This window comes from Chelonia mydas, chromosome 8, assembly GCF_015237465.2.
Source record: "Chelonia mydas isolate rCheMyd1 chromosome 8, rCheMyd1.pri.v2, whole genome shotgun sequence".
Lineage (NCBI taxonomy): Eukaryota > Metazoa > Chordata > Testudines > Cheloniidae > Chelonia > Chelonia mydas.
This window is the reverse complement of record NC_057854.1, coordinates 102,531,697-102,588,744: the sequence shown is the minus strand read 5'-3', so window position 1 is coordinate 102,588,744 and position 57,048 is coordinate 102,531,697. Positions and strand designations below refer to the sequence as shown.

General features: G+C 52.1%; 1 protein-coding gene across 1 annotated transcript; it reads left to right on the top strand.

The window, feature by feature from the left end:
* The first annotated feature begins 15,308 nt into the window (after nt 1-15,308).
* Nucleotides 15,309-48,229, top strand: LOC114019925 (mucin-2). The gene is made up of 5 exons (XM_037907223.2): nt 15,309-15,528; nt 37,029-37,460; nt 39,075-39,404; nt 39,635-39,801; nt 45,653-48,229. Exons 1-5 carry the CDS (start codon nt 15,450-15,452, stop codon nt 45,695-45,697), a joined length of 1,053 nt encoding a protein of 350 aa, XP_037763151.1. The 5' UTR covers nt 15,309-15,449; the 3' UTR covers nt 45,698-48,229.
* Nucleotides 48,230-57,048: the final 8,819 nt, after the last annotated feature.

Sequence of the window (57,048 nt, the reverse complement as noted above, 5' to 3'; positions counted from 1 at the left end):
GACACCTAGTGCTCAAACAAATGAACATATGGGTGACAGAAATTACATAGAAAATCAGAAGGGAAAGATGTATTAGGTCACATATCAGCCATCCTCTGAGGGGAATGTAATGATTTCAGCATTTTGGGAGTAGTCAGACACATGAAGCAAGGGAAGAAATTTTGCCTGATAGCAAATACCAACCTGGAAGTGGACATTTTGTGCACAGAGGGAAACATGCACAGAGTAATACAGAGTCTGTACTAGCTTTCACTGTAAAAATCTGTTCAGGTTGTGGGGACATGATGCTGTGAAGAGTAGCTCTCCCCCAGTCTTGCCTCCATTGCCTTCACTGGACTTATACCAGGGACAAATTTGGCCCTCTGTACCTCAGTTTCCCAATCTGTTAAATGGGAATTATGACATCTATCAACCTCACAATGGGTTGTAAGTTTTAATTAATTAATGTCCATAAAGTGATTTGACATTCTCAAATGGAAAGGCAAAATATTATAAACATACACACTCATCTAAACCAAAGGAAAAGCTGACTGCAAAAACCTCTTCACTGCTTAATTCTTTTTTGAATGACTTCTGCAGGGCTAGTCTCTCAATAAATGTCACTTCATTACAGTTTAATGGAGACCTACCTGTCCTGGGTTTCAGTTAATTGTTTTTGATGCATAAACAACATAAAATTTCAGCCTGAACAGTTCAAGTTTGGCAAAGTTACAAGCAACTTAAAAAAGCATCTCAGAACAGGAAGTGTCAGGCAACCTTAATTTGTTAGTCTCTAAGGAGCCACAAGGACTCCTCGTTGTTTAGGCAACCATAACTATCGCAATGCTACCAATTCTGTCTACAATACATGATATTTTCTCTGTGTATTTGTTAGTACAGTCTACTCTTTCTAATTTAGTCTAAAAATAGTTTGATTCACATTCATAATGGAACCATCAGTAGCAACTCCATTGTTCAAGTTGCTTTGAGATTTACACTTAAAGCATTATTAAAGTCTGTTTTACACTTTACTAACTAAATTTAGTCTCCAAATTTTGCACAACAACTTTTCAATTGACTTTTCTATGTAAATTTAATGGAAAAATCTTTACTAACTTTTGCAGAGGAGACATTTTTAAAGAACTCTCTTTTTTTGAAATTTTATCTTATATTTCCTCATTTTTCTTTTGAATTCCTCTAGCTAAAAAAAACCAAAACAGTCACCACAAACTCAAAACTTCACACATTCCCCACATACCCCAATGTCTATTCTGCTAACATCTCAGCCATAGAGCACTATCCAATTTCTACAATTAAACATAGAGAATTATTAAGTTCTTCATCAGAACCTAATTCAGCTGTCCCAATAAAGCAGACAGAACTACTCAGATCTGTCAGCTATTTCTGTTTTCTGATGCTCTAGGTCTAGGAGATAGATGCCTCTGTAGCAAAATTGCAAGCGTTTGCCCTCTTGGCAGCATGAGCTCAAGAATGGCCCCTTTCACTCAAACGAAATTCCCTTAAGTTACATTTTGGGGCTTTAAATTCAAATGCAGTTTATTTGAACAGTTCATTCAACATTTAAAAGAATATGAACACCAAACTCTTAAACATCTCAGTGTTTTCATGTCCATGCAGCAAATCATGAATATTCAGCGTGGTGGGAATCCTCTAGAATCAAGTGTTCATTGCTGCTTCATTCTCAGTGAAACTAACTGCGACAATTTTTTTTTTAAATCTAGCTATTCCCCAGAACTCTCTTATACCAGTTGGTATTTTAAAGCTGTTATTAATTTGCTCCAAGGTGACACCTTGTGGTAGCCATTCCAGCTATTTGGGATATCATGCCTATTATACTGAAGCAAAAACATTCTCTTTCGCCCACTCTGTCCTTCCAAAAATGTCACCCAGTTGCTGCATTTCAACATGATTTCAATGTGTGTCTCTAATATACCTACAGATGTCTTTGTTGGCAACTTTAATGTGCTGGAACTTATATGAACTGGGGGTGTGGAGTAACATTACTACCCTATCTATGCCAGTGTAATCTAGTCATCACAAGCCTCATTTGCTCTGTGGAAACACTGTTCATCTATCTCAGGGGTGGCCAACCTGAGCCTGAGAAGGAGCCAGAATTTACCAATGCACATTGCCAAAGAGCCCCAGTAATATGTCAGCAGCCCCCCATCAGCTGTTTCCTGCCCCCCACCCCGCTCCCAGCAGTCAGGGGAGGGGACGGGAAGGGGTGCAGTGGGGGCAGGGCCTGTGGCAGAGCCAGGGGTGGAGCAGTGAGCACCCCCGGCACATTGGAAAGTTGGCACCTGGAGCTCCAGCCCCGGAGTCGGTGCCTGTACAAGGAGCTGCATGTTAACGTCTGAAGAGCCGCATGTGGCTCCAGGGCACAGGTTGGCCACCCCTGCTCTATCTAACTATTTTCAATGTGCCCATCACATGTGACATTATGCTCATCATTACATGAGGAAATGATCCACATTTGTGAGAGGACTTAAAAAGGGGATATTACAGAGCCCCAAGACTGCTGACACATAAAGGAAACTCTTCTTTACCTCAAGTGCTAGAGGCCTGGAGCAGAAGAGTGTGGGTTTAGCTGATGACCACATGTGTACATAAATCAACAGCGACAGCCTTGTCTGAAACCAAAGTTACATGCTGACTATTTGCAGCTCCCCTGGTGAACAGGTCTGAGCGACACTTTTAAAACTCTGGCACTAAAGCCTGCAGAAGGTGAATGGCTTATAGAGCTTTCCATTGTTTCCTGGAAGGAGGAAAACTAAGGTTGGATGGAAAGAGATCAAAGAGAAAGGTCTGCAGAGATCACAGTGCTGCTTTACTTGTAATGATCTTTTGTTTGCATTCAGGAAGAGCAGGCAAGAGTTACACATCCTGAACACACCACTACAGGAAGCTCTGTTCACTATGGGTGCTCCCCCTTCTCCCCCGCCTGCCGCCCTTGTGCCGATTGTCCTACTTAAAGATCAAATACTCCAGAACACAGTTCTGTGGTTTGTGGTTTAGGTCTTTCTTCTTTCAGTCTGACTGCCTTCCCCAGAGAGATCCCTGTATCTGTCTGAGTGTCACAGCCTTGCAAAGAGCAGGCAACGGTTAACGCACCCAGTGGCTCTAAAAACAGACATAAAAAGAACTCTGGTAATAGGAGACAGGAGAGGAACTCCCTGCCTCAGAGCATCTGAAATGCACCTGGGAGAGGGGGATGAAAGAAGGACGTTTCTTCATTACAAAATAATCAAATCTCTGACTACCCATAAATTCCAGATGGCTGTTAACATGAATGCATAAGCGGGGGGTATACTAAGCCGGAGTAGGGAAATGTTATTACTGCTGTCTAAGTGAGACCATTCCTGGAATATTGTGTTCAGTTCTGGTGTCCACAATTCGTAAAGAATGTTGACAAATTGGGAAAGGTTCCAAAAAGAGCAACAAGAATGATTTGAGGTCTGGGAACTGTGCTTTCATTCGTGAGAAATGAAAGAAGCTTAGCAAAGTGAAGATTAAGAGCTGACTTGATCCCAGTACCTAAATGAGAAGAAAATTTCTGATAGTAAAGGGCACTTTTCATCTAGCAGACAAAGGCAGAACAAGCTCCAATGGCCAGAAGCTGAAGCCAGACAAATTAAAGCAAGAGATAAGGTGCACATTTTTAACAGTGAGGGAGTTAACCTTTGGAATAACTTACCTAGGGATGTGGTGATGGATTTCCCATCAGCTGAAATCTTTGCATGGAAATTGGATGTCTTTCTAAAAAGATCAGCACTAGCTCAACCAGAAGTGATGGGCATGATACGGGACCCACTGGGTTAGGATCTCTTGTAGTGGTCCCTTCTAGGCCTTGAAAATCTCTTAATAGAAGGAGATCACTTCTTGTAATCATAACAGCTACACTCTGTGTATCGTGGAGTGATACCACAACATCCTAATCACTGTAGATGTGATCACAAACCCACTTGCGTTAAATGATGCTGCCATGCCTAGCCCAGCAAAGCTCTTAAGATGTACTTGAAGTTAAACAGCTGCATAAGTGCCTTGCTGGACGGGGGCCAGAGCACTCAGCACATTGTAGGATCACGTCTATAATAAACTCACTAATTATTATTATTATATTTGATTTGTTTTATCGTAATGCCCAGGAGCCACGGCTTTCCACTCCTGTCTTCTTGCACAAACAGCTCTGACACCTCTGGTTTGTAACCACTGCTGGGTACTTTATTTGTGTTTTACCAACCACTCCCCTCTCACAGTCCCGTGACGCAATTCTATTTACAGAGTCATACAAGCATCCTTACTTTTTGCCTGAGCTCTCGCTTTAGCCCACCCCTGCTAGCCTCTCTCTCCTGCATGGCCTTCCTGTGCTCCTTTTCTACTCTTCAGTTAATGGGCTAATTCTTTCCTTAGCTCTCCCCGGGTCAGGCTGACCTAGTAATTAACCACCCTTCAATCAGGAGCTCTCGGAGAAACTAATTGGATTTACAGTGTCCAGTGTGCTTCAGCTGTTGGTTCTCAGTACTCTGTCACACAGCCTGTCATGCACCAGGACCCCAGTGTGCTAGGTGCTGTACAAATACAGAACACAAAGACAGTCTTTGCCCCAAAGAGCTGGTAATATAAGTATAAGACGAGACAATGGATGGATACAGACAGACCGACAGGGGAGTAACAAGGAAAAAATAAGTGTCTGTCAGAATTACTCTGTACTGGATAGACCTACTCAGCTTGTATCATAGATCCTATACTACTAACAGGTAATGCACTTTTCCTTTAGCTCAAATGGTAGGGGGCCTACGCTGTTGTACCAGGAAACTCTGAGTTCTATTCCTGCTGTTGCCACAAAATCACCAATGACCACAGTAGTAACTAGTCATCAGTAGCCATGGAGTTGTTAAAATAATGATTATTTTGCATTCATATAACACCTTTTATATAAATATCTGGAATGTATTCCAAAGGTAGGTATGTATTCCCATTTGTCTGGTAGGGAAACTGAGGCACAAAGCGAGGCCATGACTTGCTATCACACAGCCGAGGGGTGGCAGAGCTGGAAATAGAATCCAGGAGTGTTGACTCCCAGCCCCTGCTCTGGACACGAGACCACCTCACCTCCCTTTGATCTCGAGCCTTACTTCAAAAACAGTGTCTCTGTAGCTACCTATAAGATGGAATAGTGGCAGCTGAACCTAAAAGGTTGGAGGTTCTGTTTGGGTAGGTTCAGGTGCTTTGCCAGCCTCTCAGGTTTGCAAAGCCAGACCAGGATTCTCCCAAGGACACAGGATTTCCATGGTGGTTCCTGGTTCCAGCTGGGCTGGAAGTACCATGAGAACAAACCTGAGTCCAGGCATTTTGGACCTTCCACTTCCCTGCAGATAGAGAAATCCCACGGTCCCTGCCCTGGTACCAGAAACTGGGGAGATGCACAAAAATGACAATGAATGATGTGAAAAGTTAAGAGAACGTGTTCAGATCCTGAAAAAGGGGAACGTTTGTACTGAAGGCCGGGGTGAGGGTGTCATATTTAATTTGAATTGGTTGCTTGAATGCTTCTCATTCAGATTAAATTCTGCCATCACTCCTCAAAAATGAGGTGTCTGTTTATGTCTGACATAACTGCACCACTAACTAGGGCTTATCTACATAGGAAAGTTTTACCAGTTTAACTGGTACAATTATACCAGTATAGTTATACCAACATAACTCCCTGTGTAGACATTTTTAGTCCAGTTTAAGAGAGTTCTATTTTTTCAGTTTAGCTTGAGCCAAAGCAACCTAAACGACACCAAAAAAAGCACTTGTAAATGGGAAGAAGAATGTCTGCATGGAGACTTACATTTTAAATTCACACCCTACCTTATCCTGGGATAACCTCCCCAGATAGACAAGCTAGGAATGAAAACTCATAGAGTTACCTGTGGAATTTGTTCCTGGACTTCTCCACAGAAGGGGATAATATGGCACTCAGATGTCTCAAAAATTCTCCGCAGGTAAACAGGCCCAATTCAATGGAAAAATGTTAAACAGACATTGTAAAGTAATTTAGAACCAACATATATTGCTCTTTGTTATTTCTATTTGGGTAGGCCCTAAGGATCCCAAACAGGGACCAGAATCATTGTACTAAGCAACTTAAAAATGTAATATTTATAAATTCTAATAAGACCAGACACATTTTAATGAAAATTGTTTCTTCCCCCGCAGTGGAAACATATTTTTGGGGAGAAAGAGGTTTTTAAATATCCCCATAGGATGTTTGCAACCAGCACACCACAGCACTGTATTAGTGAGTGTGCATCACAAAATGAAACTGACTAAAAACAGACTAATCTGGTTTCCATATGACCAAGCTGAGGGAAGTGTAAATAGCAAACAAAAGGTGAAAATCACCTCGTTCCTGTGCAGAGACCTGTAGTGGGACATAAGAGGTGCAGAGGCATCATGGCCTTCAGTGATGAAAATCAACATTTTAACATGATTTTATTATGGGATAATCTTCTGTGTAAGAAACACTGTTAAGGAATATTTTGTTTTTAAATGTAATGGGTCAGATTCCACTCTTATTTACACCAATGTAAATCTGGAATAATTAAATTGAAGCCAATAGATTTACACCCGGACAACTGTGAAGAATTTGGTCCATGTGGTGTGTTGATTGTTTTGTTTTGTTCGTTTGTTTTGACATTGTCCTTTTACTGTCTGCTGTCCTTGCTGAATATCAAATAGGACAGCATGGGGAATTAAGCCTCCAGGGTTTCAGCAACAGATCAAACTCTCAGGATTTGAAAAGCCTTCTTGATGAGTTCCTCTGGAAGATATTTTTATGTATTCCACATCCCTTGATGTGATTCCAGGTAAGCTTTTCAGATGAGATGAGATTTATTTGCAGACAAAGAAGAATTCCCACTCTGCTTTCAAGTGGTAGACCTCAGAGCTGATGTAACACTTGGTCCTCCTTACCCTGCCTAGTTATCTTGATGTTTGCATGTTTCTAGTCACATGAACAATTCTGAGTTTGTTTGGCAGTTTGAGTTCTTTCCTCTGTGGGCCTTCTATAGACTTGGATTTACAGCTCTGATGATAGAAGGTGTAAGCTACCATTTGTTAATTAACATGTTTGAAAAGTCCAGTGTGGGGAAGGCAGCATAGCACATGCTAAGGGTGTATCTACACTTAAAACCAGTGCAGCTGCTCTGCTGTAACCCTTCAGTGAATGCTACCTATGCTGATGGGAGGAGTTCTCCCGTTGGCATAGGTAATCCACCTCCCCAAGAGGTGGTAGCTAGGTTGATGGGAGAATTCTCCTGTCAACATAACGCTGTCGACACCAGGGGCTAGGTCATTTTATTGCCTCACTCAGGGGTGTGGATTTTTCACACCCCTGAGCCATGTATTTATACCAGCCTAATTTCCTAGTGTAGACCACTGCCCCCTCTAAGCTGTGCGCGTGTGCGCCTGCACACAGATCCTAAACCCGGCGCACACGGCAAAACACCGCGTGCACAAAAATTTGCACAGAAGCACAACAATTTGCACAGAATTTTTTTTGCGCACACGGCCTGTCAAAAATTAGAGGGAACATTGGTATAGACCAGGCCTAAAGTAGACTTTAACTCAACTGGTTTAGCACATGTTAAAGGCAATGCACCTTGTCTACACTAGACTTTTCACACATATTACTAGTTAGAACATCTTCTAACAACGCTCCTTTTCCCCTAGTCTAGACAAAGCCTAAGACCTGGTCTACATTAGAATTTACATCAGCATAGCTACTTCTGTCAGGGATGTGAAAAACCCACACGCCTGAGGAACGTAGTTATACCAACCTAACCCTGGTGTAGACAGCAACAGGTCAATGGAAGAATTCATCCGTCAACCTCACTACCGCCTCCTGGGGAGGTGGATTACCCACGCTGACGGGAGAACCCCTCCTGTCAACGCAGGCCGTGTCTACACTCAAGGGCTACAGCAACGCAGCTGTGCCACTGTAGCATTTTTAGTGTGGACAAGCCCTAAGCATATGTCTACACAGCAAAAAAAACCCCACCTTTCATTAGCGAGTCTCAGAGCCCAGGTCAGCTGACTTGGGCTGGAGCTGGCATCTGGGCTCTGAAACCCGGTGAGGGGGAGAGGCTCAGAGCCCAGACTCCAGCCCAGGCCCAGACATCTACACCGGTATTTTTAGCCCCGCAAGCCGAGTCAGTTGACCCAGGCTCTGAGATTTGCTGCTGCAGGCCTTTTTTTTTTTTTCCTATTTGCAGACCTGCCCTGGGTAGCTAGAGGTTTGCGGCAGTGTGAGGAAAGCCTGGATTAGAAACAAGCAAAGAACTAACTGGGCAGATAGATATTAATGGCTAGAAGAACAGGAGTACTTGTGGCACCTTAGAGTAACAAATATTAGTAAATTGGTTAGTCTCTAAGGTGCCACAAGTATTCCTTTTCTTTTTGCGGATACAGACTAACACGGCTGCTACTCTGAAACCTGTCATTAATGGCTAGGCAAGTGGTGTGTTGCGAGCACGGCTTTTTGCTCATTGTTTCCTGGTGTTCCCCCTGGGTGTTTTGTCAGACCCATCTGGTGTCTCTTGTCTTATACTTGTAAGGTCTTTGAGGCAAGGACCATCTGTCTGTGCAGTGCCTAGCACAAGGTGGTTCTGGTCTATGGGTGGGGGTCCTAGGAGTTGCCACAATACAAATAATACATTAAAATGCAATAACATCAGCTGGGTTGAGACAATGTATTTTTGATAGGGGTTAGGATCACTGTATTTCTCCCCCACCCCATTTTATGGGACATGTTCAGGTTAGAAGTCTGAAATGTTGTTACCAATAACACCCAAGATGATCTCGACTGAAGGAGTTTGAAAAAGCAGACATCATTTTGCACCACTTGTGCGGTTTATGGTCTGCGCTTTGCTCAGCTTGGGGCAGTGAAACGTCACAGCAGGGGAGCGATATCCGTGAGCCAGCTTTGGTGCAACTTCATGGTGTACGAGAGGGCACAAAAACCTCACCCTCTATTTTGAGCTCCTGTTCAGGGGCTAGCCAGAGTCCCAGAGACTCATGTGTTTGCTAACGCTTCCACTGTAAGCAGTGAGGGAAGGATGGTGGCAGGGGGGCATGGCCCCAACCCTCTCCATTAGCCTGCAGAAGAGGCCAGGCACAAGAGGAGGAGCATTCTTCACCCTTCCCAAGGTGGACCTGCACGTTCCAAGAGGAATTCTCGCTGACTCAAAGCCCCCGAGGCTAGCGGCAGAATCTTTCTCCCATGCAGGGGTCAAACTGGAGGGAAAACGGCAGCGGAAACAGACTTCTCCAAGCTCCACCCATGCTCTGCCATATGAGTCGCCATAGGTTGTGCGGATGTTCCAAGGATGGTCACGCAGCTTCTTGAGCTCCACTGGGCTCCCCGAGCCTGGGAGGCCTGAATGTGCCCATGGATTCGGCAGAGCTCCTTGGGCTTGGCAGCGTTTCGATTGGAGGAAAGACAGTAAGTGCTGGTATCTCCCCAGCGCCACGTGGCACCACGCTGAGAGGGGAGTCGTAGTGCATGGTGCGGTCTGGGCGCCTGCTCCTCCTTTCGCACACGAGGAATGAAATCGTTAACAGTGTTGACATTTAAACTCTCCCCAGGGATTAGCTGAATTAACACTTCTCTGAGACAAAGGGGGCAGCTCCCACCTCTCGGAGTTAGGGTTGCAGGCCCACCTTGATTATCATACACATTGTAATTAGATAAGCTATTACCAACAGGAGAGTGGGTTTGTGGGGAGTTGGGGGAGGGGTGGGGAGAAAACCTGGATTTGTGCTGGAAATGGCCCACCTTGATTATCATACACATTGTAAGAAGAGTGATCACTTTAGATAAGCTATTACCAGCAGGAGAGTGGGGTGGGGGGAGAGAAAACCTTTTGTAGTGATAAACACCCATTTTTTCATGGTTTGTGTGTATAAAAATATCTTCTGTATTTTCCACAGTATGCATCCGATGAAGTGAGCTGTAGCTCACGAAAGCTTACGCTCAAATAAATTGGTTAGTCTCTAAGGTGCCACAAGTACTCCTTTTCTTTTTGCGAATACAGACTAACATGGCTGTTACTCTGAAAGGCTGTCTGTAGACTCATGTCTGCTTTCCTTGCACTCTGTTCGCATTCGGTACATTTTCTTTGCAGCTAGGGACTTTTTTTTTCCAGTTGAAAGCTGAGGTTCTTTAGAACAAGAGAGCAGTTTGCAAGAGGGGCTGGTAGGCCGCATTGCCACAAATTGCTCGAATCCAAACCCTGACCCGATGTTAGTTGCCTCAAACACGTTCAGTTGTTGTTTGTCTCTAGGGTCTGCTGCTATTGGATTCCTCCATAGCTCTGTGCAGTTGAGGAGGAAAAGCACCACACAGCGGTTCCTCAACTGAACTCCCTTGCTCTTCCTCCCAAAGGGTTGGAGGAAAAGGATACCCTGTCCTGTGGCTGAGCTCCCAGACCTCCTGTTGCCCCAGCCTGCCAGCTGCTTAGCCCAGGTCCAATCCCCTGAGTCATCAGAGCCACCATGCTTGTTATAGCCCTCCAAGTATTACTCTGGAGCTATTCTGTCTGATCTCTTTTATTTAACTGCTTTTATCCATTCTTCCTTTCCCCCTAGGTTACGCAGCCATGAAGAGTCCTTGTGGGGACAAAGATGCATGAAGAGAGATAGACAGAGGCCTTGTAGCCAGGCTCACTGCTTGTGTCACAGTTATCAAAAATAGATTAATGGCATCTCTCTCCACGTCAGAGGCAATGACAGAGGAGATGTAATAGTCTGGGAAAATGCAGAGGAAATGCTCCCTTTTGCTCTTCTGTTAGTGACCTGGGAGCATCTTCCCTTCTCTGACAAATTCCTCTCCCTGGGTTGTGATTTGCCATTTATCAAAACTTGCTTGTCTTATGCACTGACCCTGCAAAAAATAATCACCTGGGCTATCTTTTCTGCTTTTGTTATTCTGCTACCAGCAATGTTCCCTTTGCTAACAGAATCCCCCATCTGCGGAGGGTTTATAACTCAGCCATAAACAGTCCCACTTTTGAGTAGCACCCCAGGTTGAAAGCACCTCCAGAAGGGATATGTAGTGCACACAGTTTGGGTGCCACGTCGTTATGTCTGTCTGATCAAAGATGAATCCTGATTGCCACCAACCATTCTGCGATCAGAATGGAGCTAGTAATTTTACTGAGGGCACATGAGGCAGAATAGAATCCCACTCATTCATCTATATAGCTATAGGGCACAGTGAGATTAAGTGACTTGCCCAAGGTCATGCAGCAGGTCAGCGGCGGAGCCAGGAATAGAATCTAGATCTTCTAAATCCCAGTCTAGTGCTTGGAACTGCTGCTCCTTGCCAATGCACCAAATGCTCTCTCTCCCCACTCCTTCCATGCAGCCTCCTATCCTGATCTTGTCCCTGACAATATCTCCATGTCTGATGTCTGAACAGCTGTCCTGTGTGTTGTGGTGCAACCAATCTGTGGCCACTGAGGACTTCACAGTTGTCATTAAGTTGCATTCAGTGACCGCTTGGAATTTCACGACAGCAGTGAGAATAACACTCAGTGTCTTCAGCTCTGCTTGTGATGAAGGAAAATATCTTATAACTGTTAACTGTAGGGGGCCTGTGACACACAGCTGAGCCATTCCAATAGCGGCCAGTGTCACATCACTGTATTTATGTGTCTCTCATAGTTACACCCTGGTAAGGTTGTCTCTCTCCTGCTCTTTCTAATTCCCTTGTTGCATGACTTTGGCAGGAGTCAATGCATTGATCATTGCGTGTGTAACTTTATTTTAGAAGCTCCTTCGGAGACCACACAATATTTTTTGCTCTGTATACATTGTCATTCTACCTGCCTCAAGCTGTGAACTCCAAGTCTTCTGCTAAATGGAAGGACAGACTAGATTCACTGTAGCTGCCACGTTCCTTTGTATCTTCCGCTGATTACTGTGCTGTTTTGTAACATCTAATGATAATATTATTGAATCACAATAACTACCTCTGCACCAGTAATAGAATGAAAAATAGCTTTCTAGTGTTTCTCCAGTGATGGAAGAGCAGTAAGTGTCATCACAAAGGTGGTGTTACTTCGGAACAGTAGCTTCCTTTGTACTTTCTGTATTCTACATACTGAGAGTGCTCAATTATGTGTATTAATAATAATTAATAATGAGCAGAACTGGTAAACTCTAGCAGTGACCTGTAGCGGGTCTCCTTTGCACATGTTTTTCAGGATATTTTTTACCTGCCTCTAGGGCACGACAGCAGCATGAGGCTCTCCATAATCTCTGTGCTCTTGAAAATATCTTGTACCAAGTGTCACTGTTTAATTAAAGCAAATAGACTAGTAACCTGGACAACCGAAGGCCTCTCTATCCATACGACAGCTGTGACATATATAGTTTCAGTGTCTCCAGAGAGACCACCTTCTTGAGAAGTGAGGAGTCAGGAGCTTGCAAGACCTTGGCACGTATTTGAACCGGGTATTAGAGACAGAAGAGCCAATGGGTTATATACAGTCATCCTTGGCAGTGACTTCCTAGGAAAAATCTGCCCTTGAATCCATCTTAAATCTATCTACCTAGATGTCCTTATGTTGCACACCATGACCACTCAGAATACTGGGGTGGAAAAAATTCAGATGCTGTCATTCCAAAAGTACAAACTAGCTGCCGGCAGTAGAGGGTCTGCGTACAACACAAAGTTGAGCAATTCTCATTACAGCCAGTAGAGGGCAGCGGTGCACATACATGGTGTAACAGGGCAGTTTCCTGCGATATCTGTGGGAGATCTTACCCTATGAAGGTTACGTATCATTGTGAGTCAGGGATTGTACGTGATTGTGTGTGGGAGGGGAACCAGGGCTTCTCCAGGGACTAAGAAAGTTGGGAGGTGATTAGGCAAATTCACTCAAGCGGTAACGCCTCCAGCGAAGTCCCAGCACCTGGAACGACTTGCCTAGACTGGCTCACACTGGATTCTCCAGAGACCAACAGACAAAGAAATGAGCATTGGACAAATAGCCTGAGTTTAAACTGCATGGGGGCCTGCTTTCTGATCCAGCCAATGGAAAGGACCTTTTGTCCAAGTTGTCCCCCAATTCTTCCTGGAAAGGTCTTTGGCCTACAGAGGCCCCCTAAGACCAATGGGTGACCTCTGGTAAGCTTTTAGCATGCTTGTAGGAACTTGTATTGTTTTTTTAAATATGTTTTCTGTCTAACGCTTTTACCTCAGGAATAACTTGTGCTTTGTTAGAAAGGGCTGTGTGGTAACTTATAACAGCTGGCAACTCTGCTGTTCACAAGGTTGCAAAGAGAAAGCAAAGTGCAGACACTGGCCTGTTTAGGCAGTCTGGCTTGCCGGGAAATCCCAGTGTAGGCAGGGAACCGTTCAGCCTGGAAAACCCCTGGTCAGGAGGGAGAGAGATGTGGGTCTCTACAGTGATGGGAGTGGATGGGTCATTACACAAAGTAAAAACTATTTCCCCATGCTATTTCCCCCCCTACTATTACTCACACCTTCTTGTCAACTGTTTGAAATGGGCCATCCTGATTATCACTACAAAAGGTTTTTTTCTCCTGCTGATAATAGCCCACCTTAATTAATTGGTCTCATTACAGTTGGTATGGCAACACCCATTGTTTCATGTTCTCTGTGTATATATATCTTCCCACTGTATTTTCCACTGCATGCATCCAATGAAGTGGGTTTTAGCCCACGAAAGCTTATGCCCAAATAAATTTGTTAAGTCTCTAAGGTGCCACACGTACTCCTCATTCTTTTTGGAAAAGATGTTCACTTATTTTGATGCCTCGGTGGGAATTTGGATCCCCACTTGCAGATGCTGAGCACTTGTGAAAATCCTGGCTGCAGACAACTAGGGCGTGGGAGAGATCTGTTCCCAAAGGATCTCTCCTATAGGATGGGAGATGGGGTGAAAAACCCTACCACAACCACCTTCTAAATCCTGGCCCCAGGGCAGCTAAATGTGTCCGTTGACCTGGGGAATAATCTGGGAATAAAGAGGGCTAGGGGCATACATTACCTGGAACCCTGTCAGCCGATGAAGATCTCTCTGAAGACGTTGAGCATTCTGTCAAAATATTGTGCAACAAGTACCCTTGTTCCTCTACCCCAAGAAAGGAAGGGGGCCGTCAATGGGCGAAACATCCGCACGTAATAAGGCTCCTATCTCACCCCTTCACTAAGTGTCCACCCCCCCCGCCCCCGACCTTAGCCAACCCTTGTATAATATAGTCAGGGCCACGGGGTAACACCTAGGGCTTTCCCCGGCCTCGGCAATTAAGGCAGCTCCGGTCAATGGCAAAGAGCCCGGCCTGCCTGGGGTTAGAAAAGGTGATTGGTGGAACAGGAGGACATAAGGGGTGGTTGTGGGGTGAGGAGGGCAGATCAGGGGGGTGCCCTCTGGGGAGCTGGGGGGAGGAAGATCAGTGCAGGGAAGGCCCCAGCAGAGGAGGGAGAGGGAGCCGGAGGGGGGGGGCAGCAGTGCAGTTCAAAGAGAGAAGCACCTGGGGGTGAGGGGCAGGTTCGAGAGAGGAGTCCAGGACCAGTGTAAACCTGGGGTGAGGGGACAGGGGGCGGCCCGCGGAGCGGGGAGCACGGGGGGGTGGGACAGGAGGCTCGGCTAGGAGGGCGGGGAACACGGGGGGGGCGAGGGGGCGGCCCAGGGGGAGGATGGGGGCGGGGTGCACGGGGGAGGGACAGGGGGCGCGGCCCGGGGGGCGGGGAGCACGGGGGGGACAGGGGGCGGACCGGGGGGAGGATGGGGGAGGGGAGCACGGGGGGGGGACACGTGGGGGGACAGGGGGCGGCCCGAGGGGCGGGGAGCACGGGGTGGGGGGGGCAGGGGGCGCGGCAGGGGGGGCGGGGAGCACGGGGGGAGGACGGGGGCGGGGGGCAGGGGGCGCGGCCCGGGGGGCGGGGAGCACGGGGGGGGACACGTGGGGGGACAGGGGGGCGGCCCGGGGGGCGGGGAGCAGGAGGTGGGGGACAGGGGGCGCGGCCCGGGGGGCGGGGAGCACGGGGGGGACACGTGGGGGGCGAGGGGGGCGGCCCGGTGGGCGGGGAGCACGGGGGGGCGAGGGGGGCGGCCCGGGGGGCGGGGAGCAGGAGGTGGGGGGCAGGGGGCGCGGCCCGGGGGGGGAGCACGTGGGGGGACAGGGGGGCGGCCCGGGGGGCGGGGAGCACGGGGTGGGGGGGCAGGGGGCGCGGCCCGGGGGTGGGGGGGCAGAGGGCGCGGCCCGGGGGCGGGGAGCGGGGGGGCGGACACGCCCCGCCTGTTGGGGAACGAACCACGTGGCAGCCGCCGCCTGCCCCTGACTCAGCGCCGGGCCCCGAGACGCGACGGCTCCGCGCCCCCGCCCGGGTCCCTGTCGCCCCCGCGCCGCCCGCCGCCCCCCAGCCCGGCATGGAGGGGCCCGGCCGCGCCCTGCTCCGCCTCGCCGCCGCCTGCTGCCTCCTCGCCGGGCTGCTGCTGCCGCTGCCAGGTACCGCCGCCGCCGGACCCCCAGCCGGCCCCCTCCGCCCGGCTCCCCCCATCGCCCGAGCCCGGGGGGGGGCACCCAGCCGGCCCCCCTCCGCCCGGCTCCCCCCATCGCCCGTGCCCGGCGGGAGCCCCCCCCCCCTCCGCCCGGCTCCCCCCATCGCCCGAGCCCGGGGGGGGCACCCAGCCGGCCCCCCCTCCGCCCGGCTCCCCCCATCGCCCGTGCGGGCACCCAGCCGGCCCCCCCTCCGCCCGGCTCCCCCCATCGCCCGTGCGGGCACCCAGCCGGCCCCCCCTCCGCCCGGCTCCCCCCATCGCCCGTGCGGGCACCCAGCCGGCCCCCCCTCCGCCCGGCACCCCCCCACGCCCGTGCCCGGGGGGGGCACCCAGCCGGCCCCCCCCCCGCCCGGCTCCCCCCATCGCCCGTGCCCGGGGGGGGCACCCAGCCGGCCCCCCCTCCGCCCGGCTCCCCCCATCGCCCGTGCCCGGGGGGGGCACCCAGCCGGCCCCCCCTCCGCCCGGCTCCCCCCATCGCCCGTGCCCGGGGGGGGCACCCAGCTGGCCCCCCCTCCGCCCGGCTCCCCCCATCGCCCGTGCGGGCACCCAGCTGGCCCCCCTCCGGCCGGCTCCCCCCATCGCCCGAGCCCCGGGGGGGGGCACCCAGCCGGCCCCCCTCCGCCCGGCTCCCCCCATCGCCGGTGCGCGGGGGGGAGACACCCAGCCGGCTCCCCCCATCGCCCGTGCAGGCACCCAGCCGGCCCCCTCTCCACCCGGCTCCCCCCATCGCCCGAGGGGGGGCATCCAGCCGGCCCCCTCTCCGCCCGGCTCCCCCCCATCGCCTGTGCCCAGTGGGGGCCCCCCTCCCTCTGCCCAGCTCCCTCCCCATCCACCGTGCCCGGGGGGGGGGCATCCAGCCGGCCCCCACCCTCCGCCTGGCTCCCCCCATCGCCTGTGCCCAGGGTGGGGCACCCAGCCGGCCCCCCCTCCGCCCGGCTCCCCCCATCGCCCATGCCCGGGGTGGGGCACCCAGCCGGCTCCCCCACTCCACCCGGCTCTCCATCCATCACCCATGCCCCGGGGGGAGACACCCAGCCGGCCCCCCCACTCTGTTCAGCTCCCCTTCATTGCCCGTGCCGGGGGTGGGGCACCCAGCCAGCCCCCCCACTCCGCTCGGCTCCCCTCCATCGCCCATGCCCGGGGGGGGCACCCAGCCGGCCCCCCCACTCCACCCGGCTCCCCTCCATCGCCCGTGCCCGGAGGGGGGGCACCCAGCTGGCCCCCCCCACTCCGCCCGGCTTTCCCCCTTCGCCCATGCCCGGGGGGGCACCCAGCCAGCCGGTTCCCCCCCTCTCCGCCTGCGGGGGGGGCACCCAGCCGGCTCCCTCCCACTCCTTGGCTGGCCGGCCAGGCTCCCCCAACTCTGGCTGGAGGGGCACCCTCTCTTCCTCCCCCGCCCATGGCAGTAACCCCCGCCCATGGCAGTAACATGGGCTCCAGGGGGCTTGCCGGGGTGTGGGTCTGGGGCCGGTGCCCTCACCACCCCTGTGGGTCGGAGCCCTAGCCACTGCCTCAGCTCCGGGCACTGCAGCCTGCCACCTTCTGCACAGCTGGGTGGGTGGCTGGCACCCGAGGTCTGCACCGGGCTGGGCTTCCCCTCCAGCGCTGCGTGCACGGGGTGCCAGAGCCGAGTGCCTGGCGCTGGTTCTCCCAACACCTGGGTCCAATCCCATCCCGCAACGCAGGCGTGTACGCGGGTCACCTGGCGAACGCCGCCAGGATAAGCTCCCTTGGCCAGTGCTGTTCCCCCCAAGCTCCCGCTGGGAGGTTGGCCCAGTCAGTACCTGCTGTTAATGTCTCTCCACCTCTTAGGTGGCCTTGCCATCCTTTGAGTAGATAGGTGGGATTCATGTACATGAATGGTTTTCAAACTTTTTGGGCTGTGTACACCTTTCCAAATAATGCAGTCTACCACATACCCACATCGGAGATAGTGTATTGTTGTGACCCTGTGATTAGATTGCAAAGTCTTACTAAATGCAATGCGTTGTCCGCCATTACAGGATTTTGCTTGTGTACTCTCCAAGAGCTTCTGTACTGCTAGGGATACGCGTACCCCAGTTTGAAAACTACTGATATAGATCCTTCTGGGGCCGAGTCTATAGATTTTGCCGCTTCTGCTTTCTGCCCCAGGGTGCTCACCCCTGCCTCTTGCAACTCTTTTGGACTTCTTACAACATACATCAGTGAGTGCCGAACAAGACACTGCTGTTCATGGGGCTGATCAATGCCTGCCGCTTGTTTCCTTGTGCACCCCTGTTTGCTTATTCTTAAACTGTGCGTTCCTTGGGGCAGTGGCTTTTTGCTCTGTGTTTGTACAGCGCCTGGCCCAGTGGTGTCCTGGTCCATGGATCAGGCTTTTAAACGCTACTGTCAAATACATTGTTTAAAGGGGGATCAACAAAGCTAAGAAAACCTTTATTTGATGCTGAATGCCTCCTAAAACACAGCATGTGTGTCCCTTCAGTGCATTGGAAGGGGGGTTGCTCTTGCAGTTAGAGTACAAGGCTGGGGTTGCGGGGTTAGGAGACATGAGTTCTCTGTAGGTCCAGCCGGACCGATCTGTGGGGGTGGGAAGCAGTAACTTTACAGGGCTGAGTCATTCACCTTCACCAAGTCTGTGGATTGAAGGTTCTATAGAAGGGCCAAACAATTAGCAGTAATTGAAGTACCTGCCTCTGCTTGCTGCGATGCCAGCGTGGACCCTTCAGGAGATCCCATACCCACCATTTACCAGCACAGAGTTGGGGTGAAGTAAACCCAACACTTTGGAAAAGCGACCAGCGTTCTTCGCTCAGAGTTGTGTGTAGCTCTTACGCCTAGGGGATAAAAAACAGGAATGCTAATTTTAAAAAAGTGCTCGATGTATATGCGTATTAGAGAGCATTCTTTCATCCTTGCAGTTTTTACCAGGTACTCCCAAAACTCATGGTGAATGAATAATCACTGTTAAAAGTTGTATGTTACGGAATAAGTTGACCCCATATCAGTGAGACTTCTTAAGTGTTAGGTGAAGGTTTCCATATTCCAGAAGGGAGAATAATTTTTTAAAGCACTATTTCAGTGGTGGGATTTGTCCTTGTCCGTTGGATCTAAGCATTTAGAGAACTTTCGTTGCCACAGCATCAGAGCCCTGCCTGTGCGTGTGTTAGCAATCAGCAGAGCACACGCTAGGGGCTCACACTGTCAGGGAAGCTAATGATTGGGGGAAGGGCTTGGTCTCTGTGGGCCTTCTGAAAGAAGATGTGGCAGAGATGGAGAAGCATGAGGGCCTGATCCTCAGCGCAGTGAAGTCAGGGGAAAGTCTTCCCTTGACTTCAGTGGGCTTTGGAGCTGGTCCTAAGCAATGAATGTGCTGAAGTGACAGGTGGCGTGTTTAGCACATAACGCTAAAGGAGGGCATGGATGGGTTGACATATCACTGGAGCGTTCACCCCACCCCCATAGCTGGGCATGGCATAGCAGAGTCTCCCCCATCTAGTGCTCCCCATTGACACCTGCTATGGCCCTGTAGCGTTCTCATGCCAGCCATCCAGCCAGGTCAGATTTTGACCTCTCTCTTCTGGGCCAATAACCTAGACTCAACCATAACTCTTCACCCTGAGCAGGGCTCACTCCTTGGCAGACTCTCTAGGGCTCTAGTCTGCAGGGTTGGTCTCCTGGCGCGGTGCTGAGCAACACCTCCCAGGGCTTTCTCCCTGAAGCCCAGCTCCTAATTCAACAGTGCTTCTCCCCCATCAGGGTGTTTCTGTACCATCTTTCCCTGTGGTCAGCAGGGGAACCCAGCCTCTTCCTCTCCCCTGAGTTCCAGTCCAAGCAGGGACCCTGCAGTGAACAGCTGAGGTCTGCTCCTGCTGCCTCCCTTGACTTCTTCCTCCTGCGGCCTTCCCCACGGCCCCTTCCTGGGCTTCTGTACATCTGCTTCCCTCGAGGCCCTTCCTTCAATCTCCAGCCACTAGAGAAAGACTATAGGATCCTTTCCCCTCTGGGCTTCTTCCCTTTATGCTCATCACCCACCTTCTCCTGCAGCTGGGCCTCATCTTCAGGTGGGCCTGCCCAGCCCACCCTCCAGGTGTAACCTGGTGCCTTCATTAAGCTCTCTAGCTCCAGTTTAACACTTTTAATGCCAGTGTGGGGTAGATACCCAATCACATGAGGCTTCTTTCCTCCCTAGCCCCTTGGTAACCTGTTTCAAGGTATAAGTGGGTGATCAGCTGGAGATCAGAAAAATCTCCACTTCTGGGCTACAGCCAGGTACAGTATGTGGCATTCTTCATTCTTTTGATTATTTGCTTTCGGCCACTGTTGGAGCCTCGGTTAGTTTGCCTCAGTGTCTGTTTGAATGTGGCAGGTTCTATGTTCCTGGATCCTTAACCAGAATCTGAGATGCAAATCTCTTGAACTTTGGGGAAGTTCTGGTTAGGTTCCAAACTTCTTTGCAGTTTGGGCCATCTTTACGTCACGGGGCCGAGCCCCGACTGGTGCCAAGGGCCCTCACCCCCCAGAACTCTCGGATGCTCCGTTTGTCAGAGGAGGAGCTTGTCTCACTGGATCTGCTGCCAGAAGGGATGTCACACCTTTCTCCTACCTCACACTGGACTGAGTGAAAAGCTGTTTGTTACTTACCCCTGCCCCAAATGTGACTTGTGCATCCCGTGCCCCTGCCAAACTGTGCTTGTGCGCGGTGGCTGATGAGAGGTCGCTCAGAATTGAGGCTCCTGGGGAGGAGAAATCTACTGAGGAGGACACTGGGTTGTGCCTTGCGTGATGTGGAAGCAGTTGTCGGGGGGAGAAAAACTTCCCCCCATTTACTTTTCACTTCCGGTAGAATTGCAGGGCTATCAGAAACTTGCATGTAGAAACTGCCCTGTTCAGCTGAGCCTTCTTTACCCTAGATCTGTGTAATTCTTCTTGTTGGTCCTCACTGCAGTGCCCCCAGACACACCTGGGTGGGCGCAGAGATGGGAGGACGTAGTAACATGGGTTTGGCTTTGCAGTGGGAATATTCACTCCTGGCCTAAACTAACTTGAGTGCTTGGACCAGGCAGCTGATTCAAGTGGATTAATTGTGCAGTGCAGACATAGCCTGATTGTGTAACTTAGTTGACTTAACACACGATCCATGTTAACACCTGCCTCTTAACCATGCAGCTATGGCATGATCGTAGCACAACGCTCAGGCTGCATCCTGGTCCTAACAGCCCTGCTGCCTTACGAATTCGGCCTTCTAACAGTGCCTGGGTAGTGAGGTGAGAGTGTCCTAGCTCTGTGTGCAGGGGGACAACCTGAAAAGAATCCACTGTGGGAGGCACCCGCAGGCCTCTACCCTTGGCCCTAGCAGTTGAGGCAGTAAAGGAGAACTGCCTGTGTTTTCCCAGAATGCACCAGCACAATTACAGTGTGGTGGGTGTATGGCCAATGCCCAGTTGCACTGGGAAAAAGTCCTGTGTGCATGCATTGACCCGTATCGGCTGTAACCACATCAGAGTAGTGTGTCTGGGGGAGGGGTATGGTAAGCTACCAAGCTCCTCTCACAATCCTAGGAATTGTCATATGGGTTTGGGACGGTGGCCATCTAGACCAGTATCTTGTCTGACAGTTGCCAGTTCCAGTTGCTTCAAAGGACCTGCAACACATCCTGAGGTGGACAGTTAATGGAATAACCTGTCTGTATGGGAGGCTTTTTTCCTACTAGCTGCTTTCTCAGTTAGCCACTGGTCAGCTTGTGACCTGGACAGGAAGGTTTATCGTTACGTCAGGCAGGATTTTTAGACAGCTTGTGAATGAGATAAAGGACGTTCCAGCAGCGAAGGTACTAGTCTCGGATTTGGGGGAAACTATTCAGTTCTTGCTCTGCCACTGATTTCCCGTGTGAGCTTGAAAGTCGGGCCCCGTCTACACATAAACGTTTTGCTGGTATAGCTGCTTTGGTTGGGAATGTGAAAAAATGTCACCACCTGAGGAACCGACACAGCTGTCCTTGCAAAACCCCTAGTGTAGACTCGGTTATATTACCAAAAACCTCTTTTGGCAGTATTGCTTATTTAGTTGTTCATGCAACCATAATTCAGTCCTCTTGTGTGTATGCTTTATGATCCATTCTTTAACTACACAATTGTGTGCTGTTTTTTCCATGGGACCTCTGCCTCATTCATTGCGCAGAATGGACCTGCTCTGGGGTGGAGCAGAGTTGTGCGCGAAGGAGGCTGTTGTCTATAGGATCCCTGCCCCATCTGTTGTGGAAGGTCTGTAGTGATGCGGCAGGGGATGCAGGAAGAGAAAGGATGGTGTCATGGTTAAGGCAGCGGAATACTGCCCTGGAGAGTTGGATTCTATCCCAGCCTCTGTGTGCCTATGGGATGCTAGTCAAATCACCTTAAACCAGACTTTTCACAGGAGGTCACTAATCGTGTGTTCCTCATTTTCTGGGTAACTGACTTGAGACCCTGGGGTCTGATTTGAAGGAGTAAGCAGTTGCAGCTGCAGTCAGTGGGAGCTGTGTTTTGAACACACAAAGTGCTATATCATGCTAGGCAACTCAATTAATTGATATTTTTTGAGTAATCTCTGCAATGGGGATAATAGTATTTCCTCATCTCACAGGGGTTGGGAAAAGTAACTGCAGTGTGTGAAGCACTCAGATGCCATACTGATGGGCACCACAGAAGAGCCCACGAGGAAATGAATAATGTTGTCTTCAGAGCAGGCTTTGAATAGGGTGCAGTAAATAAGGCCCAGGGCCATACATTGAACAATAAGGAGAAAACAATATTGAATAGCTGTTCATTGATTTTGCGCCATCCGTCCTGTGCCCTGAATGAGGCAGAGGTCCTGTGGAAAAAATTATGTCTGATCATGTGATTGAAGACTGTGTCGTAACGCATCTGCACAAGGACGCTGCACGAGCAGCCTTAATTCTGACTTTTCCTAACGTTGGAGTTCTTGGCTTTGCAGTGTTCATGTTCTTTTAATGTAGGTTTTAGTGCGTGTCACCTAGAAGTCAGGATTTTTGGAACATCCTTTGAACCTCTTGGCCTCTGTGACCCTGTTTCCACCAAGGAAACTTTCTAAAAATTCCCAGCAGTCGTCACCCTGCTGCCGCTCCACCAGCCGGAGCAATGTTGGGATCCCTCCTGCAGGTGAGGCTTCGGCAGGTGCTGAGTGCTGCTGTTCGGGGTGAAACTTTCTAAAGTCCTTAATGCCCATTTGCAGAACTTTTCAGCGAGACTCTGGCTTGTCTAGTCACAAGAGTTTTACTGCTCTAAAAATGTTGGTACAAGGTTTAGCGTGAGCAAAATTATACTGGTATAAAAGTGCCTCATGCTGTGATAGCTTATTCCTGTATGGAAAGGAGAATAAACTACTGGTGCAAGGCACCTTAATGTCCATGTAACAGTGTCCACATTAGGGCTTCTACTGGTTTACGTATTTCAGTTAAGTCCCCCCTAACTGACATAGTTGTACCAGTACAAAGTTTATGTAGACCAGGCCCTGGGAGCTTCTGTCATGTTCCCCCTAGACCAGGGGTCTCAAACTCAAATGACCACGAGGACCACGTGAGGAGTAGTACATTGGCCTGAGGGCCGCACCACTGACCACCACCCCCCGCTGCCCCGGCCCCACCCCACTCCACCCCTTCCGTGAGTCCCTGCCTCTTCCTGCCCCCATTCCAACCGCTTCCCCGAAATCCTCACCCCAACTCTGCCCCCTCCCTGCCCCCAGGGGGTGCAGGAGGGGTGCAGGGTGCGGCAGGGGGTTGGGGTGCAGGAGCGGTGTGGGGTGTGGCAGGGGGCTCCGGTCAGGGGGTTGGGGTGCAGAGTGGGGCAGGGGGTCAGGGTGCAGGGTGCGGCTCAGGGCAGGGGGCTGGAGTGCGGGGTGCAGCAGGGGGCTCAGGGCAGAGGGTCGGGGTGCAGGAGGGGCGTGGGTGTGGGAGGGGGCTCAGGGCAGGGGGTTGGGGTGCAGGAGGGGCACGGGGTACGGCAGGGGGCTCCGGTCAGGGGGTTGGGGTGCAGAGTGGGGCAGGGGGTCAGGGTGCAGGGTGCGGCAGGCGGCTCAGGGCAGGGGGCTGGAGTGCGGGGTGCGGCAGGGGGCTCAGGGCAGGGGGTCGGGGTGCAGGAGGGGCGTGGGTGTGGGAGGGGGCTCAGGGCAGGGGGTTGGGGTGCAGGAGGGGCACGGGGTACGGCAGGGGGCTCAGGGCAGGGGGTCGGGGTTCAGGAGGGGTGTGGGGTGTGACAGGGGGCTCAGGGCAGGGGGTTTGGCTGCAGGAAGGGTTTGGGGGGCGGGTCCGGCCCAGCGTGCACCGGGGGCAGGGGGCTGGAGTGCGGGGTGCAGCAGAGGGCTCAGGGCAGAGGGTCGGGGTGCAGGAGGGGCGTGGGTGTGGGAGGGGGCTCAGGGCAGAGGGTTGGGGTGCAGGAGGGGCACGGGGTGCGGCAGGGGGCTCAGGGCAGGGGGTCGGGGTTCAGGAGGGGTGTGGGGTGTGACAGGGGGCTCAGGGCAGGGGGTTTGGCTGCAGGAAGGGTTTGGGGGGCGGGTCCGGCCCAGCGTGCACCGGGGGCAGGGCAGGCAGGAAGCGGCCAGGACCTGGGTGGGGGCAGGGGGGCACAGGGGTCTGTGTGTTGCCCTGGCCACAGCCAATGGGAGCTTCGGGGGAGGTACCTGGAGGAGCAGCCAGGGCAACACACAGACCCCTGTGCCCCCCCATCCTCCCCCCAGGTCCCGGAGCGGCCCGGGGGCAGGGCAGGCAGGTGGGGACCCTGCCCTGCCCCGTGCGTGCCAGGCCGGAGCCGCTCTAGCTAAACGCTCGGGGGGGGGGGGCAGAAAATAACCCTGCGGGCTGTGTGTTTGAGACCTCTGCCCGAGACCAAGCTGAGCAGGGCTACATGGCACTTCTAACTATGGCTGGGGCAGCAGCCCGCGTGCCTATCCAAGGACTTCCTACATTGCTAACACCTGTAGGAACGCTTGTACCTCTCCGGTCCCATCCCTGCAGTGTAGCTAGAACTCTGGCAAAGTCTGCCTGCTGACAGGTTTCGGAGCAGCCGCCGTGTTAGTCTGTATCCGCAAAAAGAAAAGGAGGACTTGTGGCACCTTAGAGACCAACCAATTTATTTGAGCATAAGCTTTCGTGAGCTACAGCTCAAATAAATTGGTAGTCTCTAAGGTGCCACAAGTCCTCCTTTTCTTTTTACAGAACTGTATCATGTTCGTGGGGGTGGAGGGGCAGAAGGAGAGGCCCCGAGATAGGACAGATGAGCTGTAGCTCACAAAAGCTTATGCTCAAATAAATTGGTTAGTCTCTAAGGTGCCACAAGTCCTCCTTTTCTTTTTGCCTGCTGATAGATATTTAAAGTACTGGAGACCTGCATGCACGCCCATTTACAGACCTCTTTCTTTTGTTAAAAAACCAAGGGACTTGGGAGGATCCCTCTGGAAATGTTCCGGCTGCTGCGGGCGATTTGTTATAACTCATCCGTTCATTCTCTGCTGAGAGAGCGAGGATTTGGCCTGCGTTAGCTTCTTTCAATAGTGTCTTTCTTTGCAGCCTTTGGAAATCCGCTTCCTTCAGCAGCACTGGGCTTGATTTTAAAAATAAATCTGTAGAGTATTTTGGTCCATGAAGGCAGCTTGTTCCCCCCGCCACCTTGGGCTGTGTTGGGGTTGCTTTGTTTGTTTTGCTCCCAGGATAGAAGTCTCCACGAGCAGACTGCCGTAGGGGCAGCAGCAATGCATAAAGCTTGGATTGTCACAGCTCCAGCTCCCTCCCATGGGGTCTCATTGCTGCCCTGAGGCGAGAGATACGTAGAAGAGTCCTGTGCACAGTAGTTAAGGTGGAACGGGCAGCGCTAGCTCACCTTGCCAGCTCTGCAAGGGAGGTGGAAGGCCTGGGATCTACAACAACCTGAGTTTACAGCCCAGCCTAGACAGAAGAGCTTATCTTGGAGGGCGGGAATGTGGCCCCCTCCCCGCCCCAGGAAGGGAAGAGAGAGAGTCCCGCTCTAAAAACTCCACTTGGGGAGGGTCACCGTTACAGGGTGAGGCTGCACTTTAGATCCTGTTAGTCCCCCTTGAGGGCACCCCTTTGCTGCCTTCCTCTCTCTCTGGGTGAAAACCACATGGTCCTACCACTCCTAGGCTAGCTCTGTGGGCTCCAACCCCCTGTTCACCAGCTGTCAAACTGACAGGCCCAAGGGAGTTTGCACCTGCAAGCCTTTTTTCCTCCAGGAGCCTGTGACAGCAGCCTATTAAAGGGACTCAAACAGCATCTTCAGAACAAAGCCTTGTTCATTCATTCACCCAGCGTGCATGGCAGTCAGAGCAAAGCCGGTCCACCTCTTTCCCCTTAGGTAAGCCTTAGTCGTTCATTGCACACTGTAGAAAGTCCCACTCGGCCGTTCCTTGTCTCCCTAGGCTGCAGTTAGTGTCTTTGCCAGCATCGCCTGCGGAGCAGCTGCTGACAGCCTGCTGAACCCTCCCTTCTTCCCTAGGCCAGCATCTCCAAGGTTTGCGTGACCCCTCTGAGCCTAGCTTCAGGTCTGGGAAGAATAAACCTTGCTAGTCAGGCAGGGGACATTTCCCAATTAATACCTGCCCCATTGTTTCCTCTGTGACCCTTGGTATTCTCTGGCCTGTGTCACATCTTTGTCATTGATTCGCTTCCTCCTAACTGCCTCCTTTAATTTAGCTCCCTGCCGTCAAACAGGATAACCTCCAACAGGCAAACTGAGGCACTTCAGAGCTAATGCACAAAGCTTCCTCGTTCTCCACAGGGAGCAATAACCTAGTACATGCACAGGCAGGAGGAACGTTTCTGCAAGAGAGTCTCTCCAGAGACGAGGATAGTAGAGGGGGCCTGTGATGGTGATGGTGGGAGATGCGAGTGGCTCTGCTGTAACCCCTCTGCCGTCCCTGAATCAATCCATCACGATTTGTTATGAAGGGTGACCAGTGTTTCCTTTAACAGTGAAATTTGTTAGTGCTGTGAAGGCTAGTGCTGTTTTAAAACTAGTCAGTCCCCCTCCCCTGGCGTATGTCTTAGTGATGGAAGGGACCAGAATTGTCTGGGTAGCGAGCAGTGCTCAAAGATGGAGGAAAAAGGAGCTCGGAGTAAGATTGGGGAGCAGGGACCCCACCCTGTGACACTGTAGGGTGAGCTGAGATGGGCTCCAAGGGAACAGAAGAATTTAAGGGGGGCACCGTGCTAGGTTGCAACAGACTTACTATGTGATGTCGGGTGAGCCCCTTTACCTCCGGTGCCTCCGTTTGCCCATCTGTAAAAGAGGGCTGTGGACACTGTAAAGCACGTGAAGATCTGCTGATGAGAAGTGCATTAGTGCCAAGGAGCAGACTGTTTCCCCTGCCTCCCCGGCTCAGGAAACCCTTGGCCACCATTGTGGGAAACACCAGCAAGGCTGCCAATTGCGGGGATCGTTTTTGTGATGTGGACACTTAGCCCCTTATGAAACCACCAGCTCATTTCACACTGGTCCCCAAGCAGCCATCAGACGGTAGTGACCTCTGGTCCTTACCACCCAGGGCTGGATTTGGAGCAGCAGTCAAGAAGTGACTGATGCTGTAGTCCGTCCTCTAGCCCTCTGGATCATCCCATTCCCCTGGTGGGGTTTGGTTTTGTAGTGGGGAGCTGGGTGAGACTTGTACTTGTTGTGGTGCTGGATGCAGAGTTATAGCCGGCTGGCCTCCCTGCTGATGCATAGGGGGTCCCACTGTGGCGGTTAGTTTTCTGGTAACACTCCGAATGCTTTCTTGCTGGTGGCTCTGACTCTTGTATTTTAAGAATCAAGTCCAGGTCTCAGCTGATGCCAAGTCTTCTGTCTACTTTTAGATTGATTAAGCTTGCAAGTTGCAACAAAGAACCAACTTTAAAATCCCAGCTGGGTGGGCACCTGGAGCGCAATCTCAGCAGTCCCTTGTGGGGAAGAGAGCCCATTCGTTATGGCTTGGCCCATGGACAGTACCCAGGTGTGAACTAAAGAGTCGTGCAAGGCTTGGCAAGAGGAGATTCCCAGAACCCGTCTCCTGTGAGGAGCAGGGCGTCATGCTCTCACGGGATCTTTCGCTGACTGGCAGCAAGGACGTCACTTGAATGAGAGCAGCGCTGAGCCAGGCCTTCCCATCCTTCGTCTCAGCATTAGGTGCAGGGCCTCCACCTGCTAAGCCTTTGCATCCTCCTCTGAAGCAATACTTGTTGACCCTCACACCTGTGCTTAGCATCGCAAACAGCTTCTGAGCTTTGCTCTTCCCATGACACCGCCTCTGAGTGTTTCCCTACCCGATCAGACCGCTGGTGTCTCTAGGCTGGTCCCTGGCGCTTGTCTTTTTTTGTTGGCACCCCACTGGAAGGGCTCAGTGCAAGATACCTCCTCCAGACAGGGCTGAAATGCATGTGAGAGGGGAAATGGCTGTCCACTGGCACTCTGCTTCCTGTAGGTGCCGGCTAGGAAGTCAGACTCTCCTGCTGGCAAGCATGCTGACGTAGGTGCTGGAACTAGGGGTGCTGGAGGTGTGGTAGCATCCCCAGGCTTGAAATGGTTTCCATCATAGACAGGGTTTACAGTTTGGTTCAATGGCTCTCAGCACCCCCACGATACCAATTGTTCCAGGGCCCCTGCGTGCTGTGAGCTTTTCTGGGAGGGTGCGTTAGCACCCGGGGGACCAGTGCTGTTGGTTTTACAAGGCACTACCCTGCCATTGTCACAGGAGACGGTTCCTGGATCTGCACTCAGCAGCTATTGAGACTGTCACATATGTGAACTGTCTCCCTCCCAGGCCTGTTATGCTTGCTCCTTCCGGGCTTGTGGTCAAGCCCAGGCGCTGTGTCTGGTTCATTAGGACTATGAGTAACTCATTAGCCTGGTCTTCATCTCATTAAATGTTTGCTTGGATAATTGTAGTGCCCATGAACGGAAGGGGCTGGTGGCCTGGCTCTAGGAGTGTGCAGGTTTTTTCCTGATATGCAGCTCTCCGTGTGCCTCCGTCCCTGCCCACCCTGCTATTCCAGTGCCGGGGCTCTGAGCAGACACGGCCACTTTTACCCTGTGCCTTTGGTTTGAGGGGTGGATTCAGTGGAAACGAGACCGGTTCCACTGAACTCCTCACTGAGCAGGTCACGCAGCCCGAGGTGGTGCATTTCCCCGCTGTGCCAGCTAGTGCCTTCCTGGCTGCAGGCTGCACACTCAGGAAACCTTGTCTGGGCAAGTATGGTCAGGTTCAGAAAGTGTCTTCAGGGCTGGAGTATAGGATGCCAGCTAGAGTCGTTTGAATGCTGACTTCCTCTGGTGTGGGGGAGGGCGGGTTGGGGAGAGTGGCTGTGCATTCACTAGTTATACTGAGCTGTATGTTTACCATGGGCTGCAGGAAGTGCAGGGTTACTGACGCAACCTTTAACTAAAGCAGGATTCTCTGACAGAAGAGCCTTAATCCTAGGGCTGCGGCATGGACTCCTTGATCACCTTCTGAGGGAGAAGGCTGTGAAACCCTGCACCTGCTGGACACAGCCCCCCAGCTGCCAACATCTGCTATCTGCCTGCCAGGGACTGGTCAAGCATTCTCTGCCAACATCTCTGCACCCTCATCCCCAGTCCAGTACTCCCACCTGCAAACCCTTGCCAGGAGCCCCTGCCATTGTCTATACCGGCCCCCACTTCCACAGCTCCTCCCCCAGACCGGGGCAGAGCTCCAGGTGGAAGGAGAAGCAGAGCTCTGGGGCCAGGGAGGAAGAAGAGGCACAGAGACTTCCTGCACACGCCTAGGCTCCTTAATGCCAGCTGCTGATGCTCACAAATTCCTCCAGCACAGCTGCTGCCCGAGGTTTAACTTACTTATCTTGATGCTGAGTGATGGGGTTTCCGCAGAGCCAGCTGCTGTATTCCCATCTGTGCTACTGTGCAGGGGCTGGGTCTGTTCTGCTTCCTGGGCTCATGGGCAGGGGGCTAGCAGTGGCCAGTTCTGATAGATTCCTAGGTTGGGCAGGGGAGCGAGGACCCCGAGAAAGCACTGGATAGTCCTTTAATGACCACTGATCATTGGCCTGGGTAACCAGGAGCATATCAAGGGTGGGGGGGGGGGCAAGTTGCAATTGCTAGAAGTCTCGGAGGGAACTCTGTGCGTGTGCTGCCCTCCCCCTGCTGAAACCCTCCAGAGCTAAACACCTCGGTGCTGCAGATAAAAGAGAGGGCACATGCAGCTTTCGCCGTAAGGCTGCCAATTCAAATCCAGCCCGGGCCAGCAGTGCCTGAAAGCTTTCCCAAAGGTCCCCCAAATCAGGAGCTGTTGGGGCAGGCCCATGCCTGGTGGGCAGGCGTCCCTTCTAACAACCCATCTCAGTTGGTACCAGTTGGCTCCCTTGGCAGAATCAGAAGAAGTGCCACAGAGTGAATGGGTCAAGGAGATTGACCGCCTCGCGCATCCCTGTGCGTGGTCTTCCCAGGGCAGGGTTGAGGTACGCTGGGAGGGGGAGCATAGAGGCCGCTTGCCCTGCCATTGCACGTGCTGTATCTGCTCGGTGGATAAAGAGGAGACAAGCCTGCACCTGTCCCCAGCAGTGATTCCAGTGGGAAGAACTTAGAGAACAAAAGAGTCTCAGAACAAGAGAAAGATGCTCTCAGACCGCTCTATACCGAAGGTCCCATAAACCCATCAGATGAGTCAGTCACCTGCCCCTCGTGTAACAGATACGCATCGGAGTCCCTCCTACCCTTGCTGTGCGTTTGATCCACTGGGGTTGCACCGGGCTGCTGGTGCTTTATTGAGTGGAGCTGGAAATATCTGCATGAGGGTCTGTTGGGGTTTACTCCCGGTCCCTGACGTTTGGAGGAAGATCCAAGTCCGTTGTCCCTCACTTAGGGAGCTGGGAGGGCACAGGCCTTGCTCGGGGGTTGAAGGGTCCCATGGAGCTGCTGAGTGCTTGTCAGCAGAATGCTGGGTGTCCTGAGAGTCTCTGACAGCGGTTGGGTTTAAATCTAGACCAGGTCTCTGCAGGCTGGAGCCAGCTGTGCCTCCCAGGCCGCTCAATATCAAAGGGCTCACAGGGGGACCCTGCTTCCTCGGTCTTCTCAGCTGGGGAAGGGAGCCCTGAGTCCAGGCCCAGCTGCTGCTGGCCACCGCCTAGTTTATTTCAGAGAGTGGCTCTTCCAGCTTTGGATCTGGCTGATGAATTGCTCCCGAAAGGGAGCAGGGGGGCTCCTGACTGGGATTCCAAGAGCCGTGGCCTTGTTTCAGAGACGAGGCCCACGGAACTGGAGGGCGGGTTCTGGTTCCTCACACAGACGGGAGTCCGTCTGTCCCTGTGTGACGGCGACCCTCCCTGTCTTTGGAATGGCCTTGCAGACCTTGGGAGATGGGGGATGAAGCACGCTTTACATTGGACTCTCCAGGGAAGCACAGGCACAAAGCAGAAGCCTTCAGGACAAGGCCCAGCAGCAGCTCTGCTCGTGCCCCTGGTGCAGACTTCTCCAGCCTCACCCAGGAGGCAGTTTAGATCTGGAGCTGGTTACAGATTCTTATGTATTCAGAAACCCCTCAGTCACTGAGCCTGGCACACTGCACAGCTGTGAAGTCTGAGCTAAGCCTTTGCACCTCATGTTCAACTGGCTTCCTGCTTTCTTCTGCTGTACTGTGGGTGTTAGCCTCAGAGCCGGTATCAGCTCAGGTTAATGCTGGAGATCCAGTATTGTAGCAGCATTGCACCACAGAGCCGTCTGCAATACCTAGATGGCTCTTGGCCTTAGCAGCTAGCCCTCTCCTCTCACCGTGGAGTGGGGTGCATTTCCCACCAGTGTCTGAAACAGGGTGCATTTTTTTTCTCAAATGGTTACAACCCTCCTCCTCTAGGGCTCCTCTTGGTCTGGAAACTCTATCCCCTCTGGTTCCCCAGCCGGAGGTCATTGCAAGGAGCTGCATCTTTGCTTGTGTTGATACGCTCTTTGCCTTTCCTGAAGTGCCGTTTTCCTCGAAGGGAGAGGCTGAACCCAGTAGTGGGAGAAGGGCTCTACAATACATTTAGTATTCAACAGAAAGTAGTTGACTGGTCATCATTAGGTTTCAGAGTTAATGTCCAGTGAGATGAGTGGGGCAGCTGTTATGCCGCTGAGCTGTTGCTCCAAACTGATCAGAGGCAGTTTTAAGAAGGGATCACATTACAGACAGAAATGCTGTAGCGTTGCGTGTCGTAGGTGGGTGCAGTCCCAGAGCACTGCCTCAGGGTCTGGAATGGCCCTGCAGGCACTCTGCCTCAGTTTCCCCTTGAATTCTGAGAATAACCCACTTACACACACCTACATCCAGAGTACAATATTCCCCCCGCCTTGGGACTATTTGATTCAGATTAACCAGCTTCTTGCTCCCTTTTAGGGTACGTCTACACTGCAGTGTAAGCCCAGAGTTTGAACTCAGGCTCAAGCCTAACCCACCTTCTGTCTACACACAAATCACTGTAACCCAGGGCTCAGACACAGGGTCCCAGGACCCCATGAGGGCGGGGGTCTGAGTCAGAGTCAAGCTGGGACCCAGGGCTCAAGCCCTGTTGCTTTGCAGTGTAGGTGCAGCCCCACTGGACTCGTGTTCTTGGAGTCCACCAAGAGTATTCCACAGGCTGATTCTCCTTTGGCCTCTGGACAGTCAAGTTTTCACTTACTGCACCACGAACAAAGGGCTAGAGCAGCCACATCTTGGAAGGGTGCAAGGAAGACTGGGACATGGGAAGTGGGACTTGGCCCAATAATGCAGTGTAGATGCTAGAGCCCTGGGTCAACAAACTCTGGATCTGCTGCCTGAAGTTATTGCTAGCCCTGGGCTTACGCTGCAGTGTAGACAGACCCACAGATTCAGGGTTTCACAGCCCTCCTCCTTGGGTCTGTGCAGTTCCGGTCCTGGCCCTTCTTGTCCTGTAGACTCTCCCCTCAAGGCCTGGCTGAGTTCTTCCTCTTGGTCTCAGGAGCTTCTTCCTTGGCTTAGCTTGGAGACTCCTTTTTTGAGTCACCCACTCAGTCAACTAGTCAGTCTCTTGATGCTCTCCAGGTGGGTTTAATAACCCCACCCCTGTTTGTGTTGGCTGGGAGAGAGGGGAGCCTTGCCCTGCCCTCTCTCCAAAGCTCCTGGTGTCAGGCCCTTATGGGAACAGTTGTCTGGGATTGCCCTGTACCTTCCTTCTCCCAGATGCCAAGTGCCCCCAGGACCATCTTCCTCTCTTCCTAAACTACCTCCTCTGGCCTTAATGGCCACCGCGTCCCATTAAAGGGTAAAGGCCGTGCTTTGCTCAGCCAGCTAGGAGCTGGCTGTAACTGTGCACTGGTTAGGAGCAGGATTGAGTTTTTTGCCGTGGGTGGTGCAAAGCCTCTCCTGTCGCTCCGGGCCCAGGGGTCTGCTTCTTGGAGCAGACAGCTCGGAGTTCTGCCCTGGCTGCGCATTGACGTTCCGAGTAGCCTCGGTGTGCACCCCCGGGACAGCTGAACGGATCAGCGGCTCCGGCTACACAAAGCTTTTTTTAATACCTTCAAGTGCCCCCTTACGTGCTGCTTCCCTGTACCATGCCCTCTAAACCACAGCTCCGAGGGCAGGGTCCCACTAACACCATGGAGCCCCTCAAAGACGGTTGCACCTTTAAGCTCCCTGCGGGCCATACACCTCAGTGATCTTGCTGGGGCAGCAAGAAGAGACAAAGCCCAGCCCGTCTCCTCCAGACCCACCCCGCAAGTTCCATATTCCCCAGGGAGGCCTGCAGGCAGAGCTCCTGAGGGGAGGTGAGAACCCCTCCAGCTGTTGTGTGTGTGTGTGTGGGGGGGGGGGTATTGCTGAGAGTCGTCTGCTCCTTCAGCACAGCCAGGTGGCTCTCTCCAGGGATACAGACTCTGTAAGTTCTGTGTCCTGGGTACAGCACAACCCCCAGCAGTGACAGGGGGGCCCTGCCCGACGTGGGCAGGGGGTACACAGGGACAGGTGAAGAGGTTTCTTGTACCCAAGGAGTCTGTTGCACCATGAGACAGCAGAGACCCGCTCCCCCAAGCAATATAAATCTCCAAGAGCTCCCACAGCCCAGCAGCAGCTAAAGGCTGTTAGCGTAGACAAGCCCCTACCTGCACCCCCAACACCTGCTGACTCCCAGGAGCTCGGTCAGCCAAGCCAACACCCTCAGCCCCCGGTGCCAACTTCCCTACAGCTGGCTGAAAAGAAGGGAGAGGAGCTGGTATTTCAAGGGCCCCCAGCTCCTCTCCTTTCCCGGCATGCTTTGCCATGGAAAGCACGAGAGTCAGGCTGTCCCTTTCCCTACTCCGAGAGAGGCTCAGCCAGCCTCAAGTGGCTTAGGCCTTCCTCCAAGATGTAGAGCAGCAGCAGGGCTGCTCCGCACTGTGCCCTGACTCCCTCCCCCCGTCCGGTCTGAGAGCAAAACTGTTTTCTGGCCTCCCCCTCTCCCTGAAACCAGAGCACCCAAATCTAGCACTGGGGAACTCAGCCCCAGGGCCCGGGAGCTCAGCACGCAGCTTCGCTCCTTCCCGTGGGAGGCAGGGCTAGTCCAGCCAGCGGTGGCAATGAGGGCTGGACAGTTGCGCAGCCAGCACCTGAGAGGCGGGAGGTCGTGGGTTAACCCCGCACCCTGCTTTGGTCCAGGCTGGTTCTCTGAAGCTTGGGCTCTAGGGGCACTTTGCTCTTCTGGCCTCCACCTGGGAGACTGCCCTGTCCTTGGAAAGGAAAAGCCAATCCTGCCCCCTCGGCTCCCCCTTCTCCTGCTAGCCGGCTGGGTGAGCGTTTGCACGCATCCCTGAGCAGCTTCCAAACGGGGAACAGGCCTTGTGAGCCTGCTGCAGAGCTGGCCCCCCAGCCCCTCTCCTCTCTCACCCCCTCCTCCTGCCTCCATACAAGTACTACCTGTTTACAGTGCCGTCTCAGAGCCGGTGTGGGTGTGGGTGGAAGTGGGTGGGTGATGGGAAGAGCTATTTATTCCAAGGCTAGATGGTTGAGAGCTGCCTAGCATGGCTTCAGGAGCTTCTGGCCTCTTACTCAGTGCTTATGAGTAGGGCGGGGTAGTGGTAGGCACACACCAGCTTGATTCTTGTCAGGGGGCCCCTGGGCTGTCTTAGATCATCCCACAGCGTGAGCTTAGCGGGTCCATCTGCCAGTCTCTAAGCCCCTACTTACTCCGGTGTATTTTTCACCCCTGTTATTACTAGATCTTTGTCCTCTGCCGTGTATTTCCCTTCAGATATTTATAGGGCTTTCACAATCCCATAAATACCATTTCCTTTAGCCTGTATAAATTTAGCTCCATCAGCCTCTCCCTTCTAAGGCCTCAGCTTGGTGCCTTTTGTTGGACACACACACACTCTCTCTCTCTCTCTCATGCCTTTTTAACACGCAATCTCTCCTTGCTGCGTCACCAGAGTCACTGGCCTCTGTCAAGAGATCCCAACACGATGCTGGCAGCGTTTCTCGGGAGCCAGATTTGTAAGGGAGACATGCTGGGGGTGGGGTCTAAGCTCTTGAAACCAGCCAAAGCTGGACTGATGCAAACTGCAGTGAGCTTTACCCACACTAGGGGTTTGTACTGGTGCCAGGCCGCTGATGGCTGGAATGAGGGCAAGACCTATGTGAATGTAACTTACACCGTCTGGCCACTCACTATGTACGGTGCACCACTTGGGCTCCCCTCTACGGCCGCAATACTGCAAATATGTACGTGCAGTTGGCATCAGTGGTATTATTAGGGTGACCAGATAGAAAGTGTGAAAAATCAGGACGGGGTTGGGGGGTAATAAGTGCCTATATAAGAAAAAGCCCCATATATTGGGACTGTCCCTATAAAATCGGGACATCTGGTCACCCTAGGTATTATACATGTGCTTAAAGTTAAGAGCATGAATAAGTATTTGCAGTATTTTCAGAGTCACTGCTGTCCAGGATATTGTCCCCCGTTCTGTAGGTATGGGGTGCATTCCTTGTTCCTAGCTGTGCAACTTTGCATTTGGCTGTATTAAAACACATTTTGTTTTCACAGAATAGCTTCCTGAGTCATCCAGATTGCTCTGTATGACTGCCCTGTCCTTCTCATCATTTGCCATTCGCCAGTCTTTGTGCTATCTGCATATTTTATCAACAGTGATTTTATATTTACTTCCAAATCATTTATGAAAATATTGAATAGCATCAGGCCGAGCACCGATCCCTGCAGAACCCTGAAACACCCCCATTCAATGATAGTTCCCTAGTGTTTTAAGATCTGTCAGTCAGTTCTCAGACCATTTAACGTGTTTTGATATTGTATAGTGCTAATATTTTAATAAGAGTGACATGATGCTGAATTAAATGCAGTACAAAACATATTTATTACATCTACACGGTTGTCTTTATCAACCAACTGTATAAGCTTGTCAAAACAAATCTGATTTCATTTTGATAAGACCTGTTTTCTATAAAACCATGTTGAATGGCATCAATTATATTCCCATTAGTTATTTATTGAATCCTGCATCAACTTTTCCATTATTTTGCCCAGGATAGATGACAGGCTAACCAACGTATAGTAAACCGGTTCATCCCATTTGCCCTTTTTAAATACAATATTGGCCCAACGTTAGCATTCTTCAAGTATTGGAATTTCCCTGCTATTCCAAGATTTATTAAAATTTAACATTAGTGGGCCAGAAACCTCAGTCAACTCTTTTGGAATTCTTGGATGCAAGGTATCTGGGCCTGCTGATTTTAAAATGTCTATTACTCGTAGATGCTAACATCCTCCCCAGTTACCAAAGGCCTGGAAAGTAGTTAATCATCCTCATATGATCCTCATATTACCATCTCCATCTAGTAGTAATGAACTCTATCATTGTTAAGATTCCTTTTGTTTGTAATATATTTAGACACCTTTTTAATTTTTCACCCTCGTGTCCTTAGCTTCCCGTATCAATATTTTACCCTTCATAACCTCTGATTTGTAATTATTGCTATCTACTTCCCCTTTTTGTCCTTTTATGTTTTTTTTTAAATTTATTTGTACCTTCACCTTCACTTCCCTATTGAACCAGGGTGGGCTTTTTTTTTGTGGTCATCCTCTTTGCTGACACTGGAATTGTGGCTTTTTGGCCTTCAGACACACTCTTCTTACTGAACTCCCAGTTTTGAGGTGAGTGTGGAGAAGTTTCAGAGTCACGTCCATCCTGCACACTCAATGGGAGCGGGAGGTTTAACAGTGGAGCTGATGCGGCTCCATCTGCTCAGGCATCCTGCCTTCAGTAGAGACCAGTGCCTGCTGCTCCAGAGGCAGGCTTGCTGCCTGGACCCCTTCTCTGGTCCCTGGTGTTTGTGCGATGCTGTGTGCAGCATAGGCCAGCTGGGGATTGGTTCCTGCCCTCCCGCCCTAGCCCGCCTACACCCTTGGTCCCCTCTCGTGTGGCATGGACATCGCCCCGTTCAGCATTTCTCTCTCATTCTTTCCTGCACTAGGAGACGGGCACGAGACCCCGACTGACCAGGCGGTGTCCCCAGCTCAGCCCAGCACCGAGCCAGGCTCATTTCCACTCTGTGAGGCTGATGGCTTCAGCCCAGAGGCGACTGCCCCTCCTGTGACTAGCGCCGATAAGGACGGGGCTGCCACCCCCCACCCCAGTTTTAGCAGCCCCCGCGCTGTCGAGCTGGACGAGTCCATCCCGCCCGATCCCAACGCAACCACCACCAAGGGCACCAGGCTGCAGACTTCTGCCCCAGCCGTCTCAGCGGATGCTACGACAGGGCTTCGGAATAAGAACCTGCCGGTGCTCCCCACTGCCAACACCACAAACCAGCCTGGCCAAAACGGAACCGAGCCCTCCAGCCCCACGGGGCCGACTGGCGCCGCGACCGTGGCTCCAACGCCTCCGCCACCAAAGGACGCACTGGGTGAGGCTTCTCGCTACCCTGCTGCTCACCCGTGTGTAGGGGGCACCTTCTCCCACAGCACACCCCGCCTGGGGACTTAGCCTGGCCCCCTGCGGTGCCGAGTGCCTTTCTACTCTCACTGACTTCGCCTGGAGTCGGGGGCACTCAGCACCTCACAGGATTGGGCCCGTGGTGAGTGAAAGGGGGATCCTGGTGCTAGGGCAAGCGGGAAAGGTTTGCAGCAGCTGCTGGTTCCTCTCTCATATGCAGACAGGGAAGCTGCTCCCTGGCTTTTACCACATCAGCCAGCTGTCCTGCGAGGGGGAGCGTTGCTGCTAAAGGCCCTTACATCTTTCCTCAAAAGTACAAATTAACCCTTTCCTTCCGAGGTACATGCACACTCACCCAGGGGCCGAACGCTGCTCTCCTTTAACCCCGCGTCAATCCAGAGCAGGTCTCGTGGCCGCGGTGATGTCACACCGGTATAAGTGAGAGCAGGACCTGGCCCGGCTGGCTTTAAAGCAGTATTACCCAGCTGGTAGCTGAGGCTGGCAGCTTGCCCGAGCAACCCCTAACTTCCGTAGCATGGGATAGATAGAAGCTACCCTCCATCATCAACCCGAACCTGTGAGAAAAATCCCAGCATGCAGTGCGGCTAGGTGGCTCTGAGCAATGCTGGGATCCTTAATGGCGGCAGGGCACAGCTGCCAGCGTAATCTCTCTTCTCTGGCCTGACGACGTTTCCAGAGAGGCTACTGCTGTTGCTTCTCAGCCTCGCATTAAAGGGGAGGGTGGCCAAGGGCGCCCTGGTCTGCCACGCTGCCCTAAAATCCCATTGCCTGGCATGGGGACTCTCACTGACCTGGTTTTCTGGGCTTTGCTGCTGATTAGAGAGGGGCTCTCAGCTCAGAGACCTTCCCCTCGACACGCCCTGGGCTCTGACGGGGCTCTCTGGCTCTGACAGGCTGTGAAATACTTACTGATTTGTCAATTAATCTGTACAGCATTTGTCACTGTGAGCGGCGGGCAGGTGCCCCAGAGGGCAGTGCCCCAGCTGTCCTGGCTCGTGGAGTTTATTCCTGTCGCCCTTTTCAGGGCCATAGCTGTCAGGCATGTCCGCAGGCTAGTGGGGATCCCTGCTCTTCCTTCTGGGGTGTTGTCATGGGGATTCCTCTGCTAGGAGATGAGCACCATTGGGTGGCCATGTGGAGGTGATGGGATGTAGCCACGGGGAGGACGAGACAGGGTTAATGGCCTTTTCAGATATCTCTCAACCTGCTGAAGAAGTAAATTTTCAGGGGTGCTAAAGAATCTTCTCTGATAGGGGAATCGGGCCGCGAGCCTGGAAAGGCTTGAGATGCCCTCCCAAGCCTTGCCCACGTTCCAGGGCTCCAGTTAGTGGCCTTCTGAACAGCTCGACACAGAAGAGCAGGGGGCTCAGGGCCTCTCCGCTGCCTCCCTGAGGATCCCAGGGAGAACCTGGAGCAGAGAGCGCTCTGGGCTCATGTCAGGAGCTGGGCATGTCCCCTAGGTGCCAGCAGGGATGCCTACCGCCCTTTCCAGGCCATGCAGGGTGGGGATGGGCAGACGGAGGATTTTGCCTTGTAGATAACTGCCTCTTTTTCTTATGTGCAGCAACAACGGGCAGCTCCCCACTGGAGCCTTCTGCATTCAGCACCTTGGGGCCCACGACAGGGAACCCTGAACCCGCCGCAGAGAGCCCTGAACCCACGCCACAAACAGCCCAGGAGAACGCCACAGCGGAGAGCACCGCAGGGCCCACTGCTGCTCCTGCTGCCATGACAACAGGGAGCCCACCTGCAGCTACCACCCCCAGCACCACCACGGTGACCCCCAGAGCTTCCTCCACCACCAGGGCAGCCACTCCAGCCGTAATGCAGCCATCAGCCGATCCTGTGCATGAGAAGGCTTCTGTGTTGGATGTGGGAGACGACGATGGTCAAGGTAAACGCTCTCAAGGCTCCCACGTGCGCCGATCTCTGCTCTCCCTAACTGGCTATCGAGAGCGCAGCAAGTGCAGGGGCATGGGAGAGGCGTTTGAGCTGGGGGGGGGGGGGGAGCCCCGTGTGGTGCGGTAGGGCAGAGCCCAGGGAGAGACTGGGATGGCTGCTCCAGCCCTGGGGACCACCCCAGGACCTGACCCTCTCGGTACCGTCTCCTCCTCCTCCCTGCAGACCAGCCCAGCTCCGCAGTTGCCGGCGCGATGGGGGCCGACCCCCTGGTGATCGGTGTCATCTCCCTGTTCGTCGTCATGGTGGGGATCCTGGCCCTGGTCGGCTTCCTGAGATATCGGCAGCGCAATAGCCGGATGGAGTTCCGGCGCCTGCAGGACCTGCCCATGGTGAGCAACCGGCCGTGCCCAGGGCCTTTGTGCCTGGAGCTGCTGGCTGGCTCCCGGCTGCGTGACCAGGCCACAGTGCAGCTCCCCTTCTAGCCCTTGCTAGACAAGCCGCACAGAGGGAATTCGGCTCGTTCCTCTTGCAAAGGAAGAGGCACCTGTGGCTGGGAGGGGAGTGCGGGGTGGGGTCTGGAGAGCCTCCTCCAAGGTTCATTGCCAGGATGATGTCAGGTGACATGGGATTTAGCGACAGGATCCACCTTGCCAGCCCTGTTCCAGAAGACAGACAGACCGAGTGAAGACAGCCCGACATCGTGTGCCACGGTTCCCTCAGGGGTCCAGGTAGATTCAGTATTCTTCCTCACTCCTGCCCTGATGTGTTATGCAGTGTTCCCGGACGGCTGTTAAACAGCTGCTATGTTTCCCCCCCCCAGAGGAGGTTGCATTTCCATGGTGGGTGAAGCGAACACTCTATGTAGCCTTTGAGATACAAAGTTCTTCTTCGAGTAGATGCAACCGTGTATTCCACTTAGGTGTGTGCGCCCCCGGCACACTGGAGCCAGAGAAATTCTCCTAGGAGTGCCCGTAGGGGTCAGGCGCACACTTCATGGCCAAAGCCCCTCCCCTGGCTACATGAGGCAGCGCTGCCCTGACCCCCCCCTCAGTTCCTTCTGGAGTTCCGGCTGGAGTCAGAGCTTAACAGTCTGAACCTCTCAATAAGTTTAGCTTTTCCCTTAGATAGATATATAGATAGATAGTACCCTTTGTGTTAGTTGTATTTGTTTCTTTTCCTCGATGATGCCCTCACCAGGATTTAAACATTGTCCTTCGAGGGAGGCGGGGGGAGTGATCCTCAGACACGGTGCTTGCTCTGTCTTGGCGAGGCCCCCATTAAAGAGCGTTGTGCGATCTGCACATCGTTCAAGGGACAGGCTCAAGGGGCTCGGGACCTTTGCCTGACGCAGCACCTGCTTCGGTCCCGAGGCGCATGCCGGGCTGGGAGTGCCCGCGGACTCCAAGGGCTGCTGCTTCACGTTCCGGAGCAGTTGCCTCCCCGAAGAAGCAGAGGAGCCCTTCCCTGTCGCCTGTGCCAAGGAAAAGGTTGCATACCACCAATCCGGACTGCTCCAGATCTCGGGGTGACTCTTCTGCCTCCCCCAAGAAAAGCATGGACTGGCACGGAGTAGGTACCGGCCTGTGGGATGGCGCGAGTACTTCTAACCCTTCTGAGTAGGGAACTTAGAAACCCTGTACCGTTGACTCCGGTTCTGGCCCCTGGGTGTCCTTTGAGTCCGGCACCAGTGAGGGAGATGCCAGTACCGACTGTTTCCAGGTCAGCGGCATTCCAGGCAGCTACAGACCGCCTTTGCCTTTTGGTCCTGACCTCCCCTTTGGGATTGACACTGCTTCCAGCACCAGCATGCTCAGTGCCGACAGTACCGCTTCCATGGGCAGTGCCGCTTCCTGCCTCGTTCTGGGCAATGGACGAGTCGGTTACTCGCTTCTTCTGGTCTCGCTCCACCCTTATCCCCGGGATCCCGAGGCTCCCCAAGCTCCGAGCTGGCGCTGTCATCCTCCCGCGCTCCATCACTGGACCAGCACTGGGGACCGCTGACAGACCATTATGGGTACCAAGATTGGCGTTCTTCTCCGGCCCGATGTCTACTGGCTACCAATGCCTTATCCGTGCCAGTGGCCTCCATGGAATCCTTGGGACGCTCCTCCTTTGCGGAGGTCCCACTCTGTCTTGCTTGAAGGCGAAATCACTGGCCAGGCCTGCAGTGGTGACTGTCGATCCGCTGCGGGCCCAAGCACCGGTGTAGCCTCCGTAGTCGTCCCATCCAGGTCCATCAGCCCTTTAAACAGGATCCAGCTTTGGTTCAGTTGAGGGCCTTGTCTCCGTCTCCAGACAATGCTGTGCTGCCTGGCTCATCCTTGCCTTCGATACCGGAGGATTTTAAGGTGTGCCAAGACCTTTTGTGGCATGTAGCTGCTTTCCGCAGTATCCAAGTGGAGTTCGTGCAAGAGAACACTCACAAATTGGTGGACATCCAGGGGCAGATGGCTGCAGGGAGACTCATCCTCCCTATCAGCGATACGCTCCTTGAACCGGCTAAGCATGCTGGCTTCGGTATGCCTGTGGCGAAGCAGAATTTGGGCATTGCCACAATGTCCAGTAATCCATAGAGGATTTGGCCTTCGACGGCCAAACACCATTCTTGGACAAAACTGATAAGATGCTGCACTCCCTCAGAGACTCCAGGACTCCCCTGCGGTCTTTGGGGGCCAATCATGCAGAGACATGCCACACCAGCAGCAGACTTTCACTCCTCCAAGGCACTGGGGCTAGCCCAGAAAGGGGCATAGTTCCCACAGGAGGAAGCAGTCAGGCTCAGGGTTCGGCCAGTCCACATGCCGTCTCTGGAACCCTTTGGTCCAGAGCACTCTTCCAGTGGTTGCTCCTCCCTTCTCGTCTGCCCCCTTTGGGGACAGGCTGGCCCACTTTCACAATGCTTGCGGCTCGATTGCTACCAGTAGGTAGGTCCTAAGCACCGTCATGTTGGGTTATGCTATCCAGTTCCTTCCCACCCCTCTTCAGGGACCGTCTCATAAGATCCATTTTCTGCTGGCTTTAGGAGCAGTGGAGGAGGTTCTGCTGGAACACCAGGGTCATGGCTTCTACTCCCAGTATTTGCTGATACCCAAATCCATGAGAGGAGTAAGACCCATCCTCGACCTTCACAGCCTCAAGAAATATCTGGTACACGAGGTTCTGAATGGTCCCTATTGACTACTCTCCCTGTATGGTCTCAGAATGACTGGTTTGCTGCTCTTGACCTTCAAGACACCTACTTAAATGTGGCAATTTTGCCAAGCCACATTAAGTTCCATTGGTTTATTGTGATGAAACACCACTTTCAGTGCACAGTGCTTCCATTCAGCCTCTCTTCTGTCCCCCCGGTTGTCACCAAATGCATGGTGGTTGTTACAGCATCTCTCAGGAAGAAGGGAATTCACATCTTCCTGTATCTGGACGGCTGGTTATGGAGGGGAAGTTCTTGTTCACGTTGGCATCATAGTGCGCTTCCTCCATCAGCTGGGTCTCATTCTAAACACTGGAAAGTCAACCTTGGCTCCCACTCAGAAATTCGAGGTCACTGGGGTCCTGTTAAATTCCACGATGTCGAGAATGTTTCTTCCAACCGACCATTTTCAGGCAATTTGCCATCTTTGCCTTAGTCTGCAGACTCAGCCTCCCACAATAGTTCAAACGTGTCTGAGGCTGTAGGGCCACCTGTCTGCTTGCACGCAGGTGGTCCAGTTTGCAAGGTTACTGTCCTGCTCTTCGCCTTCTAGATAGATTGTTTTGTCTTCCTCCACTGGTCCTGGACTCCTTGCAGTCGTGGATGTGTCCAGAGAACATTTGCCAAGGCGTTTCCTTTGTCTGGCTCTTGCCAGCTAGGTTGATTGTTACTGACACGTCCCTGATGGGTTGGGTTGGTGCACCTGGGAGCGCTGAAAGTACAGAGACTGTGGTTGGAGCGGGAGACCTCGCTCCATATCAATGTGCTGGAGTTTCGGGCCATCTACAATGCATGCTATGCCTATCAAGAGATTCCCAAAGTTCCCACAACGATCTATTATGCGAACAAACAAGGGGGAGCAAACTCCAGGTTGGTTTGCCTAGAGGTCACCAGCTGTGGCAGTTCTGTGCTAAGGAGAATGATCCAATAGCTGTTCAGAATCATCTCATGGACTGTCTCAGCGGGTATTTTTCCCTGAATCACAAGTGGTCCTCGAAGACAAGTGTTCTCTGGGTCATCTTCACAGCTTGGGGCATCCCGACAATCAACCTGATCACTACAAGGGACAACAGGAAATGTCATCTGTTGTGCTCTCGAGGGGGGCCTTGGGGGACAGGTTCCCTGTCTGACGCTTTCCATCTAGTTGGCAGCTGCCTGTCCTGTATGCCTTTCCCACGATCTTGATCATCCCTGAGGTCATCCTCAAGGCCAGTCAGGCCAAGCTTATTCTCATTGCCGTGGCCTGGCCAAGACTGCTGGTTCTCCGACCTTCCTGCATTGTCTATTCAGCCTCCCATACTGCTTCCTCCCCATCCCAACTTACTTAGAACCAAGGCCACGCCTTGCATCCAGTGCTCAGCTCCCTGGATCTCCCAGTGTGGGAGGAAAGAGCAGCATTCGGCAGCTGTCCAAGTCCTCCGTAACAGTAGAAGACCCTCCACCAGGGTGGCCTATTCAGTTAAATGGAAGCGATTTTTGGTGTGGTCATTAGCCCGCAGAATCCAACCATCACAGGTCTCTATCGGGAACATTTTAAAGCACCTGCTGCATCTTCAGTCACTCCAGCTTGTGTTTAGTTAATTGAAAGCACATCTGGCAGCAGGATCAGCATTTCATCACCCCATTCAGGGAAGATCTGTCTTCTTCCGTGCCATGGTAGCAAGATTCTTTAAAATTGCTCCTTCATCTACATCCCCCGGTCTGAGAGCCGGTTCCTCTGTGGGACTTTAACTTAGTCCTAGCGGCCTTACTGGGACCTCCATCTGAGCCCCTAGCATCTTGTCCCACCTTTGGGTCAGAAAACTGCATTCCTGGTAGCAAGGACCTCCACAAGGAGAGCATGAGCGTTGCAGGCTCTCCTTATACACAAGTCTCCAAAGACAACGTGACGTTACGACCACATCCAAAATTTCTGTCTAAAGAGGCTTCTCAGTTTCATTGGAACCAGGCAGTACCTGTGTTCCTTCCTAAGCTGCATTCGTCTCCAGAGCAGCAATGTCTCCATGCTGTAGATGTCAGGTGATGTCTAGTCTTCTGTCTGGACTGGACTAAACCGTTTCGTGCTTCGTCTGCCTGTTTGTGTTATATGCAGATCACATGAAGGGTCAAGTGATCTCTTCACAGACGATCTCCAAATGGATAACACTCTGCATCAAGACAGCCTATGAAATAGCCGTTGAGGGGGCAGAGCTGAGGCTATCAGTAGGTGTGAGCTCACTCTACTCGGGTGCAAGCAATGCCCATAGCCTTCCTCAGTGACATTTCCATATTGGACGTTGGCAGGGCTGCTACATGGTCGTCGATACGTATGTTCACAAACCATTACGCCGTAATTGCATCTTCCAGGGTGGATGCAGGCTTTGGTAGACTCTGAGCCCTACCTCCTGGGGATGTGGGGGGAGGTACTGCTTGTGAGTCTCCTAAGTGGAATACACATCCGTATCCACTCGAAGACGACAAAACGGTTACTTACTGTCACTGTGGTTCTTTGAGATGTGATGCAGGCGTGTATTCCACAACCCACCCTCCATCCCCTCTGCACTGGACTCTCGGGTCCTGGCATTCAGTGCGAAAGAACTGAGGGAGAGTAGCCAGGGGAGGGGCTATGGCCACAAGGTGTGAGCGTCGCCCCCTTGGGTACTGCTAGGCAAATTTCTCCAGCTCTGGTGTGCTGGGCATGCAAACACCTAAGTGGAACACGTGGCTGCATCTCATTTCGAAGAACCACAGTTACAGTAAGTAACTGTTTCATACCAGTCATCCAGCCTAGTGACGCCACAGAGGAACAGCGATATGTTCACCATCCTAGGACCTCGCGGCTTGGGCTGGGAACGATGTGGTGTTTGCCTTGCATCCTTCCGCAGAGACCACCCCTCTGTTTGATGAATCCTGCTGGGGGGGGACCTCCCTGGCTGGACTGCTGGTGGCCTTGAGGGGGTGGGATGAGGGAAAGGGAGTCTGGTCCCAGAACAACCCCAGATCTAGACCAGTCCCCCCTTCATGCCATGACGTGACAGATACTAATGTGTGTCTTTCTCCTTCGCTCGTAGGACGACATGATGGAGGATACGCCCCTCTCCCTCTACAGCTACTAGGCAGCAAGAAGAGGACCCTCCATCCAGGTTTGGGGGAGCGCTGGAGTTCCCTGAGCAGTAGGCCCCTGAGGATCTGGTCCAGAAAGATCCCCTGAGGATGGAGGGAAGGTGGCTCTGATTTTGCACTTGACTGAAACACTCATTGCAGATGGGTGGGTTGGTTTTAAAAACTTTTGTAAAAGTTTGGTTTTAGGGTTTAATCTGAGAGCTGGAGCCAGTTAGAGCCCAGCACTGACCCTTCCCTCTGCTCTCCGTACGCCGAGTGTCCTGACCCTCCTCAAAATGCTGAGGAGACGAGAGAGGGGCTTTTCACCTTGCATTTTACCCTGGCGGCTGAGCTGATGTTTAGCCGACAATCTCTGGAGAGGACTCGCTTGGAAGTCTCAGAAGCTATTGCTCTCAAAGTGCGTCTTGTGTCAGGAGATGCGGTGTCGGTCCTCACAAGGCAAGCAAAGGAGAATGTTACTTCCCACTGGGAGACGAGGGTGGGGAGCAGACTGGCTCCCTCTTGCTTTGTGGTTTTTTTGCACATGTTGTTCCTATTTCAGCTTCAGCAGTGGGATCCACTCCTGAATTCCCAGAGAATCTAGCAGGACTGTGGTAAACTGCACTCCCCTCCTTGCCGCCCAGAAAAACAGCCCCGTGGCTGCGAGAGGAGAACGTGCTGCTAGGGGCGGGGTAGGCTGGAGGCTTTTCATCACGCTGCACAGGGAGGGAACAAACGTAACTGGGGCTTGTGTAGCCTTGTCTTGGGTGGGACTCTCCTGTCTGTCTCAAAAGAAAACAAAATCCCTTGTTCTCTCCCTCGAGGCAGCTGCACAAGCCTAACCCATTCCCCGCAGGCAGGCTGGCCTGTGGTCGCCTCAGCGTGGGAAGGGAACATGCAGGCCCTTCTCCTGCGTATCAGAGAGTCACTTGTTGCACTTAATACCTGCTCTGAGCTCTGGCGGCCGGAAGCTGCCCTGCCCAGCCTGCACCGTGACTTCCCTCCCCACTAGCGCGAGCTGGGAGCTCCTTAGTTCACCATCGAAATAGCCTTGCCCCTTGGCAAGGGCCTTGCCAAGGCTGCTTGGTGGCTCTCAAGGGCACTTTATGCTCCACGCCCCCGAACCAGCCTTTGCCATTGTTTTGTGCCTTGTCCCCCCTCCTCGGAACTCTCATTCATATAAACGAAGGCCGGTGTGTTGGGTTTGGAGGTCAAGAAATGCTGCTTCCCTGCTTCTCAAGTCCCTTGAACAATCCCAGCGGCTGCTAGCTCTGCCCCTGCGTCTCCTGGGCGCCTTTGCAGCTGCATAATAAGCAAACAAACAGGAGCGGGTCTGGAGACAGCCAGCTGCCTCTGGGCACCCTAGGGACAGACGTTAGTGTGTGGGGCAGGATGTGTCTCCTCCATGGGTGCAGCTGAAGAGAGGCTGTGTGGTTGTTTTTTTTCTGTTCTGTGTTACCACCTGTCCCCATTCTCCAACACACACACACACTCACTCACTGGGGTTTCTGGGTCTTCTCTCTTCCCATACAGTGGCTCCTGCTTATTTCTACTTCCTATCTTGTTACGCCTTCTGAAGGCTCCTCTGGGGTCCCGCTCAGCTGGACCTGGGGGCAGCGGTTGGAGAGGTCTCGCTGTTGAGAGTGATGCTGGGAGAGATGGTATAAAACAAAAGCCTTGTTTTTCTCAGGTCTCAGCCTGTTGTCTTGGTTCGAAGGCAGCCAGCGCTTGTGCTCCCTCAGGCCAGCAAAGTCTGGGGGAGTTGTGGGCAGCCTGTGTCTCTTCCGGCAAGGCCCCTGCCCCATGAAGTTGTACCATTTTCACAGCCATGCTAATGCCCACATTAGCTTTCGGGAGGGCCTAGTCTCCCACCAGCAGGACATATATAAGTCCTAGTGTTGGCTTTAATGGAGATTATTTGGGCCATGCAGCCGGAGAACTGGTAGTCTGGAACCAGGGCAGACGAGCTGGAGAAGGTGACTTCCCCACTCCCTGCATTGCTCTGTGGCTTTGGGAGTAGCTGATGAAGAGATCGTGCAGTAGTTAGGGTTTTCCTGTTGGCTGTAAACTTGGGTCTGTTACCTGTGATGAGAGACACCCAAAAGGAAATGCAGGAGGGAATGTATTTGATTTTTTTCCCCCCCTCTCGTTGTGTGAAAATTAGAGGGCAGTTTCCACAGGCGTCAAACTGCCAAGTCGGAACACTTCTGCGCACAGAAATTTCACTGACGCTGCAGCCTTGTTTCCCTGGCGGGCGGGGGGCAGGGTGCGGCCAATGTTTAGCACCAACAGAGGCATGGACAGCGCTGATGGAAATAGCGGGACTTCCTCCTGGCTGGAACTGGCGCATGGGTGTCAATGGAGCCGTTGCGGTCGGAACGAGCCGCTCTGCACGCAGCTTGAAGGGAGAGGACTGGCTGCCCCAGGCACGCCTGCATCTCTGCCCCCCAGTGGCTGGGGGAACAGAACTTGCCAAACACCAAAGTGCAACTTCCTTTGTAAAATATGTTAATAGAGGGTTTTTCTGCAATAAAGTTACAAATGCTGAAGGCCTCATGTCTGGTGATTGCACGTCGCTCCAGCAACTGCTCTGAGTCGATCGTCTGCTGCACAGCAAACCCTGGGATGGTTAAATGACTTCTCGTCAGGGCAAGAAGAATTGCAGATGGCAACATAACCAATGATAAGCAAAGCTAAGGAAAGTCTCTGACTGCTCTGGTCCCGGGGCGGGGGAGGGCAGTTAGGGAGACTGTAATAAGCACAAAAGGCAGCTAAAAGTGAGTGGAAGTGGGCACCTAACAGCCCCTTGTGCCTTTGAAACTTATCCCTTCGGTATTTTAAAGCAAGGAGGGGAAAAGAGCAGACAGGCATCCAACATTCTAACAGGTTTCAGAGTAGCAGCCATGTTAGTCTGTATTCGCAAAAAGAAAAGGAGGACTTGTGGCACCTTAGAGACTAACCAATTTATTTGAGCATCAGCTTTTGTGAGCTACAGCTCACTTCATCGGATGCATTCAGTGGAAAATACAGTGGGGAGATTTATATACATAGAGAACATGAAACAATGGGTGTTACCATGCACACTGTAACCAGAATGATCACTTAAGGTGAGCTATTACCAGCAGGAGAGCGGGGGTGGGGGGTTAGGAACCTTTTGTAGTGATAATCAAGGTGAGCCATTTCCAGCAGTTGACAAGAACGTCTGAGGAACAGTGGGGGCTGGAGGGGGGGGGGGAATAAACATGGGGAAATAGTTTTACTTTGTGTAATGACACATCCATTCCCAGTCTCTATTCAAGCCTAAGTTAATTGTTTCCAGTTTGCAAATTAATTCCAGTTCAGCAGTCTCTCGTTGGAGTCTGTTTTTGAAGTCTTTTTGTTGTAATATTGCGACCTTTAGGTCTGTAAACGAGTGACCAGAGAGATTGAAGTGTTCTCCAGCTGGTTTTTGAATGTTATAATTCTTGACATCTGATTGGTGTCCATTTATTCTTTTACGTAGAGACTGTCCAGTTTGACCAATGTACATGGCAGAGGGGCATTGCTGGCACATGATGACATATATCACATTGATAGATGTGCAGGTGAATGAGCCTCTGATAGTGTGGCTGATGTGATAAGGCCCTATGACGATGTCCCCTGAACAGATATGTGGCACAGTTGGCAACGGGCTTTGCTGCAAGGATAGATTCCTGGGTTAGTGGTTCTGTTGTGTGATGTGTGGTTGCTGGTGAGTATTTGCTTCAGGTTGGGGGGCTGTCTGTAGGCAAGGACTGGCCTGTCTCCCAAGATATGTGAGAGTGATGGGTCGTCCTTCAGGATAGGTTGTAGATCCTTGATGATGTGCTGGAGAGGTTTTAGTTGGGGGCTGAAGGTGACGGCTAGTGGCGTTCTGTTGTTTTCTTTGTTAGGCCTGTCCTGGAGTAGGTGACTTCTGGGTACTCTTGTGGCTCTGTCAATCTGTTTCTTCATTTCAGCAGGTGGGCATTGTAGTTGTAAGAATGCTTGATAGAGATCTTGTAGGTGTTTGTCTCTGTCTGAGGGGTTGGAGCAAATGCGGCTGTATCGTAAAGCTTGGCTGTAGACAATGGATTGTGTGGTGTGGTCTGGGTAAAAGCTGGATGGTGGGATCAACCATCAACCTCAGCCTGGATCAATCCACACAAGAGATCCACTTCCTGGACACGACGGTGCTAATAAGCGATGGTCACATAAACACCACCCTATACCGGAAACCTACTGACCGCTATTCCTACCTACATGCCTCCAGCTTTCCTCCAGACCACACCACACAAGCATTCTTACAACTACACTACCCACCTGCTGAAATGAAGAAACAGATTGACAGAACCAGAAGAGTACCCAGAAGTCATCTACTACAGGACAGGCCTGGATACAATTGACTTAGGCTTGAATAGAGACTGGGAGTGGATGGGTCATTATACAGAGTAAAACTATTTCCCCATGTTTATTCCCCCCCCTCCACCCCCCACTGTTCCTCAGACGTTCTTGTCAACTGCTGGAAATGGCCCACCTTGATTATCACTACAAAAGGTCACACACACAGACAAAGACACCCCCGCTCTCCTGCTGGTAATAGCTCACCTTAAGTGATCACTCTCGTTACAGTGTGTATGTAACAGCCATTGTTTCATGTTCTCTATATATATAATTCTCCCACTGTATTTTCCACTAAATGCATCCGATGAAGTGAGCTGTATCTCACAAAAGCTTATGCTCAAATAAATTTGTTAGTCTCTTAAAGTGCCACAAGTCCTCCTTTTCTTTTTGCAACATTCTAATGGCATCTTTATACCTTGGTTAGCCCTGGTGTGATCATCTGACTACACTGGTCTCATGGTGTGCTAGCTTGCAGCCATACAGCGCTAATGGAGACAAGACACACAAGCCCACTAGCTCACATCTTGCAATTGGTTTCCTCCTCCCCATCCCCTCGTGACCCACAATATCCTGGTCACACCTTTGGGGGCTGCTGTGGTCTGCATTACTGAACTCCACGGTCCTGGCATCCCGTTAACTGGAAGCCTTGCCCCTGGGATCCTGTCGTGCATGATTTCTCACCAGTTCTCCCATCCGTGATTGCAACTCATCTTGATTTAACAATGGCCCCAAACGAGGCAGTGATGCCAGTGGTGCTGGTTGGGCCCAGGAGAGCACTCGGGAGCACCTGGGCTGATGAAGAAATTCTGAGTCTCCTGGACTCAGGGGTCAGAAACACCCAATTCTCTGACACTTTGGAATGAAGTTGGAGAAATGGCTGCCACAATTCCACTGGGCTTCCAGGTGCCCTTTAAACAGCTCCCTGCAAGCCGCTGCACATAAGATGTCATGCTGGGAATCGGGCTAGTAGGTTTCTAGGGCACAAGCAAGAATAAAGACATTGAGAATGTGAGAGTTAGTGTACGGTGCAGACAGACACCACAGTGAGCCAGAAGTTCTTGCAGGTCCCAAGCCAGCACTTGAATGAACAAACAGACCCAGTCTATGCTGGGGTTTGCCCCATTAAATAGCCACCCTTGAAACTGCGCTAAAGCACCCCAGAGCACCGGATGGCTGCTTCTGGCTATGCTTGGGGTTTGCAGCAGGGCAGCTACACCAGGGGCTGGAATCTGGGCAAATCCACAATGCAGATAAAATCTCAGCCCTCCTGAAAGACCTTGGTACTGAACCTTTAACCACAGACTAAGTGCCACAGGGCAGCAGTGGACCAAGCTTCCCTCTTACTACCACCTTAGTGTCCCCCTGTCCTGACCTGAAGGAAACCATCTCCACAAGGCATGGAGACTCTGCCTCTGTGACCCACCAGATTCAGGGCCTCCCACTTAGCATCTAGATAGTTTCTGGTGCTGTGAGCCCCTTGAGATGGATCACCTGGGGGCCTCTTGGGCTTGATTTTCCCCACCCAGCTGAGCAAGCTGTTTGATGATGCCAGCTTCTGTGTGTCTCTTTGCACATAGCACAGGCCTTCGATGGCATCTTTGGGTTTGGTTTGTGCACTTTCCAGGCTTCGATATGGTTCTGTAGCAAGGGGCCAGAAATCAGTCAGGCCAGTTACGTTTGAAGCTGAAGTGGGGATGGAGCGCAGATAAAAGAGATTGGAGCCTCAGTGACCCACCTGCCTCCCATGCTTGTTGGTGGGAGCTCACTTTCTGAAGGGAGGAGGGAAAAGGCCAACTAGTCCTGAAAGGTGCTTGGTCAAAGGATAGCTCCCTGTGCGGCTGCAGGGCTTGAGATTCCTGCACCAGTGGCCCGTATGATGGGCTGCCCATCAGAGTTTACCAGCTGCAGGTAAGTTTGAAGCGAGCATGTCTCGCCCTGCGACCGTGCAGAAGAGAAACCTATGAATGAGACTGTAGAGAAGTTGTTCCAGGTGAGCATAGGAGCTCTACCGAGACTTGATGGCGCAGAGAGCAATTTAGCTCCAGATTAGGAAGTACCTGCAGAGGGCAAGACTGTCTATACTGAGAGGGTCTCCCAAGGGAAACGGCAACAGCGCTTGAAAGCTTTACAGGACAGCAGGAAATACGGGTGCAGGGTGGGTGACTGTTTTATTTAGAAGTTAGAATGAAGGCTTGAGAGTTTAAAAAAAACCAGGAATGTCCATCCCCACCCCCACCCCCTTTTTTTGATCTGAAGACGTGTTCGGCGAGTCAGACGTGCAGACCAGGAGATCTTCCAGCGCTTAACTGAAGAAACAGGGTGTTGAATCCTTAACAGGGAGAATTTCTCTCTCAATCAACAAAGCACACTCAGTTTTAAACAGAAATATTCACACGCCCACAGCCCCGTTCAGTCTGGTTTCCCTGCCAGGGCATACGTGATGTAATCCTACCAGTTCTCCACCCAGCCATACCAGCTTCTAGGGCAGATTCATAGATTATAAGGCCAGAAGGGACCACTGTGATCATTCACGCTGACCTGCATCACCCACGCAACACCACAGGTAAACAGCCCGAACTACTAACCCCTTTCACAAAGGGAAATAAGAACATCCTTCTCTTGTTACCGCATCATAAAGACACAAAAGGAGCACAACCACTCTCCCCCTCCTTTACAGTTCACCATTAAAACAAGGCTGGACAAAGCCCTGGTAACAATTTTCAAATGTGTTAAGAGCTGTTACAAAGAGGAACTGAAGACAGGACAAGAGGCAATAGGCTTAATCTGCAGCAACGGAGATTCAGGTTAGATGTTGGAAAAACTTTCTAACTCTTAAGGGGAGCTAAGCTCTGGAACAGGCTTCCCAGGGAGGTTGAAATCCTCCTCACTGGAGGTTTTAGGGACAGGTTGGACACACCCCTGTCAGGGATTGCCTAGGTTTACTTGGTCCTGTCTCAGCACAGGGGGCTGGACTAAATTACATCTTGAGGTCCCTTCCAGCCCTACTTTTCTATGAATAGGCTGTAGGGAACAATCCTGCCCTGCTCAAGGATGGGAGCAGTGACCTAGTGCTGTTTATCCGCTAAATTATAATTAAAATATAATTTTAATTGGTAGATTTGTCTAATACAATTCACAGTTACATGGTTGTTTTCCCTCTCCCGTTTCTGGGTGTCTGTAACAGGGATACGATCGCAGCATATAGCTTATAAAACTCCTTCCAATTAAAAGTGATATAAAATTCAGGCTCTTCGAGTAGCGTCCTGATGGGTGCTCCACTCCAGGCACACCTATGCCTCTCGAGCCCTGGATCGGAGATTTGCTGTTAGCAATTTGGGTTCTGCCCGCGCACACGGTCTATACCACCTCATGCTGCACTCCAAGGGTATACAGATCTGCACGGGCGAACAGCCCACAGTTCCTTCTCTACAGCCTCGGCCTGAGATGGAGCCTTGTGTGTCCCTGAGTGTGTTCTACAGTTCTTTTAGTTTCATGTTTCTAGTTACTGTTAGTTGTCAGTATAGAATTAGATACAGTGAGTGCTTTGGTTTTTTTTTTTCCCCTCTCCTTTTTCCAGGAAGCTTATTTGGACTGGCTGGGCATGCCTGGCTCATCAGGCTTCAAACACTACCTCTCCTGTCGAGAAGCTACCCATCTGTGATGGGCAGTCTAAGTGTATCCGTTGCTTGGGAGAGTCTGATATCTGTCAAAAGTGTAACTTTCGCCTAGCTCTCAAATCTAGAGCACGGACGCATCGGGAGACCAAACTGAGGTTCTGATGATGGCGTGCTCCCTTTGACCTGCTTCCGAGTCAGGTCAGGAGACTCACCCCCCACGTCCCCCGTATATCTGTCTCCAGACAGGATCCAGTGCCCCTTCAACCTTGGCTCCAGTCTCCCCTAAGAGGGTGAAGACTTCAGAGGACTCAGGGAAAGCTCTGAAGAAGAGGAGCTCAGTCTCCCACCAGCAGATGGCGGCTCCCAAAAGGCCTTGATCTCCCACTAAGTCTGTGCTGTCGGAGGCCTCGACTTCTTGGTTTGGTACTGTGAAGGCAAAGAATTCTTCCTCTGGTATTGGCAGGACCAGGAGATCCCAGAATGCTTTGGAGAAGCACAGCTCCAGCAGGCCCCTGGTACCACATATGGTACCACGTATGAAGGACAACGAGGTCCAGGACAGACATTCCTCTAGAACAGCACCATCTACATCAGACTTACCATCGGTGCTTTCTCACTTGGCACTGTCAGTACTGGGAAAAATTGAAGTGCTGGACACCTTCGGCCCCAGCATTTATGTGCTCCAGGTAACGATACCATCCAACTCAACTGCTTCGTTGGTACCCACAGGCATTCTGTTGCACCAGGGACTTGTCAGGTTTAGACGAGCCAGAGTCGTCACTGTTTATGGGTATCGTCACTGAATGACTATTGGTACCGAGACCCCGGTCTCTGGATTACTGTTGCTTCCCGGTACTGCAGTACTCTCCTCCTTTTTCTACTGGGGCCTCCCCACTGGAGGACATTGAGGAAGATGTAAGATGACTCAACAAATTTGCAAAGTCTCAGAAGTTCCGGATGGTGACTCTGGCAGCTATATTTCCTTCTCTAGAGGCAGGAGATTGTTTTTTGGCCCTCGACCTACAGGACGTCTATTTCCATGTAGTGATTCACCCAGCACATAGGAAATAACTATGTTTTACCATGGGACAGGAGCATTTTTAATATTGAGTACTTCACTTCAGCCTCTCTTCAGCTCCAAAGGTGTTCTCAGAAGTTCTAGCAGTAGTGGCCGCTTACCTTCAGCAAGAGGCAATTTTAGCCTTCCCGTATCTCAACAACTGATGACTCAAGGGCCGATCTTATGAAGCAGTACTGACCTCCACACAGAAATCTCTTGCTTTCTCCTAGGACTGGGGTCTCCAACTAAATGTAAATAATCCGTGTTAGCTCCGGTACAGAGAATACAAGGGGTGTTCTTGGATTCAGCAGCAGCCAGAGCCTTCTTTCCAATGGAGAGATTCATGACCTTGGCAAATCTGGTCAGGACAATTCAAGGCAGTCCCAAACTACAGGAGGGAACCATTTATAGCTACTAGCTCATCTGGCAGCTTCCACCTTTGTAACCGAACATGGAAGATTACACCTCCGCTGCTTTCAGGGCTGGTTCAGAAGGACCTATTGCTCAATCAGAGACAGCTTGGACAAAACACATCGCGGTTCCCCTCCAGATGAAGAACTCCCTAGACTGGTGGAAAAATCAACTTAGTGTTTTTGCAGGCATCCCTTCTATCTGCCCAGCTCCCACAATAACTGACAATGGATGCATCACTGCTAGGTTGCGGAGCACACCTCAAAACCCTTGCAACTCCAGGCAGATGGTCACTTCAGGAAACTGCTTTCCATATCAACCAGTTGGAACTCAGGGCAATCAGGAATGCCTGCCTTCAGTTCTTACCCCTCATCAGGTGCAACTTAATTGGGATCATGATGGACAATGTGGCTTGCATGTTCTAGATCAACAAATAGGGAGGAGCAAGATTCCCCCTCCTTGTGTACCAGAGCTGTGAAGTTCTGGGACTGGTATATAGCCCATCAGATTCAGATCTCAGCCATTTACCTTCCTGGAGCCCAGAATGTCTCAGACAACATGCTCAGCAGGTGCTTCTCCCAGGTTACGAATGGGGAGTTGGACTCTCAAATCCTTCATGGGATATTCCAAAGATGGGGACTTCCAGAAGTGGACCTATTCAGCGCTTCAGCAACAAAAAGGAGGCCTAGGTTGCCTCTACACATTCCCTCCAACACTGCTATTACTAAGCGTGATGAATAAGATCAGACAGGACAAAGCCAGGGTTATCCTTATAGTACCAACCTGGCCAAGACAGGCTTGGTATCCTTACCTGCTTCACCTGCACGTCCTGCCGGTGTTCACGCTTCCGTCCATCCCTCATCTCCTCTCCCAGGATGCAGCTCGCATGATTCATGCCAACCTAGGGGTCCTCTGCCTACCAACATGGCTCCTAGATGTTTCCCAGGATTAGAACCCACCTGCTCAACAGAAGTGCAACAGACATTACAGCAGAAGAGTCCACCTGGATTTCTTCCCGTCGGAAACGGAAATAGTTCAGCCACGGGTGTCGTCATCACCGTCTTGTGCCTGAACCCTCTTTTCTCTCAGCCATCTTGTCGTAAAAACTTGGAAAATCAGGTTATCAATTCGCTGCATTATGGTTCTTCCGGCCACACTATCAGCATTTTGTCCCCTGCTCGCTCACCCTGTGTCCTCAAGAGTTATTGAAGGGTTAGGGAATCTTTACCTTACTTCTGCGCTGCAGCTGGCAGTGCTGCCTTCAGAGCTGGGCGCCTGGCCAGCAGCCGCCGCTGTCTGGCCAGCCAGCTCTGAAGGCAGCGCAGAAGTAAGGGTGGCAACACCACGACCCCTCTACAATAACCTTGCAACGCCCTATGACCCCAGTTTGAGTAACGCTGGTCTCCCCTGTGAAATCGGTCTAGTATAGGGTAAAAGTACACAAGAGACCAGATTTTACCGTCCGTGATGTGTTTTTCACGGCCATGAATTTGGTAGGGCCCTACTTATCTATGAAGACAGCTTTTGTACGAGCTATCACGTCAACTTGCAGGGATGGGGCCCTTGATGGCAGAACCCCCTTTTATGGTATTTTTCCAAGGACAAGGTCTTTTTATGGCCAGACCCTAAATTCTTACCTAAGGTGCTGTCAGATTTACATCTTAACCAGGCCATCCATCTACCAGTATTTTTCCCTAAATCACATAAATCTCAGCGTGAAACCTCCTGTCATACTTTAGGTGGTAGATGGGCATTGGCCTTTTATCTAGATAGGACCAAGCAATTTCAGAAATCATCTACACTGTTTATCTGCACCACAGAGAGATCCAGGGGTCCACGATCTCTGCAGAGAGACTTTGGAAGTGGATCTCCGGGT

What these genes read in the sequence shown, in the direction of transcription:
- LOC114019925 (XM_037907223.2), top strand. Translation starts at nt 15,450, where the DNA reads ATGGAGGGGCCCGGCCGCGCCCTGCTCCGCCTCGCCGCCGCCTGCTGC. An exon ending in GCTGCTGCTGCCGCTGCCAG is followed by an intron (nt 15,529 to 37,028) that starts GTACCGCCGCCG and finishes TTCCTGCACTAG; the next exon opens with GAGACGGGCACGAGACCCCG. An exon ending in GGGAGACGACGATGGTCAAG is followed by an intron (nt 39,405 to 39,634) that starts GTAAACGCTCTC and finishes TCCTCCCTGCAG; the next exon opens with ACCAGCCCAGCTCCGCAGTT.